At 35.3% G+C, this 72,089-nt stretch overlaps 3 protein-coding genes across 4 annotated transcripts; 1 reads left to right on the top strand and 2 right to left on the bottom strand.

The window, feature by feature from the left end:
* Window positions 1-28,935: 28,935 nt before the first annotated feature.
* Window positions 28,936-31,928, bottom strand: LOC142532160 (uncharacterized). Its single transcript, XM_075638424.1, is given in 2 exon segments — window positions 28,936-30,461; window positions 30,463-31,928. Coding segments are annotated over 2 exon segments (1,713 nt in total). The 5' UTR covers window positions 31,684-31,928; the 3' UTR covers window positions 28,936-29,969.
* Window positions 31,929-33,733: 1,805 nt separating this feature from the next.
* Window positions 33,734-41,074, bottom strand: LOC142532150 (uncharacterized). 2 transcript variants are annotated; one of them, XM_075638408.1, is made up of 16 exons: window positions 40,871-41,074; window positions 40,570-40,755; window positions 39,897-40,076; window positions 39,253-39,661; window positions 38,961-39,079; window positions 38,792-38,869; window positions 38,418-38,558; window positions 37,451-37,495; window positions 36,882-37,048; window positions 36,612-36,690; window positions 36,421-36,506; window positions 35,995-36,124; window positions 35,526-35,658; window positions 35,181-35,344; window positions 34,471-34,663; window positions 33,734-34,243 (listed from the first exon to the last, which is right to left on the bottom strand). In XM_075638408.1, exons 1-16 carry the CDS (start codon window positions 40,988-40,990, stop codon window positions 34,038-34,040), a joined length of 2,436 nt encoding a protein of 811 aa, XP_075494523.1. In that variant the 5' UTR covers window positions 40,991-41,074; the 3' UTR covers window positions 33,734-34,037. The 2 variants fall into 2 exon arrangements, with proteins under 2 accessions (XP_075494523.1, XP_075494528.1); XM_075638413.1 differs by having other exon boundaries at window positions 33,734-34,240.
* A 17,520-nt stretch (window positions 41,075-58,594) lies between these two features.
* Window positions 58,595-64,562, top strand: LOC142532141 (BTB/POZ domain-containing protein At1g04390). The gene is given in 10 exon segments (XM_075638398.1): window positions 58,595-58,922; window positions 59,221-59,350; window positions 59,807-59,972; window positions 59,975-60,313; window positions 60,413-60,546; window positions 60,781-61,226; window positions 61,329-61,440; window positions 61,442-62,442; window positions 63,158-63,310; window positions 63,931-64,562. Coding segments are annotated over 10 exon segments (3,024 nt in total). The 5' UTR covers window positions 58,595-58,821; the 3' UTR covers window positions 64,373-64,562.
* Window positions 64,563-72,089: the final 7,527 nt, after the last annotated feature.

The raw sequence follows: 72,089 nt of genomic DNA, 5'->3' as shown, positions 1-72,089 counted from the left end.
GTAAGATCTGTACATCGGTTGTTTTCCATACGACTATCCTCCCTCTGGTCTATTCTGACTGTTTTGACCTCCCCATGAGAAGTTGGGATGTTGCCTCCATCCAGGATTATATGTGTTTGAATACAGATCATTCCTTGGACGATTTTGGACTCCCATTTGATTCACTGGTGCCTCGTTTTGCATATAGAAGGGATTTTCATCTTGACAGTCCTTCGCAAAGTGTTCACCTCCACACTTATCATAGAATATCTCTTGAAGACACATAGCAGTGCCACCCATATTCAAGCCGTCCAATTTCCTGTTCAATACTTCAAGTTACGCAGTAATAGCGGAAAGGTCAGTTACCTGGTGAACTCCTGCACTTCTCCGCTGGTTATTCCTTTCAGATTGAGGATGATAGCTGCTAGCAGCCATTTCCTCCAACAACTCATATCCTTCTTCAGTAGTTTTTATCAATAGGTTTCCACAAGCAGCAGCATCCATCATAGTACGACTAGGAGTAAGCAAGCCATAATAAAATGTTTGAACGACTAACCCAAGTGACAATTCGTGATGTGGGTATCTCCGCAATAGATCTTTGAAACGCTCTCATGCCTCATATAAATATTGTTGCTCGAATTGAGCAAATGTGGTGATATCTGCCCTTAGCTTCATGGTCTTAGATGGAGAAAAGTATTTAATGAGAAATGCTTTCGCCATGTCCTCCCATGTGGTGATCGAACCTACAGGCAAAAAATTTAACCATGCTTTAGTTTTGTTACGTAAGGAGAAAGGAAATAAACGCAACCTAACAGCATCATCAAATAACTCCATTAAATTTAAAAGTATCGCAAATTTCAAGAAAATCTACGATGTGCGTGTTTGGGTCATCTAATGCAGATCCTCCAAACTGGACCGTATTCTGAATCATCTGAATTATAGCTGGCTTGATTTCGAAGTGGTTTGCCCGCACAATAGGCCTCACAATGCTGGGGCGTGCACCGTCCAAAGAAGGTTGGGCATACTCTATCATCGATATGCGGCGTGGCACCTCAACGTGTCTATCTTCATGGTGTTCCTCCTCATGCTTGTGCTCGTACCTCTCCATCAGTTCCTTCAGTCTCTGCTGTTGTCTTCTTCTGCGGAAAGTTCTTTCAATTTCAAGATCAAACTGCTCAAGCTCCACGTCAAGTGACTTTGGCATGCACTGGAAAAGATATCTGGAATAGAAAATGGAGTGTTAGCTCAAGAAAAATAAAACAATGCTAAAGAAAATAACTAAAAATGAAATTGTGAATTAACAGTCCCCGGCAACGGCGCCAAAAACTTGGTTGAGCAAAACTTACACTGTAAAACTCTTGGTCAAAATTAATAATATTTAAGCTCGAAATAATCGCAAGTGTACGATGTCAAGTTATAATATAATGTACCAGAGAACGAGTATCGTTCCACTGAAAACTGTATTTCATAATTATTATTTTCAGTTATTAAATCTTTAGCAACGAAATTTGAATGATTGTTTTCTACTACTATACTTAAATAAAAACTCAAAGATAAATTTCAAAAATTAAATAAGGAGATATAAATCTAGAATGATTAATTAAAATTCAATGAGAACTGAATTTGTTGGGAATTTCAGTTCACCTACCCCTCGTTAGTTACTTAATTCGTTCGATATTGATCTACGCTTCCAACAGGATTTCCTATTCAATTGAACACGTCCTCTCGAGCTATGCCAAATTAATTCTACTCAGTGAAGTAATTAAATTTCTTTAATCATTTATCAAAGATGAATCGCATGCCTATATATTAAATCCCCTAACTTTCGACCCTTATGACTATAACTATCAACATTATCCAATTTCATATTTCTATGTAAATTGTAGATCCACGGACTATGCTACTCGTTCCTATCCCAAGCTGTTATCTCGAACTCACTCACGATATAAAATGATTATTAAATTTAGCTACACTTTAATAACGTAATGAAAAACAATAGCATATTCAAGAATAAATCAACAATCAAAACGTGAATTAATTAAATCAATGTTAGGGTAAGATCCCCTTAAATCCCAACAAATATGAAAGTATAGCTATTAAACTTCATGGTGAAAAAAAGCAAAACAATGTTTAAACAATAAATTCTAAATTAGAAATACTAGATTAGACGAAAAACGCGAAGAATGATGCTAGGAATCTCGATAATCTTCAACTCCCAAACTTTGCTCCAACCTTTTTTTCCCTTTTCCCTACTCCTTGGCTCTGAATAATGTCTGAAATCTCGTGCCTCCCCTTTCCATATCAGCCTCCTTCAGAAAATAAGGAAAAATATCGGCAGCAAATCTTTCCAAAAAATCAACTGCGCCCGGGCGGATATAAGTTTCCGCCCGGGCGGATGTCTTGCGCAATTTTTCTTTGACGCGCCCAGGCGGATAGCTTGCGCAAGTCTTCTCCAATTCACACCTCACAGGCGCTGGGCGCATATAAATATGTGCTCGGACGGATAGCTCTTGAAAATCGCCCACTTATTTTAAGTTTATTCACGAATTGCTGCATTTTCAACCAAGAGCCTTATGAGCAACAAGAAAACATAAATTATGTCAAAATGTCACAAAATGCATGCAATCTAAATGATATGTACAACACAATGAGTACTCACATAATATGAAAAACACGTAAAATTCACCTATATCACTAAACATAAAAAAAAATCCAATTCATGGTTTTAAATCCTCAATCAAATTTTAATTTCAAATCCCTATTTTTATATATCTAAACACACTGTAAAAGTTTAGTAGAACTTTTAAAAGTTAAATTAGCACATTTATTAAACTTTTAGCACTTTTAAACCCATAGTTGGCAACTTATTCATCTGCCAAAATAAAAGAAAAGACTCCTTTTTCCCCTCTTCCAAAGTTACGTAAAACACAGGACAGGGAAAAAAAGGTTCGTCTGCTAGGGTTCTAGAGTAGGATCGATTTTTTTAAAAATGAAAAAAATATTACTTCTTTAGGTTGATTTGGAAATTTTGGTAAACATTAATGTTGTCACAGATCGGACCACGAAACCTCAATGGCTCAACTTTTGTATCCCTTAGTATAGAAGATATAATTTATAATAATAAAAAACTTTTTTATTTGTTTTTATTTTGTAAGTATCAACTTACCCACTTCAATTTCGAAAGCACCGAGTAATTACGAGCTTACGTCTAGCTAGTAGGTCTCTAAATCTTGGTTTTTTTTTATATATTTATATTTGTCCACTTTTCTTTTGGTATTATCCAAGTCTCTTGTTATACATAAGAGTATGTCTCTTGTGAGACGGTCTAACGAATCTTTATCTGTGAGACGGGTCAACTCTATCGATATTAACAATAAAAAATAATTCTTTTAGCATAAAAAGTAATATTTTTTCATGGATGACCTAAATAAGAGATCTGTTTCACAAAATACAATATGTGAGATCGTCTCACACAAGTTTTTGCCTACACTTAAATCATATTGATTGATGATAGTCAATTTGACATAGAAATTGCAGCTTAAAAAAATATTTAAATAAGTCTAGTTTTTTTATAAAAAAAATTATTAAAATAAGCAGAAGGGATTTTTAACGTTTAAAATATATGCAAAATTTCAAAAGCTTGTTTTTTTAAACAAACACTATAATTTTTACGATTATTTCTTTTAAAAAAATATTTTTAATCCTTTCATTTCTCCAATTAAATGTGTTATGAAAAAATAAAAATTTATGGTAAAAAATAAAAATCTCAAACTCTCAAAATTATCAAACTACACACTTTATAATATTTTTCTCTCAACTCAATTGTCTCAAATCTTTACAAATAGAGACCTATTTATAGGATTTCTTTGAAAAACAATCCAAAAATAATTTCATCATTACATACATTATCACACACTAATTTTCGACATTCAACACCTAATTTTATCTAATTTTCAACATTCAACATTATAATTTTCAACACAAATATTTTTCACATTTTCAACACTCCCCCTTGTGATGATGATCATAATGATTGTCTTCATTACATGTTTTTATACTGCCTCGTTAAAAATCTTACTAGGAAAAACCCATTGGGATAAAAACCATAGTAAAGGAAAAAGAGTGCAGCCACGTAAACTCCCCATCATGTTGACATGAATAGTTCTTTACAAATTTCGTAGATTGCGCATCCCAATATTATATGTGCTTTCTGAAAATTGTCGTAGGAAGTGCCTTTGTGAAGAGATCTGATGAGTTTTTACTTGATTGAATGTGACGAACATCAATATATTTATTTTCTCAAGCTCCTTGGTGAATGCGAAGAACTTAGGAGGAATATGTTTAGTTCCATCGCTTTTTATGTATCCTTATTTCATTTGAGCAACACATGCAGCATTATCTTCATATAGTATCACAAGCTTCTCGTCGAATGATAATCTGCATGAGATTAGGATATGTTGGGTCATTGATTTTAACCACACACATTCACGGCTTGCTTCATGTAGTGCAATAATCTCAGCATGATTTGATGAAGTTGTTACGAGTGTTTGTTTCTGTGAACGTCAAGAAATTGCAGTGCCTCCACGAGTAAATACATATCCAGTTTGAGAACGTGCCTTGTGTGGATCAGATAAGTATCCAGCATCGGCATAACCAATTATACTTGGATTAGCATCTTTTGAATACAAAAGTACCAAGTCTGTTGTTCCTCGTAGATAACGGAATATATGTTTAATTCCGTTCCAGTGTCTCTTTGTTGGATATGTGCTAAATCTTGCCAATAAATTTACGGCAAAAGATATATCAGGCCTTGTACAATTTGTAAGATACATAAGGGCACCGATAACACTTAGATATGGTACTTCTGGACCAAGAATATCTTCATCGTCTTCACATGGACGGAATGGATCCTTTTCTATGTTTAATGATCTAACAACCATTGGAGTAGTTAAAGGATTTGATTTATCCATATTAAAACATTTAAGGATCTTTTCTGTATAGTTTGTCTGGTGAACAAATATTACACATTCTTTTTGTTCAATTTGTAAACCCAGACAATATTTGGTTTTTTCAAGATCCTTCATTTCAAATTCTTCCTTCAAGTATGACACAACTTCTTGAATTTCCTTGTTCGTTTCAATGATGTTTAAATCATCAACATATAAAGCAATAATTACGCATCCGGATGTTGTTTTCTTAATGAAACACAAGGACATATTGAATTATTTACATATCACTTTTTCATCAAGTGATCACTTAGCCGATTATATCACATTCGGCCGGATTGCTTTAATCCATATAATGATCTATGTAATTTCACAGAATAACATTCTCTGGATTTTGAACTTTGTGCTTCAGGCATCTTAAATCATTCTGCGATTTTCATATATATATTACTATCAAGTGATCCATATAAGTAAGCTATAACAACATCCATAAGGCGCATTTCTAAATTTTCAGATACCGCCAAGCTAATCAAATACCAAAACGTAATTGCATCCATCACGGGAGTATACGTTTCTTCGTAATCAATTACAGGCCTTTGAGAAAAATCTTGTGCAACAAGTCGAGCTTTATATCTTATTATTTCATTTTTCTCATTTCGCTTTCGAATAAAAACCCATTTGTATCCAACAGGTTTTACACCTTCAGGTGTAAGGACAATAGGTCCAAAAACATTACGTTTATTTAGCAAATCCAATTCAACCTGGATGGCATCTTTCCATCCATTACGTTTATTGTGAATGAGGCACCTTAATTATTTTAAAAAGAAAATAAACTTGATTCATTCACAAAATAAACTGATGAATCAAGTTTAATGTTTAAAAATAGCAGCGGAAGAAATTATTACTCGCCAAAATAACAAGTTAAAGTATCCAACAACTGATAAAAAATGTTTGAGCATAAAAATGGCAAGTGCTGTAAATGAGGTCCTCGGGTTCCACTACTGCCGACCCAAGCTAGCTCACTGGTCCCTGCCCTCGGCCCCGGCATCATCAGTACCTACAACAATCAAGTCTAGTGAGTCTAAAGACTCAACATGCATATATCGTAAATAACGAGTAAATATAGTAAAAATTTGCATGGGATAAAAATATCATGTCATGAGGCATAATGTGAAAATAACTTGTCATGAGCAATTATAATACGTGCATAACTGAACTGAAAATCATAGTGAAAATGTTTGCTCCTTGGAGCCCTGTAATAAAATAGCATGTCATAAATTTTCTGAAAATTCTCCGGTCTCCGATTCTCGTCCGAACGTGAAATGCACCTAAAACTCTAATGCGTGAGCTTTTAAAATTTCATGAATTAAATCCTATCATGCATGAATTATGCATAAAATGCATAAAATAATTAATCACATAATTAATGAAATAAACATTCATTTAATGCTTTAAAAACAATTAAATAAAATACCAAAGAAGTTTAATAACTTGCATGCATGCCAACTTTTTAAAATATATTTACTAACATGCTAAATTACCACTTCTTAAATAAGTCTTTATTAACTTATCGTAATACTTCATCTCCGGTCCGGCCTCACTTATTTAACTGAAAAGATAACAATTACACTACTGCGTAAAATAAATAAATTTAAAGAAAAGAATTTAAATACTCATACGATAAAAAATCATTTTAATTTTAAATACTAGAATTATGCATGACTTATACGCAGTCCAATTTACGGGTTCTACAATCCTTCCCCCCTTAAAAGAAATTTCGTCCTCGAAATTAGCTTATCCTTGATAAACAAAAAGTTGAGACTCTTAATTCTAGTATCCCAATAATCCACGCTTCTGTTGCGCTACTCTAATAAAATAAGTGTTAACTCGTCCTTACGTCTCCCCAATCCTAATTAAATTTGCCTACCAAAATTCTCGTTTACGGATCTCAACTTAAAACGATCCATGGTGACTTAGTTCTATTTTTCTATAACCTCGAATTTTGACTTATCTCACAATTCCTCCTTCTAGAAATGGATGTCCAAACTTATCGCACCTTACTTTTATTATACTATACTCGTAATATTCATCGACCTATTATATTAGCATTTGTGCAGTTCAACTTAAGAAACCTTTGTACCAAAATTTACTGATCGACTTATATTCTCAGTAGAACGCTTAAAGGTTAAACTTTATTTCAACCTCATAGTAGTATTAGCTTAAAATCCTTGAATCGAATCTTTATCTTACGGCACTAAACTTACGTAACTTATTATTTACAAGTGCATCCCGGATGTGAAATTGTTGTAAATCTTAAACCTCGAATAACGTTAATCCATAAGAGCTCAATTATACAACATTGACCTATTACCTTAATAATAACACTTCTAGCATCAATTACATGCTCAAACTATTCTCTTCTCAATTACAATATAGCTGAGGCCTAGAACTCTGGACTTCCTCATTGGAATAAATGTCGCATTCTTATGTGTCCTTAATGCTTACTTAATTCTAGCATATAAACTTAATAAGTTAGCCCATTGTAGCATTAGACTAACTTTACTAAATCAATTTCGCTTATAACCCATAGAATTCTAGAATCCCCATATCAAGTTTTTAGATTTCTTACTTGTAAAAAAAATCTTAATATTCATCAATTGATAACTTATATTGAACACAACTAATTTCCTTTTTGTTTTTATTTCACTCAAAATTCCCGTATGAACAAATATCCCATAAATTTGAAATTCAAACTTATCTAACCCAAATAGCTTTGTATAAAATAATTCCAATACGCATATCCGATTAGTCCCAAGTTTGTTAATGACTTCCAAAATTTCTCAAGACAACGTGTCCACCTCACCTCTTACGTGCGTCTACCAATTAAACTAACCATCATCGTACCCAACTTTCCTAAAAATTTTAAATTCTCACAAGGTATAATCTTAACTGTTAAGATCATGACTAAAACTTGTAACACATCAAACTTATGATCCCAAAAATTTACTAACTCCATGTTTATCCTTATAACTTAACTAGCCGATCAAATTTACCTTAAATCGTCATCACTTTAAATCCTTAATTTGCCACAACATGATTTCACTAACGCTTAAATTTTCACGCCTAAAATTGATTCATCCTACAATGTCCTTGGTTACCATTCATTATAACATTATAATCCAAATATCTAAATATTCTATATTTCCTTCGAGCCTAAATAACCGAAAATTCCTATCATTTAAACCGTTCAATTCTCACTTACTACTAAATAAGTTCTCAAATTTCTTAAAATTGTAAAATTAATTCTTACTTTCCTCGAATATCGTCCAATATTCAAATTCTTAGACATGTCCAATTCCAAACGTACCCACCATGCATAATTCCATTATTTATTTTAAATTCAAATAAATACTGCATAATCAAAATCTGAACGTAAAATATTTCATGAAACATGTTGTTAAAATATTTCATGCTTTAAATAAAATGCGAAAATGTAAAACTTACAGACCGAAGACGTGACTTCATGAGCTTCTCGAGGTCAGTAGTAGTACAACCCTTTACAGAATCATTGCTCTGATACCACTTGTAACGCCCCAGATTTGACGACTGTACTCACTGTATCAAGACTGAGTCTTTCCAGCGTGCTTATGTCCTCACTCACACGCACCCTAAGAAACTTCCCAGGAGGTCACCCATCCCAAAATTTCCCCAAGTCAAGCACGCTTAACTTTGGAGTTCTTATGTGATGAGCTACCGAAAAAAAACTCACACGCCACCCTGGGAAACTTCCCAGGAGGTCGCCCATCCCAAAATTTCCCCAAGTCAAGCACGCTTAACTTTGGAGTTCTTATGTGATGAGCTACCGAAAAGAAGATACACCTTCGTGATATGAGTAGTACAAATCAAATCTTTTAATCCCTTTTCAACTGTACAGTCCATTACATTGAACGGTCTCGGAATCCCTCTCATTCCCGTGTGGGTCAGTTCATTCATGTTCCCCTCTACCTAGAAGCCTGCCAGGAGCCGCTCATTGTCCGTGCAACTGATGGCACCGGCGATCACCCCCCGCCCTCTTCGGCCTCGGGCCTCACAATGTGTTTCTTCAGGAACATCATTCTCTATTTTGTGATCATCGTGTTTCTCTATTAATTTTCTTTTTCGAGGATTTTATCCTTGGAACCGACTGGCCTTCCACGCTTCAGGCGTTTTATGACATCATGAGTATTTTCAATTTGTTTCTTTGGAATTTCAATTCGAGTAGGAGCATTTACAGCATGTATATATGATTTAGTTACCATTTTTGCATCTGTAAATGCATCTGGTATTTGATTTGCTATTCTTTACAAGTGCACAATTTGCTGTACATCTTTTTCACATTGTTTTCTTCTTGGATCCAGGTGTAACAATGATGATACATACCATGTAATTTCTTTTTCGGTATGTTTCTTTTCTCCCCCTAACATTGGGAAGATTTCCTCATTAAAATAACAATCAGCAAAACGCGCTGTGAACACGTCGCCTGTCTGAGGTTCAAGATATCGAATGATTGATGGACTATCATAATCGGTATAAATTCCAATCTTTCTTTGAGGTCCCATTTTATTTCGTTGAGGTGGTGCAATAGGCACATACACCATACATCCAAAAATTCTCAGATGAGAAATGTCTGGTTCTTTACCAAATGCAAGCTGCAATGGGGAGTATTTATGATATGCACTTGGTCTGATGCGAATTAATGCAGCAGCATGTAAAATTGCATGTCTCCATATAGAAATATGGAGCTTTGTTTTCATAATCATTGGTCTAGCAATAATTTGCAGACGTTTAATCAATGATTCAGCCAATCCATTTTGTGTATGTACATGAGCAACAGGATGCTCAACAATGATTCCCACAGACATACACTAATCATTGAAAGTCTGGGAAGTAAATTCACCAGCATTAGCAAGTCTAATTTTCTTGATTGTATAATCGGGAAATTGATTCATCAATTTTATTATTTGAGCAAGTAATCTTGCAAATGCAACATTTCTAGTTGACAATAAACATACATATGACCATCTGCTGGAAGCATCAATCAATATCATAAAATATCTAAATGGTCCATATGATGGATGAATTGATCCACAAATATCACCATGAATACGTTCAAGAAATATTGGTGATTCAGTTTGGATTTTGGCTGGTGATGGTCTTATAATAAGTTTTCCAAGAGAACATGCTTTACATTGAAACTTATTATTCTGAAAGATCTTCTGGTATTTCAGTGGATGACCATGTGTATTTTCTATAATTCTTCGCATCATTGTTGAATCAGGATGTTCGATCGATCATGCCAATTTGTTAATATTGAAGAATTATCAACTACCATGTTTGATTCAATGGGACTTATATGTGTATAATGCAATCCAGTATGGAGCATTGGTAGTTTTTCAATCACATATTTATTTCCTGATTTATATGTGATGAGACACATATATTTCTCATTTCCATCATTCATTGTGAAAGGAATATTTTATTCCTTTATTATTTTGTTAAATTGATATTATCAATTTAAGATTTTGTCTTTCTAGATGATCAAATCTTACTTGATTTAATTCTAAATGATAATATCTTGGTTTACTTATTTCTAGATTATGATATCTTAATTGATTTATTTCTAGATGATAAGAACTTGATTGATTTATATCTAGATATTATATGATTTGTTTTAATATGATTTTTATCTCCAAGATATTTTATCCATGTTTAAAAGAGTGTTATCTCTAATGAAAATATTATTTCTATATTTTCTAGGACTATTTTAAGGAATGAATTTTAGGTCAAGAAAAGGATATATATATGAATGAACTTCACAGTCCGCAGGAGAGTTTGGAGAGGAGAGAGTTGGACTAGAAAGCTTTTCACATGGAAGAAATTATAAGAGTCCAACATATATTTGCTCTACGGTTTTTATGAGATCAGGTTGTCACTTTATTGTGGAGGTGCTGAAATTTTGTGTGATCGTGTGATCACTTTGTTGTGGAAAGGATCACCTGGAGGATTTCGGGAGTGCACGTAAAGGTCGGCTAAGGAGTTCTTGCATAGAAGAAATATATGAGAGTCGAGCCTATTTTGATGAGACGTTTTTGTGTGATCGGTTGATCACTTTACAGCGTATGAAAGCTGCTGGATTTTTCTGAACACACAGAGAGTTCAGATATTGAAGATTTTCGTGTTGAAGATTTTGTGTGATTGATTCACATATACCGTGTTGCTGATTGGTGTTGACAACACTCAAGAACAACACTGACGCAGAGTGTTGATCGAAGAGTGGTTGTGTTTGTTTTAAGCAATACGTTTTTATTTTATGCATCTAGTTTTTATGTGGTTTATTTTGATGCATTTTTAATTCTTTGGAGTGTCAAGGAATTTGGTTTTGTTTACTCACTAGTATTGTTTTGGTGTAAACGATTTACATAATTTTTTGGTGAATTTTTTGTCATGAGGCATCGCACAAGTATTCGTACGTGTGCATAATTTAAATATGATATTAATTTATTAAAGTTATATTTGTGTGTTAATACTTAATTTCCACTGCATTTTGTGTGCTTGTGTTGACAACACCAGAGCACAACACTAGCTTCTGATACACACATTATAATGTTTTAATTTATTTCCTGTACGTTTATGAGCAACATTCCTTTCAAGTGGTATCAGAGCCAATGCTTGATACACTAAGTGATTGATTCTGGTTTATTGTTGTTTTTTTTTTCAGGAAATTTAACAGAATCTCAATGGACGTACTATCCACGAACACTGCTGTTTTGAAGGAAAAGTGCTGGCTGCAAGTCAACCCGCATGGTGTTGCCTCTGGTGTTGCAACACCGGGCCGCAACACCACTTCAAAATCCTTGTGTCTCAATGCTAAATCTCACAATGACTCAGGTACTCATGAAATCCAAGATACTGATTATGATGAACTCACCTTTGAAAGTGTGCAGGCTATGTATGAAGAGCTATACGAAGATTTGATCAAAAGAAATAAAATAAATTTGATCCTCACCAAGGAAAATACTGAGTTAAAGAGTAGCATGTCTCGACTGAAAGTCTTGTTGAGTAAGAAAGACCTCGAACTTTGCAAAGTCAAGGATGATCTTGAGAAGGCCTCAAAGACTATTGCTAAATTCAACTCAAGTTCATCAAAACTTGACTCAATGTTAACTATGGGAAAAGACAATAGAACTGGTCTTGGATATTTTGAAAGCGCATATGAACATGTGAAACCTCCCATAAAGACTCGGCCAGTCTCAAAGCAAGCCTCGGAACGATTGCTGAAACAAAACAGAGCTTCCTCTTCTCCTTTGAAAGTTGACCCGCCAGTGAAGATGTCACAAACCAAGAAGCCCGTGTCAGCATCTAAACCAAAGCAAAGAAAGGACATTTTATTTGCCATTATTGTCATAAGCCTGGGCACATCAAACCCTTCTGCTACAAACTTAGAGATGACTAACTGAATTGGCAATCAAATCGGTTGTTGCACTTGGTGTTGCACAACACCGCAGCCAAGAAATCTTCCACAAGGAAAATATGGGTACCCAAAATTGTTATTCGATGCAATGTCATTTATACTTTTTTAAAAACTAACATTGCAGGTCCATGGTACTTTGACAGTGGGTGCTCACACTACATGACCGGATCTAAAGAACACCTCACGGATTATGTTGAAGTAAAAAGTGGACATGTAACCTATGGTGGTGGTGCCAAAGGAATAATTGTAGGCAAAGGAACCCTGAATGTTGATGGGCTTCCTGAACTTCATAATGTTCTACACGTTGAAGGGCTTAACTCAAACTTAATAAGCATAAGTCAACTTTGTGATGATGATTTACATGTTAAGTTCAATAAAAATAATTGTGAAGTTTTTAATGATGTCAATGTTTGTGTAATGTCAGGTACTCGTTCAGCTGACAATTGTTATCAATTGGGAGAAGGTGATGGTTGCCGAAGGTGCCAAGGTGAGTGATTTAGACCTATGGCATCAAAAACTGGGACATGTGAGCTTCAAGAGTTTGAAGAATCTGTATAAGTTTGATGCTGTGAGAGGTATGCCAAATTTAAATCCAGGTATATGGGGAACCGAACCTAATTCGTCTTCTTAATCATTATTAGGATCATTTAATTAATCTGGGTCTAAATTTTTTTTTTAAAATACATAAATGCGGAACATAATACAATCAGTCTGATATAAATATCAATCGTAAAGTACAAGTCTTGTACAACAGGTATTCAGATACACTAGTGTTCAAACTCTACATCAAGTGCTGAAAACTAAATCTGCTCCTAAGTCCGGATCTCCAAGCTAAACTTGAATCTCTCATCCTTTTCGTGACCCTGATCCTGTCCCACCTATTGTTATGCACACATACAAATACAACAACAGCCGGATAACTCCGGTGAGAATATAATCCCAGTATAAACAACGTATACATGCAATCATATAAACAGATATAAAAGCATGAAACAGATATCAATAACATGTATCAAATCTGAAAGACATGAATCGATATAAAACTGTAAATCAAACTCTGACTCATCATCTCAGACTCGACTCATCTCTAATCTAGGGATCCCGGTTCCTGGACAATTGGCATACTATATGGAATCTCCACAATAGAAGTAAATCCGCTCCTACGCAACATCGATATAAACCAAACATCCAGTGTCTTGGCATATCCGCCAGAGACTTGGCACCTCCGCCAATGACTAGGCACATCCGACCATGACTCGACACATGCTTTGCTATAAATCAATAGACTAAGCATATCAATCTTATGAATTGCAAATATCAATGCAATAAAGTAAAGTATGTGATTTTTGGGAAACTCGAGTAAAATCAAACTCGAGTCGTATCTTCTCGTTTCGACATTGATTTATACATTTCTTTTCTCGGTCGGACGAAGTCGAAGTCTCGAATTCGAAGCCTGTCAATACTCAATCTGGCAACGACAATATCGAGGAGTATAATATCAATATACAACTCAATCAATACTGGACATAATCAAAACAATATCAAATTTTGTTTCAACGGCATAACGACACAATCTCAATATACCCAGCAGTACAAATATCACCAAATACCAATCTCAAATCATAATGGATAACAAACTCAATCTGATATCAAACTGTATTATCTCAATCAAATTCAATCATAAATTGATAACAAATTCATACGGTATCCGTTCTTTGATCAAATTTCGATTATACGATAACAACAATTTCAGGAACACATAATAACAGGCATATCAAGATTCCTCTCATATCCGATTTTCATCTCATATCAAAACATAAGAAAACTTACGTCCAATTGAAGCTCTTGTCGATAGGAACACAGTACTGAAGTCGGATTAAAATTCTGACGGACGTATCTTGCACAATTACAAATCTAAAATATGAAAAGGCGCAAGGATTTCTGGAGGATTTGCTCGGTTTTCCTTCTTTTCAATCTGAGAAATGAATGTTTCATATATATACAATGCATGGTGAAGTACATGTGGCTGACTCTATTCACTGCTATGCGCGACCCTCCTTGGCGCATATGCGCGAGACATTCTGTCTCGATGCGTGTCTTCTCGACAGCTCGCGCATATGCACGCCCTCTCCCGACGCATATGCGTGAGGTTCTCTGCCATACTCACGTATATGCGCGGGTCCTGGTAGCGCATATGCGCGAGGTTCTCTGCCTACTCCGCGCATATGCGCCCGGCTTGGTCGCGCATATGCGCGAGGCTCATTCCTCGCACATAATTTCAATTCTTCTTTCATCTTTCCCGATCTGATCCATTCCGTCTATAATCACATCAATTTATCAACAAATCATTTCAGATTACAATAACAAAATTCTCGGGCATTACATTTCTCCCCCCCTAAGATCTGATTTCGTCCCCAAAATCACAGGCAATCAATCAGATATCAAATCAGATACAATAAGGAATGGAGAATAAAAACTAAATAGGAAGACTCACATCAGTTAAATAAATCTAGGAATTTCTGTCTCATATCTGATTCAGTCTCCCACGTATCTTTTTCAATGCCATGACGACTCCACTGAACTTTCACAAGCGGAATAGTCTTCGTTCTGAGCTGTTTTTCTTTACGATCAAGAATCTGAATCGGCTTTTCGAAATAACTCAGAGTCTCATCAAGTTCTGCCTCGTCTGGCTGAATAACATGGGATGCATCGGGAATATACTTCCGCAATAAAGATACTATGAAAGACATCATGTATTCCAGATAAAGAAAGCGGCAAGGCGAGTCGATAGGCACGATCTCCTATCTTTTCGAGAATCTCATAAGGCCCGATGTATCGCGGAGACAACTTTCCTTTCTTGCCAAATCTGACCACAGCCTCTGAAAGGAGAAATATTCAAGAATACTCTGTCTCCTGCCTCAAATACTAGAGGTCGACGTCGAATGTTGGCATATTTGGATTGTCTGTCTTGTGCTGTCCTCATTCTTTGACGAATCAGTTTTACTTTTTCAGTCATATCTCTAATCATGTCAGGCCCAATCTCAGGTACCTCAGAGATATCATCCCAATACAGAGGGGATCTGTACTTTTTACCGTACAACGCATCAAATGGAGCCATCTCTATACTCGTCTGATAGCTGTTGTTGTACGAAAACTTACAAAGAGGCAAGGAATCTTGCCAACTAGTGCCAAAATCCAGCACTACAGCTCTCAGTATATCCTCCAATGTCTGGATAGTCCGCTCTGACTAGTCCGTCAGTCTGTGGATGATATGCAATACTCAGATGTAATTCGTACCTAGAGCTTGCTGCAAACTGTGCCAAAAGTGTGAAGTAAACCGAGGAGCACGGTCTGAAACAATCGACTTCGACACTCCATGCAATCTGACAACTTCTCTGACATAGATCTCGGCCATCTGGTCATGTCTGTATGTCATCTTATACGGAATAAAGCATGCTGATTTGGTCAATCTGTCAATCACGACCCAAATCGCATCACAACCTCGGGAGGATCTCGGTATCTTCGTTACAAAATCCATGGAAATGTGATCCCATTTCCATTCAGGAATAGACAAGCTCTGTAATAACCTCCTGGTTTCTTTCTTTCGGCTTTCACCTGCTGGTAATTCAGACATTTTGATACAAACTCTGCGATATCCATTTTCATCTGTTTCCACCAAAACTGTCTTTTCAAATCATTGTACATCTTTCTGCCACCAGGATGAATACTGAATCGACTACTGTGCGCTTCTGACAATATCTGTCGTTTCAAATCTGAAACATCTGGTACAACAAGACGATTATTCACATACAAATCAGCTCTGGTTCGACTTGAATAGCATATAATCTCAATGGTTTACAATCTGTCTCAAATACTAATTCAGACAAACAGCAATCTTCAATCAAATTTGAAACACCAATTGTCGATAAGGGTAAAGAACATATCTTTCGACTCAGTGCATCAGCTGCTGCATTGGATTTCCCCGGATAGTACTTGATTTCACAATCAAAATCTTTAAGCAAATCAAGCCATCTTCGTTGTCTTATATTCAATTCTGATTGTGAAAATAGATATTTCAAGCTTTTATGATCAGAATAAATCTCAAACTTCTCACCGTATAGGTAGTGTCGCCAAATCTTCAATGCAAAGACGATGGCCGCCAATTCAAGATCATGAATTGGGTAGCGAGACTCATGTGGCTTCAACTGTCTCGAGGCATAAGCAATAACATGTCCTTGCTGCATCAAAACACAACTCAATCCTCTGTGAGAAGCGTCACAATAAACAATGAAGTCACCAGTACCTGATGGAATCGTCAATACAGGAGCACTGGTCAATCTCTTCTTCAATTCAAGAAAACTGGACTCACATTCCTCTGACCAAACAAATGGAGCATTCTTCTGTGTCAACTGAGTAATAGGTTTAGCAATAATCGAGAACTCTTTAATAAATTGACTGATAATAGCCTGCTAAACCCATAAAACTGCGTATCTCTGGCACAGATGTCGGTCTAGGCCAACTAATCACAGCCTCAACCTTGCTAAGATCAACAGATATACCATTTCCAGATATAATATGACCCAAAAATACAAATTGTTTTAGCCAGAATTCACATTTAGACAGCTTAGCATACAGTCTCTCTTTTCTCAGAATTCTCAACATTGTTCTCAAATGCTCAACATGATCAATCATATTCTTAGAATATATCGGAATATCATCGAAAAATATAATCACAAAATCATCAAGATATTTCTGAAACACACGGTTCATCAAACCCATAAATACATCTGGAGCATTTATTAAACCAAACGGCATGACAATAAACTCATAATGGCCATACCTGGTTCTGAAAGCTGTCTTCGAGATATCAGAATCTTTGACTCTCAGCTGATGATATCCAGATCTCAAATCGATCTTGGAATAAACCGAAGAGCCCTGCAACTGATCAAATAAATCATCTATACGAGGCAAAGGGTATTTTTTCTTTACCGTAGCCTTGTTCAGTTGCCGGTAGTCAATGCAGAGTCTCATTGAACCGTCCTCCTTTCTCACAAACAGTACTGGAGCACCCCAAGGAGAAACACTCGGTCTGATGCAACCCTTGGCCAGTAAATCTTCCAATTGCTCTTTCAATTCTTTCAATTCAATCGGTGTCATTCTGTACGGAACTCTAGAAATCGGAACTGTACCTGGTACCAATTCAATGCTGAAGTCTATCTCTCGAATCGGAGGACAAACCCGGAATCTCATCTGGGAAGACATCAGCAAATTCACATACCACTGGCAAATCAGCCAATGATGGGCTCGATTTCAGTAAGTCAACTGAATACACAAGGAATCCCTCCGCTCTTTTCTGTAATAATTGAGTCATAGACATAGCAGATATCAAAGGAATTCTAGATCTAGAACCCTTACCGTAAAATTTCCATTCTTCCGCCATCTCAGGTCTGAATCTCACAATCTTATGGAAACAATCAACGGTAGTTCTCAAATGCTCAGCATATCAATACCGATAATGCAGTAAAAATCAGACAACCCCAGTACAATACAATCTAACTCAATCTCATGCCCGTCATACTGTAGCATACAATGTCTAACAGACATCACCGATATAAGACCTCTCCCCAAAGGTGAAGAGACAGATACTACAGCAGATAAAGACTCAACAGGCAATGTATGACTCAATGCAAATCGCTCAAAAATAAATGTATGAGACGCACCCGTATCAATCAATACGTAAGCAGGATAACCACATAAAGAACAGTTACTGCAACAATCATCATCTGGTGCTTCCTGAGCCTAGTTCTTCAGTCAGCAACTACCAAGTACTCCTTGGCATTGCTCTGTGGGATGTCTCCCTCCACAAGTCCTGCAAAAGACCCCTGTACTACTCTGGCTCTTTCGAGAACCACCGGAGCTAGATAAACTGCTCCCTGACTTCTTGAACTATTTTCCTCGGGCTTTCAAGAAATATTTCTTCCCACCAATGCTACTACCACTCTCAAATCTGGGAGGGGGTTGCTGAAACTGAGTAGAAGGTGGTTGTTGTGGTCTCTGTGCTGGAGGAACATACGAAGCTCCTTTCTGTCTCATCAGACCTACTTCAGCTCCTTTAGCTATGTTCAAAGCATCAGCAAAATTATTCGGTCTCCTTGTGTTTACCAATGTAAAGATATCAGGATTCAGCCCATTGATAAACTGATCAGCAACAGCTTCATCATTTTCAGCCACGTGTGGAGCAAAACGCAACAATGTAGAGAACTTGGCAACATACTCTTCAATGTTCAGCTTACCTTGTCTCAGATTAGCAAACTCTGCCCCTTTGTCTTTCCTGTACGATACTGGAAAAAATCTTTGATAAAATTCAGTCTTAAAGATTGTCCAAGTGATAACTGTACCTCGATGTTCCAAAGCCCTCTTCGTCGTGAGCCACCAATTCTTCGCAACATCATGCAACTGGTGTCCAATCAGTCTAACTCTGCACTCATCTGTGTAATCCAAGGAATAAAACAGCATCTCAATGTCATCTAGCCAACTCTCACACTCAACAGAATTCTCTGTGCCCTTCAAAGTCGGCGGTTTGAACGATTGAAATCTCTTCAGTAGGGTTTCCATCGGTGTTGCTGTAACATCCATTGGATTTGTCGAGGTACTACCCTGTTCTGGGATTCTTCGAGGAGGCATATCTGATTATCAAAAGGATTAGTAACAAATACAACAAAGCTGTTTCAATCCTCCTCTGATTATCTTACTGCTGATCAAGAATCGGTTCTGATTCATTCTCAATAACATATGTTTCCAATCAAATCATATATTCAGGTAAACATGCATGTCAAAGCAGTAAACATGCTAGCACATAAAAGCAGGAAAGAAAACTCAATCTACCCCGCTCATTAGCTTCTATCTCAATCTAAGGAACCTACTGCTCTGATACCACCTGGTGTGGGGACCCGAACCTAATTCGTCTTTTTAATCATCATTAGGATCATTTAATTAATCTGGGTCTAAAATTTTTTTAAAAAAAATACATAAGTACGGAACATAATACAATCAGTCTGATATAAATATCAATCGTAAAGTACAAGTCTTGTACAACAGATATTCAGATACACTAGTGTTCAACAACTACATCAAGTGCTGAAAACTAAATCTGCTCCAAAGTCCGGATCTCCATGTTAAACTTGAATCTCTCATCCTCTTCGTGACCCTGATCCTGTCCCACCTGTTGTTATGCACACATGCAAACACAACAACAGCCGGATAACTCCGGTGAGAATATAATCCCAGTATAAACAATGTATACATGCAATCATATAAACAGATATAAAAGCATGAAACAGGTATCAATAACATGTATCAAATCTGAAAGACATGAATCGATATAAAACTGTAAATCAAACTCTGACTCATCATCTCAGACTCGACTCATCTCTAATCTAGGGATCCCGGTTCCTGGACAATTGGCATACTATATCGAATCTCCACAATAGAAGTCAATCCGCTCCTACGCAACATCGATATAAACCAAACATCAGTGTCTTGGCATATCCGCCAGAGACTTGGCACCTCCGCCAATGACTAGGCACATCCGCCCATGACTCGACACATGCTTTGCTATAAATCAATAGACTAAGAATATCAATCTCATGAATTGCAAATATCAATGCAATAAAGTATAGTATGTGGTTTTTGAGAAACTCGAGTAAAATCAAACTCAAGTCGTATCTTCTCGTTTCGACATTGATTTATACATTTCTTTTCTCGGTCGGACGAAGTCGAACTCTCGAATTCGAAGCCTGTCAATACTCAATCTAGAAACGACAATATCGAGGAGTATAATATCAATATACAACTCAATCATTACTGGACATAATCAGAACACAATCAAATTCTGTTTCAACGGCATAACGACACAATCTCAATATACCCAGCAGTACAGATATCACCAAATACCAATCTCAACTCATAATCGATAACAAACTCAATTTGATATCAAACTGTATCATCTCAATCAAATTCAATCTGAAATTGATAACAAATTCATACGGTATCCGTTCTTCGATCCAGTTTCGATTTTACAATAACAACAATTTCAAGAACACATAATAACAGTCATATCAAGATTCCTCTCATATCCGATTTTCAGCTCAAATCAAAACATAAGAAAACTTACGTCCAGTTGAAGCTCTTGTCGATAGGAACACAGTACTGAAGTCGGATTAAAATTCTGATGGACGGATCTTGCACAATCACAAATCTAAAATATGAAAAGGCGCAAGGATTTGTGGAGGATTTTCTCGGTTTTCCTTCTTTTCAATCTGAGAAATGAATGTTTCATATATATACAATGCATGGTGAAGTACATGTGGCTGACTCTATGCACTGCACGTCTCGCGCATATGCGCGACCCTCCTTGGCCCATATGCACGAGACATTCTATCTCGTCGCGTGTCTTCTCGGCAGCTCGCGCATATGCGCGCCCTCTCCCGGCGCATATGCGCGAGGTTCTCTGCCATACTCGCGCATATGCGTGGGTCCTGGTCGCGCATATGCGCGAGGTTCTCTGCCTACTCCGCGTATATGCGCCCGGCTTGGTCGCGCATATGCGCGAGGCTCATTCCTCGCACATAACTTCAATTCTTCTTTCATCTTTCCCGGTCTGATCCATTCCGTCTATAATCACATCAATTTATCAACAAATCATTAAAGATTACAATAACAAAATTCTCGGGCATTACAAGGTAACTCATTTGTCTGTGGACCGTGTCAGAAAGGTAAACAAACTCGTGTTGCGCACCCAGTGTTGCAACACTTTGGGACAACACGGTCCCTTGAACTCTTGCATATGGATCTAATGGGTCCTATGGAAGGTGAGAGCTTGGGTGGTAAGAAATATTCGTTTGTTTGTGTTGATGATTTTTCGCATTTTACTTGGTAAGTTTTCTTAGAGAAAAATCTGATACATTTGATGCTTTTAATGAAATTTCATGCTAGGATAACAAATCTATATGATATGAGGGTGGTTAAAATAAGAACCGATAATGGTGAGGAGTTCGAAAATTCTCATTTTATTTCTTTGTGCCATAAGAAAGGTATCACTCATGAATATTCATCTCCGAAGACCCCTCAAAAAATTGGCATAGCTGAAAGGAAAAATCGAACCCTCCAAGAAATGGCTGGGGTCATGCTTAGTTCTAAGAATGTGTCAAAATGTTTTTGGGCCGAAGCTTTAAATACGACATGTCACATTTCCAACTGTGTTTATTTAAGGAGTGGTTCTACAATGACCTCATATGAGATTATCATGGGAAGAAGACCAAACCTTAAATATTTTCATATTTTCGGATGTGTAGGTTATGTGTTGAATGATAGAGATCTAGCTAAATTTGATTCCAAAAGTGATAAATGTTTGTTTCTTGTATACTCTTCTAATAATCGTGCTTATCGTGTATTTAATCTAAGAACCAGGACTACAATAGAATCAATTAACGTTGTGTTTGATGATCTTGCAGATCTGGCAGTTAAAACACCGGAGGATGATGTAGAAGAATTGCTGGATATAAGTGAGGCACTGACCAGAAACAGTGTTGAGTTTGGTGTTGAGACCAGGGTGGCAACACCAAGCACAACACCGCCTCTGAACCGAACAGAAACTGTGGATAATGATAACGATGATAATGATGATGTGGTGATCAATTGTGAAAAAAAAATTCTCAACAAGATTCAGAAGAATCATCCATCATCACAAATCATTGGTGAATTACATGATGATGTGCAATTTGCAAACAAGAAAGAAAGAAAAGATTGACTACCGCAAAATGGTTGGTTTAATTTGCATGAGCTCCACGTTTTTCCAGGTAAGTCACTCGTGTTTTGTTTCTCAAATTGAACCCAAGAATATTAATGATGCAATAAAAGATGAATTATGGGTCATTGCAATGCATGAAGAACTTAAACAATTTGTGCGCAATGATGTATGGGATTTAGTGCCTAGACTTTTAAATACCAATGTTATTGGAACAAAATGAATTTTCAAGAATAAAATAGATGAATCTGGTAACATTGTTCGGAAGCAAAGCTCGGTTGGTAGCTCAAGGGTATACACAGGTTGAGGGGGTGAATTTTGATGAAACCTTCGCTCCTGTAGCCCGAATTGAGTCAGTCCGACTGTTGCTTACCATAGCATGTCACATGCACATCAAATTGTATCAAATGACTGTAAAGTGTGCTTTTTTGAATGGAATTTTGAATGAGGAAGTCTATGTCAGTCAACATAAGGGATTTGAAGATCCTCGCCACGTGGACCATGTCTACAAACTGAAGAATGCCCTGTATAGACTGAAACATGCTCCACGGGCATGGTACGGTAGGTTAGCTGACTATCTGATAAACTTGGGCTTCAAACGAGGTGAGGTTGACAGAACCATTTTCATTCAAAAACTGAAATCTGATATTTTGATCTGTCAAGTATATGTAGATGATATTATTTTCGGTTCTTGCATCTCAAATACTTGTGAATAACTTTGTGGATTGCATGTCATCACAATTCAAAATGAGCATGGTAGGAGAACTAAGTTTCTTTCTTGGATTACAAGTTAAGCAATTACATGATGGTATATTGTGACAACTCAAGTGTTATAGACATTTCTAAGAATCATGTTCAACACTCTCAAACAAAACACATAGACATAAGACGTAACTTTATTCGAGATTTGTTTGAAAAAGGCATAATTCGACTGGAATTTGTTAGGACTGAGAATTAAATGGCTGATATATTCACGAAACCTTTGGACTTTGAGAGATTTTCCAATCTTCGAAAGTCTCTCAGCATGTGCATAAAATAATTACACACACATGTTGTTATTGGTGTTGCCAACACCGGTGACAACACCATTTTTGCATGTCTATTTTTAGAAGATGTTTTTGCATAAGGCGTGATAACGCTTTGTGACGATTCTTCAGCTGCCTAGTGAGAAATAAGAAATTTTTATATCAAAGAAGAAATAAAGGATAGAGTTTTTTTATGGAAAAAACTCTATATTCTTGGACGATATTTTTTTAAGTATTTTTTAATTTTATTGATTAGGTCATTTTTTTAGATTATTGCGCTATTAAACTTGTTGGACCCAATTTTCTTTCTTTCCTACCCTACCTCATGTACAAGACACTCTCTTCTTTTATTTTCTTGACCACTATCCTCACGTACAGTACAAGAGAGGCGCAGCAAACAAGAAAAAAAGGAAGCTCCCAACTTTCTCCAACAAAAAGACTCACGTGAATAACAAGAAGAAAAGGGCTCAAGAATTTTCTCTGCAATTTTCTAGTCTGGTTTAAGGGTTGTTTTTTACTGTTTAATTTATCATTGTGAAGTATTCGTTCTTAAATTCAATATTCTTTTTATTTCAGTATTTTTCGATTTATGATTTAATTATATGAATATTGTATATCGATTAATCTGACAATTTAATTCGATATAGGATTTTCTACTGCTAACCATGAATTCAGTGATCTATAATTGTCATGAATGATTGGTATACGAATGGCATAGATTAGATGTGTTGTGCTATCATAATATATTTAATCTAAATAAATCAACGAAACTTGATCTATCAATTGCAGCTATCTCGGTTGTTAGATTTTAGGATTAACTGTTTTCACAAAACGAAAATGCTATCTTTAATTAATATGGAACGCTATCGTGCCCAGTTGGTTATTGATAAGTTTCGACGGGATGGTGGGTTCGGTCAATTAATTTAGGAAAACACAAGAATTTTAGCGGCTATCCCTATAAATCTAAGGTTAATTGCTTGGAACAACTTGAATAAATTATTTGTTTGTCGATGAACATTGATATAATTAAATAGTAGAACTCCCTTGAATCAGATATTTCTCGTATTAAATTCTTCACTTCATGCTAGTTGATTAATTATCATTTAAATTTATTGTTTTCCTTTCTTGGATAGATTTAGTTTAGTATTTTATTAAATTCATATTCCAAAATCCCCCCTTTATTTGCATTTTACTCGAAATGAATCATCCCCCGTTCCCTGTGGATTCGACCATGCTCACCATTACACTAATTTTATTTAGAGAGTAGGAATTTAAGTTTGGTGGCACAACGACAGCACACCAGTTGATCACTTTACAGCGTATGAGAGCTGATGGATTTTTCTGAACACACTGAGAGTTCAGATATTGAAGATTTTCGTGTTGAAGATTTTGTGTGATTGATTCACATATACCGTGTTGCTGATTGGTGTTGACAACACTGACGCAGAGTGTTGATCGAAGAGTGGTTGTGTTTGTTTTAAGCAATACGTTTTTATTTTATGCATCTAGTTTTTATGTTGTTTATTGTGATGCATTTTTAATTCCTTGGAGTGTCAAGGAATTTGGTTTTGTTTACTCACTAGTATTGTTTTGATGTAAACAATTTACATAATTTTTCTGATGAATTTTTTGTCATGAGGCATCGTACAAGTATTCGTACTTGTGCATAATTTAAATCTGATATTAATTTATTAAAGTTATATTTAGTGTGTTAATACTTAATTTTCGCTGCATTTTGTGTGCTCGTGTTACAACACCAGAGCACAACAATAACTTCTGATACACACATTATAATGTTTTAATTTATTTCCTATACGTTTATGAGCAACATTCCTTTCACATTGTTTGAGTATCATATCCCATGAGAATATATATCATTAAAACTCAACAAATATCTTTTCGATTGTGGTGAATACAAAGCATCATTGATCAAAAATTTTGTACCATTGTACCATTATGTAACAAAAATTGTGCTTTCCCACAACCTTTAATCAAGTCTACATGACCTGATATTGTATTCACCATTGTTTTTGTGGGTTTTAGTTCCAAGAAATATCTTTTATCTCGGAGGATAATGTGTGTTGTACCACTATCAGGTATGCAAACATCAGCTTTGTTCATAGCATTTTCCATATTTGAACTTCAAAAAAATATGCAATGAAATAAAATTGCTGACAATACATTTATAAAAATAAAATACAATACAATGCATATGTAAAAATATAACACATGATAAAACATTATCATACGGGTACATAAAAATATTTTACATATTTTTTCCACCAGCAAATTGATCATTGTCTGAGAAATCAATCAGAAAATCTCCGGCATCAAAATGAGTTGAATCACTCAAAGGTTCACTGTATTCAGTGAAGTTGGTCTCCTTTTCTTTCCCTTTATTGATTCTTTATAAAGTTTACAAAGATGCTCAGGGGCTCGACAAATACGGGACCAATGTCCTGGAATACCACATCTAAAACAAAAACTTTCAAATCTTTTTGAGTGATTCTCATTAACACTCATATTCTCATGATGTCTTTTCAGTGGATGGTTTGGGACGTTCTTTTGAGATGAGTTATAAAATTAACTATCTCGATTATTTTCAAAATCACGGCCGTGTCCACGACCACGACCACTTCCACGTCCACGTCCACGACCACGACCTCGATTTCGTCCTCGACCAAAATCTTGTCTATAACTTTGATTTTGGTTTCCAGATTTAAAGTGGTCGTCGATTTCGTCCTCGACCAAAATCTTGTCTATAACTTTGATTTTGGTTTCCAGATTTAAAGTGGTCGTCGATTTCGTCCTCGACCAAAAGCTTGTCTATAACTTTGATTTTGGTTTCCAAATTTAAATTCATTTTTGCTTACGACATTTACTTCAAAAAATGTCGTTGAACCAGTGGGTCGTGCCTGATGATTTCTCATTAACAGCTCATTATTCTTTTTCGCCACAAGGAGACAGGCGATAAGTTCAGAATATCTCGAAAATCCACGCACTCTATATTGTTTTTATAATGTTATATTCGATGCGTGAAAAGTGGAAAATGTTTTTTCAAGCATTTCCAATTCAGTAATCTCAGTGCCCACAAAATTTCAATTGCGAGATTATTCCATACATCGTCGAGTTGTAATTGCTGACTTTTTTAAAATCTTGGAATCTCAACGTATTCCATTCATCCCGGACGTTCGGAAGTATAACTTCCCTTATATGCTCGAATCTTTCTTTTAATCCCTTCCACAAAGTCATGTGATCTTTTTCAATTAGATATTCACATTTTAATCCATCGTCGAGATGTCGACGCAAAAATATCATGGCTTTTGTCTTTTCTTGTGATGTCGATATGCCATTTTCTTTTATGGTCTCATTTAGACCCAATGACTCAAGATGCATTTCTACATCGAGATTCCATGGCATATAATTTTTTCCCCGTAATATCAAGAGCAATGAATTCGAGCTTTGTCAAGTTTGACATGGTGGTACTAAAAAAAATTACGATGCATTTTATTAGTTAATGAATATTGCAATACAAAGTAATGGATAAACAACAAGTACAAGCATTCGTAAAAATAAAGAAAACACACGAGGAGGATATTCTCCGATAAATACAAGACTCGTAAGTATGATAAACAAAATAATTAAAAATAACCTTGAGAAAGCCATCTTTTTTCTTCGAAAATTTGGTGAAGAATAATTGTTATAGAATAAGAGAAAGTTGGAGTGATTGAATGTGTTTGTGAGATCATATTTGTATGGCAAAAACTAGCCGTTTTGTTACCGTTTATGACCGTTGGTGTACAAAAAAAATAAATGTATGTATTTGTATAATTTTATAGTAATAATATGATGTATATAATATTAGTCATGTTTAAATAATTATGTATATCATATCACATTATTATAATGAGGTGTCATAAGTTATTTTGTTTAAAAATCTTATAGGCTTTTATACTTGTCGCTATCCCTTACCGGGAGTGTGGGATGTCGTCTTAACATCCTCCCAGGATTTATAACAAGTTTTTGAAAAATTTATTTTTATTATTTCTGAATAACATTATATTATATATTAAATATATACACAATAAATAAATAAACAGTAAAATAAATATTATTACTTTTGTTACCTTTTTTTCTGTTTTGGAGCTTGGAAAAATATGGAGAATTTTTAGAGCTTCGTGCTGATAACGTGTTATAAAAAAGTAAAAATTTATGGTAAAAAGTAAAAATCTCAAACTCTCAAAATTATCAAACTACACACTTTATAATATTTTTCTCTCAACTCAATTGTCTCAAATCTTTACAAATAGAGACCTATTTATAGGATTTCTTTGGAAAACAATCCAAAAACAATTTCATCATTACATACATCATCACAAACTAATTTTTAACATTCAACATTATAATTTTCAACACAAATATTTTTCACATTTTCAACGAAATGGACTTTAGTTATCAACATTCAAAATGTATAATTATTTTCATAGTTTCATACTAAGCCGAAGCTGGAATATTTTGTTAATTAAATTAAACTAAATTAAATTATCACACGATCGTTGGCCCACCGGTGTAGATGTACTCCTTCCTAATCTAGGGTTTCGTCGGTTTGAGTTAAAACCACCTGAACCAGAATATTGGGGGATTTCGAATCGAGCGACTGAAAGTTTTGTCGATATGAGGGCTAAGGTAAGCTCATCCTCTTCGTTTGGTTATGATTCGTAGTCAATTAGCGTAGTTTCCTTCAAGTAAATCCTTTATTTTGTTTTTCTAGTTAATGCTTCTTCTTTTCTTGTTTCGTTTACTTTTATCAATCTGTCACACCGATTGTTTACTTTGACTCATACTGGATGAGTATGTATGTGAATTTGTGATTGCTATTTTTCTTTTATAAAAAAAAATTATCTCTTGGTTTTTGGTGTTTGTTTATGCTCTGTCCTGCATATAATGGTTATAGCTTTTTAAGTAATATTCATGATGTTCGATTTAAATAATGATTATGGGAAGGTTCATTCTTCTTGGAACTTGATTAAAAAAAAGGAAGAGCTTGTGAATTACTGATTTCTTTGAGGCACTGGACAAAATGAAATACGCTGTACAGCAGTTTATATGATCCCTAATCCCTTTAAAATTATTGTTAGTTTTTATTGGTTGTGGATTGTGGGATTTGTTGCGTACTAGTGTGAATTAGGACTTGGGAGCTCTGCTTGTGATGGCATATTTAATTTTTGATTGAATTTAAATTTTGAGTCTGTTGTTTACTTTTTTGCTTGAATATTAACTTTGTTGGGATAATGAAGAAGCTTCTTCAATAAAGCATAAAACGTGGAAAAGCTTGTTTGGATTTTGTTAAATTTGTGTATCCCTTTTATTTTTGAATTTGAAGTTCAATTTAATGTTTCTATAGTGGAAGAAGAAGCGCATGAGGAGGTTGAAGAGGAAGCGCAGAAAGATGAGACAGAGATCTAAGTAGAGGATAAACGTTGGATTGGAGGTACTTCTTTTGGAATAAGCAAGCTCATTTTCAGCTGCTGCCTGGCAACTATGATGCTTTGGAGGAAGTTTTGTGGAAGGAGTCTCCTGCTACTTATTTATTCCTATTTACGGATCATATGTCTGTAGTTTTTGATATTTTTCTGGAAAATTTCTAGTTTTAACTATTCTAGTTTTGTGGGATTTTGAACTCTGTTTCGACGAGTTAGCTCGTTGGAAGTGTTTTATTAATGGTCAACGCAGGTTGCAGAGGATTATGTTTAATCTACTCGGTTACATATGTTTTCTTTTTGTTAAGTATTTATTTGGTATCTTTGGTTGTCAGAGCTTCACGGATTTGTGAAGTTTTTAAAGGGATTTGTTAGATGGTGACTTAAGATACTGCGTGTATACATGGCTTCCAACTGTTCTTGTCAAAGGGCCATGATTTTCTTGTGTTCATCTTTTAGAAATGATCTAACTTATCGCTGATGAAATATTCTTTTATTTGTAAAATGTGGGGAATAATTTTTATTTTAATTAGATTTGGTGAGTTAATACTCACAAGACATTTTAATATTTCATTTATAACCAAGTAGTATGAGTGTCTTGTGCAGTAAAAAGCTTCGATTTTTTCACCTTGAGATTAAATGAGCTTTGGTCGAATGACTAATGGCATAATTTGTGAAGCAGGTACTCTTTAGTTCTTTTGCCACAAGTTCTACATTGACCTTTTAAGAAACAATAAATTTGTACTCCAGCCTTTGAATCTTTTTGTTTAGCTCAATCACTTGTTTCAGTCAACGATGATGCTGGTTTCTTCATTTAGAGATTTCTTGCTCCTCTAATTATTTGGCCTTCATAATCATGAATTTGAGAAAATTATCAACAATTATGGCACGGCATACATCTATAGAAAACAAGCCCTCCGTCTTGTAATCTTGACGAGGGGCAACTTAAATGTGATGTCAAAAATTTAAATGTTAGAAACGTCAACATTTCAAGGAAATTCAAATCGAAACACTTCATCATTTGATGATTGGCCGCTCCCATCAGAACGTAAACGAAGAGGTTGACATCAAATGAATGGTCAATCAAACCTCACATCACCCTTCTAGGCTTTAGTAATACAAAGAACCAATAAATGTACAGAACTCCGAATCCACCGTAAGTACTTCTACCCCTTGATCCCCCGCTAGAGCATCATAAAATCGCTATTGTTTATCATCTCGCTTTCATCCCATATGCATAACCAAGCCAAGATCATATTGCATGGTGAGCCTATCCACCGTATTCCGACTCACAACTCGCTTGACATTCAGCTCCTTCAAAACCGCTCCGGCCAGCTCCTTTTCATCTTCATGAATAATCCCTTCAATCAAAATGGTATAGGTAGTCTCACTAGGAAGGTATCCCTTTTCAATCATCATTTCAACCACCTCAATAGATATATCTGTTCTTCTACATTTGCATAATCCAAGAACAAGTGTATTGAAATTGTCAATACCGGGGCGTTGGCCGTACTCTTCCATGACTCTAAGCACATCCATGGCAGCACAAAGCATTCTCTCAATACACAGTCCTCTAATAAGCGAAGAATACGTGTAAGAATCAGGGTTGAATCCACACAAAGTCATTTCATAAAGTAACTGAAATGCCGGATAAGTGTTTCCTTTCCTACATAAACTCGTGATCACCGCTCTGTAAAAGTCGTGAACTGTGGAGTCCCTGTTTATTTCTCAAACTCTGTATGATTGAGAATGCTTCTTGAACCATTCCTTCCTTACAAAGCCTGGCTATAGCATTGTATGTACCCTCATTCGGTCTACAGTTTCTATATGCCATTTGGTCTAGACACTTGACAACAGAATCTAACTTCTTTTCCTTGCAAAGCGAAGCAATAACAGGGTTGTAACTTGCAGCATTGGGTTGGAAACGGCCATCTCTAAACAACTCGTCCAAAACTTCGAGAGCCTGATCGGTTCGACCATGAAGTGAAAGTGAACCAATCAGTATATTATATGTCACTATAGATGGTGAACGATCATCCCCCACCATCTCTGCAAGAAGCTCATTTGCCTCTTGCCAACGTCCCTCGTGGCACAAGCTTCTCAACAAGATGTTATAGCTCACAACGTTAGGGTCATATCCCTTTTTGGGCAAATCACGAAAAAGTTGCATTGCCTCCTCAATTTTACCTTCTTTACACAAACCAGTCAATATAACATTATAACTCACCAGATTCAGATTCCCACCCTTCAAAATAATATCATCCAACAATCTCCTAGCTTCATCCACTCCACTCTCTTTGTACGCAGCCTCAAGCAAGATTGAATAAGTAAATGCATTAGGGACCAACCCCTTTTGCATCAATCTTTCCACAAACTGCAAAGTTTGATGCAAATTCCCGCGGATACAAAGTCCTCTAACAAGAGAATTACAAGTAACTATATTAGTAGGGTACCCATATTCCTCCATTTTTTCAACTAGCTGCATAGCATGTCCAACGCTCCCCCTCTTACACAAATGATCAACCAAGCATGAATACGTAGCCGCATCCGGAATACTACCGGACCTAACCATCATCTCCATCACTCTAGTAGCTTTTCTTAACTTATTGAACTTACAAAGATCATACAAAAGCTGAGTGGCATTAGCAACGTCGGGCTTGTGGCCTTTCCCTACCATATACTCCAAATACAGGAAAGCGTCGTTCAGCCTAAGTTCTCTGGTTTTTATGTCATTCCTACCAGACCTCCAATTGGGCAGAGTAAAAATACTATCTTTCGGAACAATGGCTATCTGGGTCGAAGACAATACTTTAGAAAAGCCATTACTAAGTGGGAAAGATTGAAATTTGGGAGCCTGGGCTCGAAACCCAGAAGATTTTCCTCCATTTTCTGAAGATGGTTTGGCTATAGGAGACGATGAATGCAAGAGAATAGCCATGAAATCAAGAAAATATTTAATTCAAAAAGTCTTGAATTTGATAGTAATTTCTTTCTCTCATGAGAAGAATCAAGCAACCGGGCATGTCAACTGAAAAATCCGAGCGATTCAGCCGCAGTATAAATTAAAGCAAAGGGGAATATAAAGGAGCCGAGTCCTCTAATCTTCACCTGCGGTCTCTCCCTCTTTGAGCGAACTTGTTTCAGCCTCCCATTCCATTGTGGATTACTTGATTGAATTTTATCTTTAGAGTTGCCAAAACTAATTTCTTAAATTTTATATATAAATATATAAAAAAAACTGAAAAATAAAAGAAAACTAGGCATTTCAACACTTGGACAAGTGCTGTCCCTCTCCGGTTAAACTTAGAACACGGTCTTTTTTTTTTATACCACTGTATTATTAAATTGCGCTTCAGCCTTTCAACTGTAAATTTTCAGCTTGTTCGTTTAGCCAGAAATAGTGTGTACAAATAAATGAAAATATAAAACTGGAAAATTTTGGAAAATTCGACTTCATTTTAAATCCAAATTGATTTGCGGTTCAAAAGTTTTGGTGCATCAATTATATCTAAACTAAACTGTGAACCAAAACTGTATATGATTGGGAAAAAATGACCAAATCAAGCTGAAAACCAAAGTTTTATTTGATTTTTCGTTTTGTGAAATCTTCAATGAATTACAAAAATAAATATACAAACACATAATGTATGTATCGATGCACTAGGTATGAATAAATAGAAAAAGTAAAAAATATTTGTTTACGCTTAAAAAAATATTTGTTTACGTCACTTTGTCCTAATATTGTAATTTATTTTTCATTTTTTAAACTTTTATAAGTTACTCATCACTAGGAGTTTAGAAAAATTCATTATCATTTCAAGAAATAGTGTGATGGATAGGTGTGTAATCGAGTCGAGTATCATACTACTCGAGTAAAAAAAAATTAAAATACTCGAACTCGAGCTCGAATCGATTTGAATATTAATTTTCAAGCTCGAGCTCGATATGTATCGATTACTCGAACTTGAGATCGAAAACTCGATTTCGATTTAATTTTAAATAAATAATTAATATGTATAAAAAATATATATTTAAATATACAATTATATATATGTAATGGAATAACAAACGAACTACTTGAACAGTTTTATAATATATTTGATCTTGAGTTTCTCAAACTCAGTCAAACTAATTTTGAGCTCGAGTTTTGACTGAACTTGAGAGTGAAGCTCCGCTGGTCACGAATATATTTTTGTATAGGCAAAAACATGTGTGAGACGGTCTCATGGGTCGTATTTTATGAGACGGATCTCTTATTTGGGTAATCCATGAAAAAATATTACTTATTATGCTAAGAGTATTACTTTTTATTGTAAATATAAGTAGGGTTGATCCGTCTCACAAGTAAAGATTCATAAGACCATCTCACAAAAGATTTACTACTGTGTGTAAGCCCAAGTTATCTCTCTTCTGTTATTCATCCGCTTACTCTATTGGGCATGAAATCCACTTGGGTTTGCATTAAATTTGACCACTTGAGTGCAACAATTACTTTTAGAAATATATAAATTATCAGTTAGATCTAAAAGTAAATTCGAACATCAAAAACATTTTAAAACACGTGCTCAATTAAATAAAAAGCTTTTTAAACGACTGTTTAAATCCAAACATGCTCTATGTAAATCGAAACCAAGCCTGAAGTCAAACTAATAAAGTTTTAACAAAAGTATCATCAATTTAATTAAAAAAAAAATAAGAAAACTATCATTCCTCAAAATCCTGCAAGATATTTCTCTAGATAAAAAAAATCCTCAAATTTCATATTAATTTTTAAAATATGAGTTTATTTTTTAGAAAAATATTAATTCAATATTTTTTAGAAAAAAGAACATTAGAAGCATTTTCATTAGCGTTACAAATCATCAAATTTTCTTTTAAAAATTCTCGAGCAGGAAAAATTTTCAACAGCTTAGAAATTAACTTCAAAAAAATCTCACAGGCTGCTTTCCGAAAAACCTCACATGTATTATGCATGTGGCATCAACAAATCTTCAAAATCCACATGAAATACTCAACAATAGCTCCACTTGAATCTCGTTATACAACAATACCCTCCTTTTAGTATATCACAAAACAATCAATAGATCTATATCTCCACAACCTTGCTTCAACTTAGCACCACGATATCCCAATAATCTCTACAAATTAACCGCATTCCCCTCTAAGAATATGGCATTGGATTGCCTTACATGATCTTTTTCAGTCTGCTATAAGCAACACGCAGTGCAAATGTTCTCTTGCGTCTCTCATCGCAGATACCAAGCAAGGGGTAGCTAGAGAAATTTAATCGGTTCATTCAACAACCATAGACCTCCTCTCCAGTAATGATTCCAAAAACTCTGAACACAACTTTGGAAGAGGAGGGAGGCTGTGAGATGCTCCACTGAATATAGTCTTCCGCATTTTCTCCGACGGGACTGATGGGAGTGACGTCTGATCTGTTGTCAAGCTGAATGCTGGCAACTCACCGTAGATGGATGCATAGCCAAATCTTTCTGCTAATTGAAATTTAAATTATATAATACACCGGATTCGGTTAGTGATATAGCAGAAAAGTGGCATAAAAGCAAGAAATGAATGGAATTCATCATAAAAAAATTCTAAAAATCATGTGAGATATCTGAGAGAGATGGCTTAGTGCATATACATTAAGTGGGACATATGTTTTCAAGCAGGAGCCAATGGCTGCAAATAGAAGAATAATGCAGTATAAATCAAACCTAACCTGTTTCCTCCGGATTGCCGAAATTCCTTGGGCCAGAAATGCTAAGCTTCTCAGATTGCTCGTCATATGGATCAAATAGAACATACTCATGAGCACCATCTATGTATGCAAGCACGTCAGTTGTTTTTGATTCTGCAGCATCCCCGTCTACTTTTGGACTTGACTCAACAAAAGACAGCCCTCCACCCTCAGCCTGGAAAACGATAATGTTTTAAATGCCAATATGTGGAGGCAATAACTTGTTATGGCCATCTGTGCAACTTCGGATTAATATGAAAGTTTCAATTCTAACAGAGAATCATTTTTGTGGCAAAACTTCTTTATTTTCATCAACATTCTAGTGGGTATTCAGTACACAGTTGTTCCTCACATATCTCAACCATATTTCTACCACTGTCAGAGGCGTTGGTTTTTCCAATCAGTGGCCAAGATGACGGTTGGTTTTTCCAATCAGAGGACAAGATGACGGTTTCCTATTGAACAGGTAAATGTAGGAGTATTTAAAAGGCAATATTAATCACATTTTGTTGAACCAAAAAAAATCTGGTCAGGTAGGAGAAGCGACAACAGTTCTCACATCATATATACATGTACCACACCTAAGATAAATCATATACGTAACATGAACGCCACTACTGAATGTAAAATTACCTCAGAATCAAATCGTGAAGAAACAATCAAGTAGAAAAGCATAGGAAGGAGAAAGTTACCTTGCTGACAAACCAGGTTGCCAATGGCACTGGATTTTCTACATCGAAAAACAATATAACCCCATCCGGACCTGGTGATGCAGCATGATCAGACTCCATGGTTGTAGGTGATTTGAAGCGAGCAAGAACAGCAAAGGAAGAGTTGTTCGTCGAACAAGTAATAGCTGCAAACATTAACACACCATTAATCAACAAGAAATGCACTGAAGGTCACCCAGTTAGATAATATAAACACACCTATAAGTCTTTTCCAGATACTTAATTGAAGATATCAAACAATTAACACATCAATGAACAGAAACACTGTTAATTAGAACAGATCCCATGGAGGAAACAGCATATCACCTTCTGCATGAAGCCGGTAGGACCAACATGTCGAGAGCTTTGACATACTCCATACAGTCAGCTGAGGGTTGGAACCTTGTGAAGCAGATACAAGATACTCAGACTTCCCGACAAATGAAAGGGTTGTAATTGGCTGCACAATACGTAAATATTTTTAGTGAAAATACTATCAATGGAAACACATAACAAAAAACCAATAAAAAATTGTCTCGAGTAAACTATTTGGCATATGCCGATTTTATCTTGAATATGAACATTATAGTCAAAATCTATACCACTGGCGGTCTAAAACTCTTGTTCATGTAATGATAGTCACATTATTATCATTCAGCAATAAAAGAGATGTCCAGCCCCAGTAGAAGAATACTAAAACAAGAACATTATCGAGAGAAAAGCCACTTTTCCATGAATAAGACCGTCCCAATTGACATTCCAAATAATAATGAAAATATAGATGTCGGAAAAACACCTCAAGAGCATCTCCAACCACAGCCACCAGAATATTTCTATCTGGATCCCACAAGGTAATAACTTTATCTGCAGCAACAGCCAAAACAGTGCCATCACTTGAAAATGCAGCAGTGGTCATAGGCTTCTTCCTGCCAAAGGTAACCTTCGGTAATGCATCCTTCGATGATAGATTAGCTATTCTTTACACAAATATTCATGCAGTAGATGAATTCAAAAGTAAAATTGACCATAACAAAACCATAAGATATAAGTAAATCATATAACTTCAACAAACTTGATGAATTTCACAACATGGCTAGATAAATCATACAACTTCAAACTTGATGAATTTCAAAACACGGTTACATAAGTTACATATCAGTTTATCAAACAGGTTTATCAGATCAAATCGTAAATCTGAGATTATCTTCTGCATAGAGCATACTTGTACGATCCAACAGCGTGGCATGCCCAGCCAATACTCTGATGCGTATGATCCTGCATGGTGGTCTTGTATTTACGAACCCAAGTCTGCCATTTGAAATTGTTAACTAAATATCAATAATCAATAACTAGAAAAAATTATAAATGTTACCCACCTATCAACTAGATAAAATTATAAATGAGACCACCTACCTTAAAGTCGCCACCATATGAAGAACTGATGGCCATGTTACCAGTTGGATGAAAAGCTATGGAAGATATCTCAGCCTCCCTGCATGGTATTTAGCCCGAAGCATGAAACTCCATTAGTTAATTTGAATGCTAAAGAATACTCAATCTCAAATTTATCAGACTGTCAAATTTATCAGACCGAGAATTTAAATGATTTGATCTTGTTAAAACATATGAAACATGAAATTACATCTAGATAAAAAGTTGTAAAGGATTTAAAAAGGAATAAACCTGTGAGGTTCATATATGATGGTAGTTAAGGAAAAGTCTTTGTTCTGAGAGTAACATGACCAGAATTTAAGACTCACAAGGCTGCCAATTCCTTCCTCAGCGAGTCTGGTTTCAACAGTGATCATTGTAGAACAATCAGAGGAAATGGCCACTAAATCCACTTTTACCTGCAAAGTTTTTCAGGTTGCGTTAGTCTGACAACAAAAGAATTAATAAATGACTTTTGATAAATAACTAAGAGTATTCACCTTTCAAGAAACTGCACCAACGGAAAGTATATTAACAAGCAGAAATCCTTATCATTTATCATGAGAAAAAAGCTTAAAATAAATAAAAAGAAAAATCCAACCACCAAAACAGATTTTTAAACCACATATACAAAAGTAGATTTAGAAATTTGTTGACCACTAACATATACAAAAAAGAACAAGGAATGCAAGTAAAAAAGAAAATACCCGTCATCCTTGTGGAAACTATGGAATCTAAATAAGTGTTACAAAAGGTGAAATCCATTTATCCGGATTCATTACGCTTTCTATTGATAACAATAAAGATGAGAGGTCCAATACCGTGATTTCATCACCTGGATGATAGTTCCTTTGACATATTTGTACCTGATTCATGCAAACAAGATATCATTTTCACATATAGTGAGAAAAAGAGAGATTGGAGTGCGCCCGGAATAATGAGCAACCTTTGCTTAACACAGTTTTTCTGGGTAACAAAACTTAATATAAAAAATAATTGTTTATCAAAATCAAACACTCATGAGAAACCTGACATTAAAAAACAAAAGGCCGCTTCATAAAAATTAAAAGTAACCAAATTGTGTATGATCTCAGGAACTAAAACTCCAATCATGGTTCATCTCCAGTCTTAGCCGCAGACAGATCACAGATACCATGTTAACAACATAGTAAAACCAGTGAACAAAAATCACTCGATTTTTCCCCACCACAACAGAAGGTAAAAATGCATAGCACGTCAAAAAGAATCAAGCCAAAAAAATTATGTCCTCTGTCGTCAAGAAAAAATTTTTATCCACGAAACAGAAACAAAAAGAAACACTAGAACCTATTTTCATTCTTTTCGAAAGGCTTTACAGCAAGCTGAGTTGTACCTACTTTTCTCTTCTTTTTAAATATTTAATCTCCCGATATGATAATTACTTATAGCTAAATTTTTCATCACTCACCAAAAATGCTCTTTTAGTATGTTACATAACAACTAAAAAACTAATACCTTTATGTTTATATAAAAAAAAATTATCCAACAATTACTGACACGTTTCAACATCTATAGTACCAATTTTATTTTCTCAAAAGAAAACCGAGCACATTGTATGTCCTGAAAATATTTTTCCAAAAATCTTCCGCCAAAACTATCAAAACAAAACCTAACGAGCCGTTAGTCTTCCTCGCATGCGTGAGGAGATACACAAATGCACATGTAACAAAGAAGACAACTGAAACTTTTGGAATCATAAAATGAACTGAGTAAAACATGAATTTAATTAACAATATTGTCCATGCTCACCTCTGAAATCTCACGATCATCAAATAAACTATAAAATTGAACACAGTAGTTCTCCGTGGGTACTACGATCACCCCGGCAGTGTAATTGATGACAACACCTGAGCCAAATCCCTTGTAAATTCCCAAAAAGGAACTTGGAAGCTGAAATTAGGGGGAAAAATAGATTCTAATCACAAGCAGAGATATTTATTTAACATTAGAGCGAAGGATTCTAGAGTTAACTGTTTCCAATCCCTAATCCTTGTGAGTTTTACTTGAATAAAAAACGGCCTTCGTGATACATCCTACTTTGTTGACAAAGTACATATTTTCCTAGGTTCTCCGATCCCAATCAGTTTGTAAAGGTCCATAATAGATTGGAAGTTGGAACAAACCTTAATTCCTGAAATGGATCTTGAAATTTCCATCGAAGGCATTCTGAGTAGATGAATACGATTATCTGCACAGGATATCTGACAAAATTCACTATTAAAAACTAACTCAAATGAAACACATGGAATTTGTGAATAACACGACAATTACTGAAATTGATATAATTCTTACACAGGCTAAAGAAGGATCGGAAGAATTTATGAAATGTAGAAGTGGAGAACCAATTCGTGGAAGAAATTTTTTCTTTCCAGTGTCTAACTGCCAGACCACCAAAACTCCCTCTTTCCCACCTAGAAAGTTAAATATTTTTTTTGTGAAACAACATGAAGTTTCATCTCAAAAAAATACAATCAAAGAGAATAAATTGGAAAAGGGCGGCGGGGAATGGTACCATATAATGTTACCCAGTAGAATGAGTGTTTCTTTCACTTTAATCATTATCGTTACTAGAAATTCATGATACCTGAGTACAAATAAGCACCGTCCGAAGAAAAGAAGAGAACATTCACTTGTGAAGAATGCCAATGCCATGTGGTGCAAGACTCTGCATCATCGTCACCCCTCACCCCAGGCCTATCTTCTACATCTTTGTCTATTCCTCCATTGATTAATTTATCACCATTAGAGAATGCTCCATGCCCAACACCTCTCCATAATAGGATTCTTCCTGTAGCATCACCTGCTGCGATCACCCTTTCAGTTGGATGAAATGCCACAGTGGTAAATGATTTTGTATGATGCAATCTGACTTTCTTATAAGCAACACTTTCTGAATCATTCCCCGGAATTTCCCATATTCGAAGCTTGCGCTTTTCATATATTCCAATGTATTTCCCGAAGGGACTAATTATTAAGGAACCTGGTTTTGTTGTCTGCAAAACAGTAATACATGGCCATCAAGAAAATAAGTAAAAGAGAATACACAAAAACAATATAGATAAGCGAATAAAAAGAACTACACTACAGATGACAAGTTAATAAACAATATATTCTAGGATCTATCTAATCTAACATAAATACATAATCATGACCAAAATATCATAATCACCGCCAATATATCGCTGCAAAACAATCACAATAACAAGTAAAACAATAAAAATCGAGTACCTCAGCCAAAGTAACTCCACCAACTAAGCGAGACTTTGTCAAATTACATTTTCGAATCTGCCCACATGAAAAACTAGGTAGTTTTCCCTTTTTCTTCACATCTTCAGTGTAGACATAAGCAAAAAGATCAGGGATCTTTTCATTACTCTCAGTTTCCTGGCTAAATAAACTTGGAATCACCTGAATTCACGATGACATATATCAGATACCTAGATCCAAATCATTTTGTTATCATAAAATAGTAAATCTGTGACAATGATTATTGTCGAAGACAATTTAAAGAAAAGTGTAGGCATATTCTTCTGTATGGCCCATAACTGATAAAACAACCCTATAAATGAACAAAAGGTCAATATCACAAATGTAATGTACTATGGTTAAGATTCCAAAATATTATATTAGTTCCTGGTCCAGAACAAGGATTAAGATGTACTTGTTTATATTCCAAGTTTTCTCAAGATCCTGGAATGAGAAGTTCTTGCCAAACTCACTAAGAGAAAATCTTCTTAATCTCTTCACACATAAATACAATTGAACAATTCACCTGTCAGCTATTACATATTATTGTATATCTCACTAAGTGAAGGGAACATAAAGCAATACTGAATTCAAGTTCACCGCAGTCAGAAAAGTAAACGGATAAATATGACATTTATGGAAAAACTTAAATCACCATTGAGTGAATGGGGAAACGAATGTCTACAGTCCTCATCAATTCAGGCGCCGCAAAATCCCAGTACTTGATTGTGCCATCTAACGAAGACGTCCAGCAAAAGCATAAAACTGTACTCCCGGGAGTGGAAGCTGGAACAACTATCACCGATGTCACCAGTGAACCGTGGCCAACTAATTCACTTGTCTTCAAAAGGAAAACAAAAAAAAAAAGGATAACTTTTTTTACGAATTGGTGGTGAATTCAAGTTTTAAAACTAAAAACGGTTCCAAAATCAGGATATTTTCATAAGAGGAAGGACCTGTAAGCCAGTCGAGGTGCTGAAAATCGATACAATGTTTCCGGTGCAAACGAGAATTCTCCTGGCATCGTTTGAGAATGCCGGCGGTGAGGAAACGAAGCTCTTTCCTCCTGTAATCATTTTCCGATTCTTCCCTGTCTAAAACTCGTGCACTGGGGTTTTACTCGGCGTATAAACCCTAGCGCCATCTTTCAGATTGTTTTTCATGCGGGCCGGGTCATCTACATGGCCTTGTGGAAGGAGGGGTCATAATAAGTTGGGCTTGGACAGTTGGGCCCATCTTGGGTACTTCACTATTGGACCAAAAACAAAATAGATTCCCCCATTGCAAGAGAATTTATTATTTTCTAATTCCATTGTGCGCCTATTTTATAAAATTCCATATCCGTAAAATCATCACAAATAAAAGGGGCACTATAACTAAATATAAAAAAATACATAAAATTAAATATTTATTACAACCTCGTGTTTTAAAAAATCAGACACATTTGTCTCATTCTCAGGGGTTTTATGTTTATTTTAAAAATACAGCATTTTAAATATAAAAAGCATATTTTACTAATTTTTATGTCCAAATTATCCTTGACTAAAATGGTTTAAAAAATTAAGATTTTTAAGCATATTTGCTTAGCAAATTTCTATGGTTATGCTTTGATGAATATATTTGAAGTTATGAATTTTAAATCTAGTCAATTGTTTGGATAAATTTGTGCTACATGGATTTTAGATTTATCTATTGATATTCTACATATAGATGCAATAAGAGTAGGGTATCTTGTGAACGGTCTCACGAATCTTTATCTGTGAGACGGGTTAATCAGACCGATATTCACAATAAAAAGTAATATTCTTAGCATAAAAAGTAATATTTTTTCATTGATGACTCAAATAAGAGATATATCTCACAAAATACGACTCGTGAGACCGTTTTACACAATTTTTTGTCATGCAATAATTCATCATTCAAATTTCTTCCCTGATCAAATTCTCTCGCAAAACATAAAATTAATTGTTGCATTACTAACTTAGAGACTATATGGAAATCTTAATTTAATTTTTCATATGTTTGAGTTAATTAATTACAACAAACTTATACGTGAAAGGTTTTATATTTTTCAGTGAAAATATTTGTATGCGTTGTTTTTAAATATTTAAGATATATTATTATCCGAATATAAGTTTTTTTACAAAATTTAAATAAAATATTCATAACAAATATATGCTGCTGCTTAAATTTATTTGTAGTTGTAGTCATCCAATAAACTTTATCAGTTAAAAAAATTTAAAATTTCAGATTAAAAAATTTTATGAATTAAAACTTATATTATAATACAATAATACTAAATTAAATATTTAAGATAACCTGGGAAACAAAATTTTGTTCGATAGTTTGCGAGCTTAATATTTTATTGATATAAACTTATATACTATAAAAAAAATATTACAAACTTTTATTTTCGAGTAGTTCGTGAACATGTTTGAATATTTCTAGCTAAAATCGGACTCGAGTCTTGATTCGAATTCAATTTAAACAAAAAAATATTAAAATTTTCGAGTTTCAAATCAAGCACAAACTGAATATATTTAATTAGAGCCAATATCGAGTTTTAAAATTTTTTTCATATTCGGTTCTACCCAATTCATTTACACTCTTGATCAAAGAACCCTTTTATTAACTGTTAGAGGTGTCAAAATAGGTTCAGCTCGTCAGATCGTCAACCCCACCATATAAAAATACGTGGGTTAGGTTAATAATTTTCCAACTCGCCGAAATGGTGAGCCAACCCACCCCGTCCCGCCAAAATTACTGTTAGGATCAGTTATAAGGGTCGAAGTGTTTAGAGGGGAGTTGAATAAACACTTAAATATATTTGACTCTTTTTCGATAAAGGTGAATCAGTTTAGTGATTAACTGAATTCAAGCATCTTGTTGTCAATATCAATCATTTAACTAGTATAAGTGCGGAAAATAAACTGACTGATAGATTGAATACTCAAGGAATTGCTGAAGTAAAGAACACAAAAGATTTTACGGATGTTTGGAGACTTCAAATGCTCCTATGTCACCCCTTCTATCACGAGGATATGATATTCACTAAAAGACTTTGATTAATTACATAAAGTGTAATAACCCACTTCAATTTGATCTTAACACTGCCAAACTGAAACTCTTAGTATCTTTACAGCTTATCAGTATACAATTGATTTTCTTATCTTAACACAACTGATCTTACGAGATCGTATACAATAATGTAATGTACTAATACTCTTGCTCAGATGATAGTCTGAAAGCTATGAATACTACTGTGAGTTTTTCTGTCAGAATATCGTAGCTGAACTTGTAAGTTTGAATTCAAAATTCACTCAGAGTAATTGTTCGCAAAAGTCTCTTTCTCAGCTGAACTTCACGGCTATTTATAGGCTTTGCTTCCAACGGTAATATTGTATGCGTTTAAATTACTTATATCTGTTGATTTGTCTTTTTCTGAATGTGTCAACATTCTTCTGACAATAATACACTGTGACATTCTGATATGCGGTGCTTCCACTACGAGTTACAGTCTACTTTTGTACAAATTGTCGATTGTTGGCTACGCTCTTAACTGATGACGTGTTAAGAAGACTATCTGTAATGCCCCAGATTCGACGACTGTCCTCACTGTACCAAGACGAGTCTTTCCAGCGTGCTTATGTCCAAGCACGCTTAACTTTGAAGTTCTTATGTGATGAGCTACCGAAAAGAAGATGCACCTTCGTGATATGAGTAGTACAAATCAAATCTTTTAAGCCATCTTCAACTGTACAGTCCATTACATTGAACAGTCTCGGAATCCCTCTCATTCCGGTGTGGGATCGGTTCATTCATGTTCCCTCCACCTAGAAGCATGTCAGGAGCCGCTCATTGTCCGTGCAACCTCATGGCACCGGCGATCACCCCCGCCCTCTTCGGCCCCGGGCCTCACATGCCCACCAGCTTCCGCTTGGTTCGTCCCCGAACCACACCGTAATAAGAGAGATCGGCTCTGATACCAACTGTAAAGGCCCGTATTTCGTATTCATAATTTTGCGGAATTATTTACATGTTTATTTTATAAATTGGGCAAGTTATTCATTTATTTAGAAAAATTTTAATAATTCCGCAAAATTATGAATACGAAATACGGGCCTTTACACTATCAGTTGACTATATAGACGATTAGTTGAGTTGTCTGTATAATTGATCAGTATTAACTGATAGTTCAGTTAGTTTTGATCAGTTTGATTACCTTCTATTATTTTGCGCATTAATTATCAGTTCAGACAACTTCATTTTAAGATCAAATTAATTCAGTTAAGTCGATCACTTATGAAATCTTCAAAAAATTTATTTGTCAAACTCCGAAATTCTAATTCCAACAATTTCCCCCTTTTTGATGTTTTACCATAGAATTCAGGAACTGATAAACTCCATCGTAGATAAAATAATATGAATCATTGTAGATAAAATAATCTTTCTCTGTACAGATTCTTTCAAGTAAAGAATGAAAAAAATGAAATGTACAGATTCGTACAAGTCAAAGAATGAAGAACTATCATCTAACTGAGCTTGCTGCTTTTACTTCTTTGCTATTTTATCAGCAGGTTTTTGATCAGTTGGTTGACTCGATCTTTTCTTTGATTGTTGTTGCTGCTCTTCTTTTTCCTCTTCCCCCTTTTTGTCAACACCAGCACGTTTTGATAGAAGGCGGACTTCTGAGTTGACCTGATATATAGCTTTTAGCATATGTTCCTGCATCAAACACATTTGTTTGGACATACTTGTATGCACGAAATCAATTCGTTGGATGAGCATGTCCTGAGTTTGGAAAAGAAGCCAGAAATATCACTCGGTCCTTCTTCAGCTGATCTACGAGGAGAAATAGTGAAATAATACCTTAGTAACATGCTTGAGGTTCTTCATGGTATTCTCCTTCATAGAATCAATCTTAAGCGTGTGCATCAGGCTAGGGTTGATTTCATATCAGAAACAGTTGAGATGAGATTTTTCAGATTGGACTGGATTTCTTTAATCATGAGGTCAGTTGCCATAGGTATTTTAGGATATAAGACTTCAGATGTAGCTGGTGCTTTTCCCTTGTCTTTTTCGTCGAAAATTACCATAGCTAGACGTTGTGATTCAGTCTCAGTCTGATCTAGTTCTTTAGCAACTTCTTCAACTGCTTCCTGCTGATTGTTTGGGGCTGAAGTAGTTGGCTGAGCAGCAATTGAACTGGAAGGCACATCAGTTGGCACTTGCAAATCAACTGTAAGTTCAGAGTGCAACTAGGTCGTCTCAGCTTGTTTTCGTTGTTCATTCGTGGTAATTGACTGAACTAATTCTTCAACTTCTTTCATAGCCACCAAGGCTACTTGTTCTGATGAACTTGAGTCTCCATTTGTCTCAGCTGGCTGAACATATTCGAAATTCAGCTGGATGTCAGAGGCAACTGATCGAATGACTTCATCAACATTGGCCACTGACAACTCAACGTCCGTGTATAGTTGTAGTCCAGCTAGCAGGAGAATTTGGATAAGCAGAGGATGAGGATGGTAGATCATCCTGAGAGACAAGAACAATCACTGGCTCAGAGCTCTCTTCAGCAACTGCTTCCTTGGTTGGCTTTGAATGATCTCCAGTTGGCTGAGCCTGCTCTATGGATGTTGGACTTTGTGAATCAACTGGTATATACAGTTGTTGATCCATTTCCGATACTTTGATCTTTAGCTGCAGAGATAAAATCTCTGAGTCTAGCTGCTGAAAGACGGCTCTGTCATTGTAAGCTGTCGGACTGATCGGATCGTAGTTTAGTTTCAGCTGAGCTGTTACTTCAGTCAGCTTCTTCACGTGCATCAGATCAAAGAAATATGTCCTCCTCTCCAGTTCTTGAGTGATTGTGACAGCCTTGACTGTCTTCAAGACCATTGTTTCCAGAGAAATGAAATCATTTAAAACTGATTTCTTCTTCAGACGTCTAGCAAACACCACAGTCCTGAATTTGACCCATTCATCGAAACTTTCCAACTCAGACTTAGCAAACTCATTTATTTCATTCCAAACTAGATCAATGTGAGTCTGAATCGGGTTGGTAGGCCTGGGATCTTAAATTATCTTGCCCTTGCCTTTTGGATCAATTAGGACATGAGAGATACTCAGCCATGTTGCGGTTGTATCCAATCTTTCCTTATCACCACACCTTTTGTTCGAGCAATAGGTAGAATGGTTGGTTTGATGACACTGATAGTTGGTGAACGGACTCCAACAAGCTTTAATTTTTCACTAAATTTGGTGATGATTTTCTTTGGAGGATCGGTTGGCTTTTTCAACTGAGTCTCTTCAATTGATGTTGCAACTGGAACTGACTGAATGGGTATTCTAATGATTGGTGCCTCTACTCCAGTAGGCTTCAGTCTATCAACTGGAATGCCTTCAAAAGCAACTAATTTGGGTTTTTGAGACCGCGGCTTGTTCCCAATATTCGGATATGGTGTCTTCTTCGAATCGCTTTCACCGACAATCAGTTTCTTTTGATTGTCAGTTTCTTGACCAAGTCCTCTGAAACGTCAACTACTCGTTTTCTTAAAAAGTACTAGAAATTTTTTATATATATCCTATTAATTTCGGCTGATTAAAAATATACATATATATATATACACTTTAAAATACCTTGCACCATTTTAAAAATAAAACAACCAACTATATTTGAAAATCAAAAGAAATAGTTTAAAAACATAAAATCGTCAAACGTTTGCATCTCCTAACTTAGCAAATTTGCTAAAACTAACAAACTCTCAAAAACCACTCAAAATCATAATCATAGTCATAAAAATATCTTTAACATAATCCTAAAAATCATAATGTATAATCATAAGTTTAGTGCGGAAAACAAGCGCTGGTCCTCGGGTTATGTGCATCTTCAGTCCAGTCAAATCAACCATCAAGACCTCCATTATCATTACTATCATGTTCACTACATCAATCACACCTAGTGAGTCTAAAAACTCAGGAAAACCATAATCTTGATAACAAGTAATACGTGTACAGGTCACATGCAACAGTGAAAATAATTTTACGTAAAATAACATTTTCATAATGATGCATAAACATAAATATAACCATTTTCGTAAACATTTTAATATCAACATATTCACATATTCATCATATTCATATACGTATTCCATTTTCCTTTCGTTGAATCCAGATCGCTAATTGTGATTTTCGTATTCGTATTGGGGAGATGAATCCATCTACATGTAACCACAGTATTGGGCGGCGGGGATTTCAGCGACACTCTCACCCATCAACTGAGCATTGGCCTACGTATTAACATATCAATTGTATCATCGTATTACTCACAATTATTTCACTTCCTTTAACATTTCGTATTTTCATCACTTATAAAAATTAAACATGCATATAACGTTTTTCTTTTAAACCAAGTATTCAACATATCTTTTAACGTTATCGTTCATCATAAAATTCCCTAGCCCAGCCTTGGTCCCAACCCAGCCAAGACATGCATGGATTTCCCTTGAACCCAAGCCCCTATGTCACAAAATCGAGAAGATTGGTTCCAGCTTGTTCATTCTTGTGTGCAGCGTGTTTCGTGTATTCTAGGACCTTTAAACTCGTGTAAAAACAACCCTTAAACCTTCCCTAATCATGGCAGCCCCTTCTTGCACATATACATCAAGTTTTTGGATCAAAACATGCTTCAAAAATTCACGTGTTGTGCAAAAACGAAAATAAATAAAAAGTTTCACTTGTTTTTTCATACAAATTCATATTTAATACATATTATGGTGTGATGATGAGTAAAGGAAAAAGTATGGCGTGCCTTTGCGCATATAACACACGAATTATCGTTGACGAATCGAAGAATGAATTTCCTAGCAATATCTGAAGCTTTCCTCCTCTCAAATTATCGTGTGTGACGTGTAGCGGATGCTAGGAGTCTTGTGGAATGATATTAGGGTATGGGGAGTGTAATGTATAATTAAAGGGTAGGGTTTTGGGCTTTAAATTTTGATAAATAATAAGTGTACAAGTTTGGGCCCATTAGTATAGTATAATAGGCCCAACAAGCCCAATTGTGAATTTAAAAATTATTTCGTTTGGGAATGTTGTGAAATTATTAGTCGGGTTGTCAAAACGTTCGTATTTTGTTGAAAATCGAATATCTATAAAAATAATGTCCCGACATATAAAATCACCTCAAAACTCCTTATTTTCAAAAATAAGAAAAACATCAACCTTATTTTAAATAATTGAAAACAATTATTTAATAAAATTATTTTTTCCAATTTTCAGCCCCCGGTCTTCGTTTCTCGATCGCAACTCGAATAATCTTTTAAAAATACATTTAATGCATTTAATTAAACAACTACTGTAAAATCATATAAACATATCAACATAATCAATTTAAGCAATTAAAACAATTTAATTTGAAATTTATTCATTTTCCCTAGATTTGCATGCAGTTGGATTACGTCGTCTTAATTTTGGACCTTACATCCTTGGTCCTGACTTTCTTCACCGATTTGGGAGCTGCCAACATCCAATATCTTGCTTGATTTTGGTGTACTTTTTCAGGTGAGATGTCCAGCTTAGTCTTTGATGACTGAACATTTTTGGCGTTGAACACCTTGAATTTTGATGACTTCTCAGCTGAGTCATCTACCAGACCAGAGCTTTTCATCAAATAGCTTAGCGACAAAGCAAAGCCATTGGATTGCTTCGAAGATTGAACCATATTCTTCAGAATGTTAAAGATGATGGTTGACCAGTTCAATCTTTTGCCGGTCATGATTGCTGTCATGACTCAGATTTTTTCAAGGGTGAGGGCAGCAAATGAACATGCCTTTGCAAGAACACCCTTTGCAACAATATCTGCAAGTAGTTGGATTTCTGGCTTCAGCTCCTTTTGGGATCAGACACCTTAATCTTTTTTCCACCAGCAGACAACAAAGTCAGCATCTCTTCAATATCGGCTAGTTTAATATCATAGAAGTGAGATAAATCATCAGTAGGGAGCTGAAAGATAGTGTTGAATGATTCTTCGTCCATAGTCAGTAGTTGATTGTTGACTGTTGAGATAATTTTGCCGCCGTCTGAAATCGTACTATTGGCGTATATTTCCTGAATCTCCTTTGGGTATATGAATTGTTTTGCCAATCCCAGAATTTTCTTCAATCTAGCAGCTTCAAGTTCAGAAATACGCTTTTACCTGCTTCATCTGTTACAGATAGAACATATTCAAAATTGATTGCCCTAGCGTTGAGAATGAAAGCTTGAGTTTGGCTTGCCATTTGCTTGAGTTTAGATTTTCTACAAAGAAGAAATGCTCTAAGTGTTTGAATTCTTTGAGAGAGAGTGAAATGATGTAAAGTAAACTGAATTAGGGTGGCACGATTATTTATGTTTGTGACTTGTTCAAATTTTTGGACACATGGCAGTCCGAGAGTAATTTGAGTAAAACCGTGTGCAGTATGTATGTAAATGTGAGAATGAGTCGACTGGACTTACTTATGACCAAGTTGTTATTCACTATACAATTAATGATATAATTAATGACGTAATTTTGAAAGTCACAATAGTTATTGTGGAACTTCTTCAACTGAATTGTTAATCAGTTAACTTAATCTATCTATAAATAAGAACAACTAGTTAGATGCAAGATCATTTTAAATATTTCAGCAGATAACACAAGGCAACAGTAGATGGACAGAGCTAGCAGTTCCCAGCAACCATACCTAGCGGAGGAGTTCAAGCTGTCGATCGAGGCAGCTCGGAAGATCAAGATCGAAGACAGTGTCTTTGAGAAGGTACTGTCTACCTGGACAAAGATCCAGGAACTGCGGTCCTTCCGAGAGGTCGTGGCAACTGAAAACAAGTATAAGCGGTGCCTTTGTGTCGCTCATACTTCAGACATCTTCAAAGATGAATGTGTCTACCTCCTGATGCTTCTCAAGGAGCAGAAGATTCTGGGAAGGATAACCTTCTCAGAAGACTTCATAAGGACCACTACCGGAAGGTTAGCCAGTTGGATGGCCTTCTGGCTGGATGCTGTAGAAAGAGAAATAAATAATGTAATAGCAGCCTGCTTTTACCAATGAAATTTTTATTTTTGTCAATATTATTTATCCTTTAATATTTTGTTATTTCCTGCATTCAAACTTGGTAATGAATAATTAACAAAAATTAACTTGATTAAGACAAATCAATTAAATCAAGAATATTTCGGAATAAGAAAACCTAGTATCAGGAAGTGGCTTGGTGAATATGTCTGCTGCTTGTTGTCCATTTGAGATATAATGCAGTCTGATCTCCTTCTTGAGAGCATGATATATGATGAAGTGATGTCTGACATAGATATGTTTAGTCCTGGAGTGAATAAGTGGGTTGTATGTAATCGCAATGGTGTTTGTGTTATCACAGAAGATTGGTGATTCTTTTGCAATGACTTCATAATCTTTCAGCTGTTGATGAATCCAGAGCAGTTGGGCACAACAGTTTCCAACAGCAAGATATTCTGCTTCAGTTGTGGAAGTTTTTATGGATGTTTGATTTTTGCTGAACCAGGATATCAGTCTTTCTCCTAGAAATTGACATGATCCACTGGTGCTTTTTCTATCAAGTTTACATCATGCATAATCTACATCTAAATAGCCAACTAAATTGAAAGATGAGTTCTTAGCATACCATAAGCTCACATTTTGTTTGCCTTTAAGATATTTCAAAATTCGTTTGGTAGCTATTATGTGCGACTGTTTAGGATCTGCTTGAAATTTAGCACACATGCAGACAGCAAATACGATATTAGGACGGCTAGCAGTTATGTAAAGTAAAGAACCTATTAAACCTCTATAAAGTGTCATCTCAATTGATATTTCCCCTTCATCTTTATCTAATTTGATTGATGAACTCATGGGAGTATTTGCAGCTGAACATGTTTCCATGCCAAAATTTTTAAGCACTTCCTTCGTATATTTGGTTTGAATGATATATATACCAGTCTACAGTTGCTTCACTTGCTGACCAAGAAAGAATGTCAGCTCACCCATCATGCTCATCTCGAATTTATCTTGCATTAACTTAGCGAATTTCTCGCATAATTTTGGGTTAGTTGACCCAAAAATAATATCATCGACATAAATTTGCACAAGTAAGGTATGATTTTTCTTTGTAAATTTGAACAGAGTTTTATCAACTGTTCCAACAAGGAAATCATGATCAGTTAAGAATTTTGATACATACCAAGCTCTGGGAGCTTGTTTTAGACCATGCAATTCTTTGTTCAAATGATAAACATGATCAGGAAATGTGATTTACAAAACCTGGTGGTTGTCAACATAGACTTCTTCTTGTAGCTGACCATTTAGGAATGCATTCTTAACATCCATCAGGTATACCTTGAAGTCTTTGAAGGAGCCATAGGTGAGGAATATTCTTGTTACTTTCAGTCGTGCAACTGGTGCATAAGTTTCATCATAATCAATTCATTCCTCTTGCCCGTAACCTTGTGTCATCAACCTTGCTTTGTTGCAGACAACTTAACCATCTTTGTTCAGTTTGTTCCTGTAAACGCATTTTGTACCTATAATTGTTTTGAAGGTGGTCTTGGAACTAAAGTCCGGACATTTTTATGGGTAAATTGATTCAGCTCTCCTTGCATAGTATTTATCCAGTTAGGATCAATTAGAGCTTCATCAGTTTTCTTTGGTTCAATTTGAGAAACAAATACTGAGTTTACAAATAAATTGAACATTTGATTTCTAGTTCTTACCGGATCATATGGATTACCTATCACCAAATCTTGTGGATGTGATTTGTTCCATATGTATTTGGGACCAGTTGGGTTAATTTCAGCAACTATTTCTGTTTGTAACTGAACATTTCTTTTAGTTTTAGTTGCAACAGTTTCAATTAGTATTCGAATATTATCGTGTTGTTCAACCAACTGATTGTTAGGAACATCTTCATGTTCAACTGTTTGATCCACGACTTTTGGTTCTGGTTTTTGAAGGATGTTTCGATTGTCATGAACATCTTCTTCACTATCATCTTCCAAGCTAATTTCTGTTAAGCGATCAGTTAGCTCAACTGGATCAATTGGCTTATTGGTTAGTACACATTCATCAAATACAACATGAATTGATTTTTCTACATTTGAAATACGATTATTAAACACTCTGTAAGACTTGCTAACTGAAGAATAGCCAAGAAATATTCCTTCATCAGATTTAGCATCAAAACATTTTCAGATAATTTTTGCCATTATTGTGAATAAAACAATTGCAATCAAATATTCTGAAATAAGATACCACATTTTTCTGTCCATGCTAAATCTCATATTGCGTTTTCAAATGATTTTTATTAATCATTGATCTGTTCTGAGTATAACACGCATTGTTTACTGCTTCTGCCCAAAATCTCTGAGATATACCGGAATCAACAAGCATTGTTCTAGCCGCTTCTTTAAGAGTACGATTTCTTCTTTCAGCTATACTATTTTGCTGAGGTGTTCTAGCTGCTGAGAACTCATACTTAATTTCGGTATTTTCTAAAAATTGAGAAAGATTTAGGTTGACAAATTCAGTCTCTCGATCAGACCTTATTATGTCAATTCCAACTGATTTTTCATTTAAAATTCTTTTGAAAAGGTTAATCACCTGTGCAGCAGTTTGGTCTTTTGATTTGAGGAAAATAACTCAAGTAAATCTTGAAAAATTATCAACAATTACCAAGGTATATTTCATTCCCCCTAAACTCATAACTGGTATAAGGCCAAAAAGATCCATGTGCAACAATTCTAAGGATCTGGAAAAAGATTTATTATCCTTGTTTTTGAAGAAAGATCTTACTTGTTTACCAAACTGACATGCTGAACAAACTTCATTTTTTGAGAAATAGATCTTAGGCAGACCAGTTATAAGATCATGGTTACTCAGATAAACGATAGATTTGAAATTTAAGTGGTTCAACCTTTTATACCTCATCCAGTTCTTAGAAGAGTTTGAAGCTACAAAGAAAACTTGTGCATCAAGTTGATTAGTCTAACTTATTTTTTAAGTATTACCACATGGATTACCAGTTATGATGATGTCATCATTTGAGTTCTTAACTGTGCAGATGTGCTTGTTGAACTGAAATAAGAAATTATTATCACATAACTGACTAATGCTAATCAAGTTATATTTCAGATTATAAATGAATAGAATATCATTAATAACAATATTATCATGGATAAGCTTACCATTATAAACAGTTCTAACTTTTGAGTTATCTCCAAAACTGATGTTTGGACCAGAACATTTAATCAGTTGGGATAGGAAATCAGCATCTCATGTCATATGTCTAGAGCATCCACTGTCCAGATACCAAATTGATTCTTTTGTTGATGTTCATGTTACCTGCAATCACACACGATGAATAATTTTGATACCCACATCTATTTGAGTCCAAAAATGATTAGTCCTTTAGGAACCCATACTTGGATCAGTCTAACTGACTTTCCAATCGTCGTGTTCCAAATGATTTTTCTCTACTTGTATGTGCTCGATGTATTGTGTGCAGATGAATCAATATGATTTTTAACCTTTTTCAACTGGTTGTTCATCCGATATCTTTTCTGAAAAGGCTTATTGTTCTAATAATTGGAATAACCACTCTTAGAGTTCTGATTTCTATAGCTGAACCGTTTAAATGACCAGCTTCGTGAATCTTTTGAACTTGTAGGGCTATATCCAATTCCATACTTCTTAGCCTTGTTCTTATTTTCAATCGGCTGCTCAACTGGTTTACTTGGTTCCGAGGCTTCATGTATCATACTTGATTTTTACAAAGTGAATATATTTCTTTTTGTACATATTCAGCTTTGGTATAGTATCACTAGTAGAAGATTCGTCTTGGCTATTAAAACCTAAACTAGTTTTATCAGTAAATTTATGTAAATATTGTATTTCAGTCAACGTGACTGAAGATTTATTCCAAGCTCGAATCAACTCAGTTTGTCTTGAATTTTCAAGTTTTAACTCCTGAATCAAAGATTGGTTCTCAATCATTTCAGCTTTCTGCTCATCAATCTCCCTTTTCAGACTCAACCATTCAACTGATTCATCAGTTTCAGTTTTGTTGTCTTGGGGATCAGTTTGTTTGTATTGGGCTTCTCAAATGAGAGAGCAAGCTTGTGATATTCATTTATCATTTCGTGGAGTGTTGAAATAAGTTCTTCCCGTGTAAAATCAATTGAACTGAAATCAAATACATGTTCACTGTTTGACTTCAGTTCTGTGTCGTCAGCCATTAAACACTTTACTTCATTTTCATCACTGGAGCTGCTCAAGCTCTCAGAATCTGATTCGTCACAATCAGTTTCTGCCCATTTGGATTTGCTTTCTTCAGCTATCAGGACTTCATGATTCTTTTTTAATGATCTTTTATCATCCTTATCTATTCTCATGTGCTCAAATGACTTCTTTCCTTGTTCAGTTGAATGTCGACTGTTCTTCTTTGACTTAGGACAATCAGCAATAAAGTGTCCATTTTTGCCACACAAACATTTGGTTCTTCTTTAGAGATGTTCCTGTGATATTGTCCTTGAAATGAGCCTTGATTCATTCTCATGAATCTTCCAAACTTCTTGACAAACAGTGACATACCATCATTGCTTAGTTGTTCTACAGACTTTTTAGTTGAACCAGTTGGTTCAGATTTGAAGGTGCAGAGAGCAGTTGTAACTGGTGGAGTCGATGGTTCTCCTTCTCTCGTCTGTAGTTCAAATCCGTATGCCTTATGATTTGCAAATAGATCGTGTAACTCCACTTTGTTGAGATCTTTGGATTCTCTCATTGCCATTTTTCTCACATCTCATTCTTTGGAAAGTCCACGAACCACTTTCAATGCAACTTCTTTATTTGAATACACCTTCCCTAGTGCATTCAATTCATTTATGATGTTGCTGACTCGTTCATCAAACTTGTTCATAGATTCTTCAGTCTTCATTTTGATGTTATCAAACTTTTGTACTGCGACTAAGAGTTTTTTCCTTTTGTCTGCTCATTGCCCTCGCACAGCTGAATCAAATTTTCCCAAATCTCTTTGGCAGTCTTGTACATCTTTATTTTGTTGAAAGTATTTTTGTCCAATGTTTTGCACAAAGTATCATTGGCCACATTATCCAAGTTTGCTTCCTTTTTGTCTTCTGCTGTCCATTTTTCACGTGGTTTTTCGATACGATGAGGTGCTCCATCAATTAGAGCAACAGATGTGTTAACTTTCATAATCTTCATTGATCTGTCAGTTATAACGTACCACATATCGTCATCTTTTGCAATTAAATGAGTCTGCATTCTGATTTTTCAATCATCGAATTCTTCTCTTGATAACATAAGAATTTTGTTGAATGAAGACATGTTGATCAGACGTATGAATAAAAATATTCAGAAACAAGATTGAAACAGCTCTGATACTACTTGTTAGGATCTGTTGTAAGGGTCGAAGTGTTTAGAATAGGGGGTTGAATAAACATTTAAATATATTTGATTCTTTTTCGATATAGGTAAATCAGTTTAGTGATAAACTGAATTCAAGAATCTTGTTGTCAATGTCAATCAATTAACTAGTATAAGTGCGAAAATAAACTAACTGATAGATTGAATACTCAAGGAATTGTTGATGTAAAGTACACAAAGATTTTACGGATGTTCGGAGACTTCAAATGCTTCTACGTCACCCCTTCTAACACGAAGATATGATATTCACTAAAAGACTTTGATTAATTACAGAGACTGTAATAACCCACTTCAATTTTGTCTTAACACTGCCAAACTGAAACTCTTAGTATCTTTACAACTTATCAGTATACAACTGATTTTCTTATCTTAGCACAACTGAACTTACGAGATCGTATACAATAATGGTATGTGCTAATACTCTTGCTCAGACAATAGTCTGAAAGCTATGAATATTACTGTGAGTTTTTCTATCTAAATATCATAGCTGAACTTGTAAGTTTGAATTCAAAATTCACTCAGAGTAATTGTTCGCAAAAGTCTCTTTCTCAGCTGAAATTCACGGCTATTTATGAGTTTTACTTCCAGCGGTAATATTGCATGCATTTAAATGACTTATATCCGTTGATTTGTCTTTTGTGAATGTGTCAACATTCTTCTGACAATAATACACTGTGACATTCTGATATGTGGTGCTTCCACTACGAGTTACATTCTAATTTTTTTACAAATTGTCGGTTGTTGGCTACGCTCTTAACTGATGACATGTTAAGAAGATTATCAGTTGACTATATAACCGATCAGTTGAGTTGTCTGTATAATTGATAAGTCTTAATTGATAGTTCAATTAGCTTTGATCAGTTCGATTGCCTTCGATTATTTTGCGCATTAATTATCAGTTCAGACAACTTCAGTTTAAGATCGAATTAATTCAGTTGAGTCGATCAGTTATGCAACCTTCAAAAGATTTATTTGTCAAACTCCGAAATTCTAATTTCAATAATTACATATAAAATCGAGTAGACCTGTCGGACCATATAAAATAGGTGGGTTAATTGATAATTTCTCAATCCACCAAAAAGTCACAAACACTCTAGCTCACTTTGCATTTATATTAACCATATACACATCTGTACAAATTTAATTTGCACCTCCTAAGGCCCATCATAAAGTTACTCTTCTTTTCGTACTTTGCATGGTTTTTATCGCAATGCCAAATTAATAAACATCGCACCGCTTGATATATACAAACAATGAATTATGATTTTTGTAATAATCTCTCCCATAGATCAAACATTTATTATTAGGCCAAAAGTTAAAGAGTGCGCTTAGTTAAGATACAACTTTATTTCTTTATACACGTGGCAGCACATAGTCACGTACTTAGGTGCTAATGGGTCGAGCTATTATGTTCACGAGTCTAGAGGCGCGTGTCTATCTGTTGTTGCTTTCTCATATCTCTTAAATATCACTTCTACCATTTTTCTATTTTCGATCATGTCCCCAGCACAGACATTATCATCCATTAAGATCCGACGTCAATATTTCATGGCCCACATAGTCAACATGATCAAACGGCACAATGTCAACAACTTGATGTACGAGAACTTTCTAATAGATCATCCACCCTAGTACTATTTTCAATCATGCAAGCTTATTAGCCCAACATTTCCACCGAGGATTTACTAGAATTCATAACCTCACTCTAATATTAATTTTTAGTATCAAATACTTAACAATAGGCCAAAAATTATACTTGTTAGTCAAGGTGCAACTATATTTCATTATACTTGTGACAAGCAGTGTACACCTACTTGGGTGCTAATGGGTCAGGATGTTAGGATCATGAGTTCGAGGAGGTGCATGTCTATCTCCTAATGTTGTCTTATATCCCTTAGAGATCAGTCTTATTTTTTCTCCATCCCCCTATCCCTAGTAAAGAAAATATTTTCCGTTAAGATTTGTCATTATTCCTCTATGGCCCACCTGTGCAACCTGATCAAGCAGCACAATGTCAGCCGTTTGATGCACAAGAACATTTCAGGAGGTCAGTCACCTTAGTATTATTCTCATTCATGCACGCTTAACCCAACAAATATATTGACACGTATCTTATTTATTAATGCAGTGCTTTAAAAATCGACCTAAGCGCTAAGTGGCGATCAACAGCCTATAAAAAGTGTTAATCGACCAGCCAAGGTGGCAAGATCGCTTAGGTTGTTAGCATTTATTTTTATTTATTTGGTTTTTTTAAAAAAATTGGCCTTTTAATTAAAAAAATCAATTAAAAAAATGAAAGATAAATTTTTTATTGGCCCTGAACCAAAGTCCAACAAGACATGTGATTTGTTGGCTTTTCTCAACATATCAAACATCATCTTCGTCTTTGCGCTCGAAGAAGAGAAAAATCATAATAATGATATTGAATTAATTTAAACAATGATCTGATATCCTACATGAAAAAAACTTTAAATTTTTTTTATTAATAATGTTCTCCCCACCTATATCAAACAGATATTAAATATTCTAAAATTAAAAATAATTTAAAGGTATTCATGTATAATGTTACTAAATATTATAAAAATTAATTTAAAAAAACCGTCTAGATGATTAGGTTCTAAACGGTAGGTAATCGTCTGTTCTACCGTTAAATTTAAAAATGATAACATATAAGTAGGTAGAATGTCAAATATATTAAATTACAAAAATATGAATGTAAAACCCTCGATAAAACCTGACTGTTAATTGCCTAATTTTTTTTAGTTGTACATAATTAAAACTAATTTAAATTTGATTTCTCAATATTATATTTTGGGGTAATTAGGATACTATCCAGAAGATGTATTTAAGAATAAACATCGTGTGTGTGTATATATATATATATATATATATATAGGAGTATCTCTATTGTGATACGGTCTCACGAATTTTTATCTGTGAGACGAGTCAACCCTATCGATATTCACAATAAAAAGTAATACTCTTAGCATAAAAAGTAATACTTTTTCATTAATGACCCAAATAAGATATCCGTCTCACAAAATACGACCCGTGAAACCGTCTCATACAAACTTTTGTGTATATTTAGATACCACCAACTGCAAAATAAAAATACCAGCTTAAATGAATACGGACAAGATAAAATAAAACAAAAGGAGTTGCTAATAATAATCCATCCAATCAATAAAATGGTGTGACCAGCAATTTCCAGAAAGATAGATGAACACGGACTAAACCAGAGGCAATTTCCAGATAGATAGAGGAACACGGACTAAACCAGAGGCAATTCCTGAATTGATTAGTTCGAAATTCAGTTGGATTCTGTTTGGTAGTTCTGATCCTCATTGGACGGGCTTAAAGCACAGTGTTAGAAGTCGTTGTGTTGTACTTTTCGCGAAGAGGAGAATCAATCAAAGGCGAATATGCGATCATCTACGAGGAGCAGCGCGGCGGAGAACAGCCGCGGCATCAGCGCCCACGTGCTTAATCTTCATCGACGCCTTTACCACGCTCTCAACCTTGGGTACGTGTTAGTCGTTCATATTCCCAGTCATCTGTAGAATCTTCAGTTTTCTTCATATTTTACTTGAATAAATGAATCTTAAGTTAACCGAATTAATCGACTATTGAACTTTTTTCCCTTGGTTTCTTATATTTTAGTTTTAGTATTGTAGTTCACTAGATGGACATCAGTTGGAGAATTATTAATTTTCAGCTGAAAGACGTAGATTAAGCCAAAATATGTCACACGTTTATGAAGATTTTGGTGGAAAATTTGGGTAACCTCAACCGAGCTTTTCTTGTTATGTTGCATCTTGAAGGTGCAAAAATTGGGAGAGCACAAAGAAATGGCATTGTCCGGACTTTGAGATACAGAAACTAGTGATTCGATCAATTGATGTGTTCCTTGAGTGTATTTCAAGCGAGAGATCACAACATCCACTTGTCAAGGTACGAAGCATTATTTCAGATCCAACAAGGAACAACTCCTAACCACTGTGTGTGTAAGATTTTCTTATATAGAATCAAATTTATCTATTATTTGCTTTGTATCGCCTGTTGGACGTTGGTCACCACTTTACCAAAGTATCTATGGTATATATTAAACTTGCACCTATATCTTCAAAATGTTGTTTTTAACAGTATGTTTCACATGGATTGCTAAAAGCTTAAAGTGACTAGAGACACTGCAGTCTGCAATTTTATTATTATTTCTCATGGAGTTTGAAATGACATGGGTGAGACATTTCCTATGTTAAATAAGTTTAAATTAGAATAACATGGTGAAAATGAAAGTTACATACCGTATGGGGTGTCATATGAATCATGTTATAAAAAATTACCTAATGAATCAATGATGATCGCTGTCTACGTTTGAAATTTTATATAGGTCTCTACTTATTCCAGGATTCAGTGGATGATATGGCCGAAGCACTAGAGAGTATTCTGGAATCCAAAAGTCAGCCATTAATGAGGTTGGCCTGTGATGTCTCCGTGAAGATGGCTAATGTTTTACCGGGTTCAATGCTGCAATCTAAAGTTTTGGACCTCATTGGTCCTTTAGCGAATTTGTTGTCTGCCAGGAACTGCAAGTTGCTCTGACTTGCGCCACTGCCTTAAATGCCATTTTATCAAAGCTTAGTTCTAGAAAAGACAGCAAAGTACTGCAGATTCTGAAGGAAACTAAGGCTGTCAGTTTCCTTGTTTGTAACATAAATAGATTTTCTGTTGATGATAAACCAACTGAGTATTTTCAAGAAATGGCTTCTCTTTTAAGTAAAATACTGTGGCGATGGCCACCTTTTAGGTTCTGTGTGTGTACTGATTCTAAGTTCTTAAATACTCTAGATGCTGCAAAATTCATGTCTGAACATTCAGCCAAAGTTGCCGTCCTACAATTGTATTCTACATTAGGTATTCACTCTGTTACACAACTTGTACTTGTTACAAATATTCTCCTTGTTGAAGCTATTATGGTGGACTTGCAACTTTTTGCATGATTTTCCTTGCCAGCTCTATGCCATAATGGGGCAGATAAGATACTAGAAAGTGGGGAAGCACTTCTGACAATGATGGTGGCCTGCATGGATTGTTCAAATTCACCATCAGTCCGTGTAGAGGCATTTAAACTTGCACAATGTTTGGCGGTACTCTTTCGCGCTTGAACTCGTTTGATTAAGAACGTGCTTAATAATTGTTAGATTATCCACTACATATATTGATTCTGCATAAAATTCGTTTATGGCTTATATTTTAGATAACACAACAGTATAGACTACACCGGATGTGTTTCACTAAACATAGCATAGAATTTCTCATATCCTATGAGGTGGTTGTTGACTTTTATGCACCTGAATTGTTTTGCTGCATGAATTACTCAGCTAAGCAGAACAGGATGTATAAAAATGATGAATATATGCTCTGAGCCCCTTGTCAAAGCAGTGATCATGGCAATAAAAAATTGGAATTCACAATCTGAAAAGCTTGCAAAAACCCAAATGCATGTTGTGAAGGAGGCATGCCGTCTGGCTTCTATCACTCGTTGGGCAGGTGATCATCACCAGTACTTTTGGAAAGAAGGAGTGGATAGAGTCCTCCTTGATCTTCTTTTGGACAATTATGACGAAATTTATCAAATGCTACTTGAGGCATCCGTGAATGATCTGGCCATCACAGTGCAACTACGTCTTGGTCCAAATTTTAAACAATTTCTCAGACCATATGTATGGGATATTCTTGGAGGGCTTGCTGTAAATTGTGCTGAAAATTTCAACCGTGGGATGCATAAAAAGGAATTTCAACTTAAGGTCCTCATAATATGTGTATGGTAGGCCATGTTTTGTCTATGTAACTGTTCATGATGTTTATTCATGAAACACTGCTTATTCAATTTGTGTTTTACATATTTTCCTTTCTTTTTGTTTGACAGCTTGGCCTTCATTGACTCAACAGGGATACCGCACCGAACTTCTCAAATAAGTCCCACTTATGTGGTTGAGGGTGAATCAGCAGCTAGGGCAGTTGTTATGACGGTTTATTCTACAATGCAAATACATCGCGTCCATGGCTAGGTCCATACTATCTAAACTACTCCAATCCAATGGTAGGGATTATCTTGAAAATTTAGTAAAGACTATAAAATTAGTGTATGGGAGTGAATTTGCGATTCCAGGAAATCTTCAAATCGTGGTGAGCTTGATGAGTTTGGCATGTCATTCCAGCCTGCCAAAATATCGAAAGCTCATCATTAAATGTGAAGCTATAGAAACTTTGATCGCCTTTGTAAGATGGTGGTTAAAGAATCCTGTTCGTGTAAAAAGAGCAAGTTTGGTACCTCATTTGCAAGGTCATTTCACTGAGCAGATTTGTTGCTTCCATGGCGCAGAAGAATGGGAAGGAGAAGACATGTTTTTGCTTTTTAGCTTGTGGGTCCTTTCCGAATTGGTACCCCATTCTGCTCTTAAAAATACTTATCAGTTTGAAGATCAGATAGTTCAGGAACTCAAGGAACTCTGCTGTGGCAATATGTTTTCTGCGGGCTCAAGATGGTATGCTGCCTATATATTGTGCTTTTTTGGAATATATGGCTTCCCCAGTAAAATGGGGAAGCGGATTGGGAAAGCACTTGATGAGATTGAGACTGCTGATTTAAGGCTCGATCTTGTAAATCAAGAAGCTGTCTGTGTTCATGAAGTAATTCTTATGGTTAGATGTCCATTGTTACTGCCTCTTCGAGAATCAATTCTTGCAGAGAAATCATCCAGTGGGGCTGATGTAAAACAGGATTTACAGAGAAAAGTACTAAACTCAGTCCAACTTTCTGCTCACGTGGATCGACAGTCACTTTTAAAGTTGTTGGAATTTGTATATTTGGGATATTTACATGGCTATGACGACCTTGTAAAGAATCTGAAAATTTTGTCGAAGCATTGTAAATTGGATGGTCTGCTTAAAATGCTACACAGAAGAGCACCACATTGGGAAACCCCTATACCAAGATTTGATCTAAGTCCTGCTCTCGATCCGGCCAAACATCATTTTTCGTATGTGTTTTTCTATCCCTTGGAGGTGGTTCTAGGCAACAATATGTTGAGTTAGATAGGAATTTTATATAGAAAGCACTATGCATCAATTTACAATTGTTAAAATGAATTATATTTGTTTACATATGGTTAATCGAGTGATACCATGGTTAATCGAGTTGGGTATCAGTAAGTGCACCTTGTGAAATTTCACATATTCAAGTTGGAGTTCGACTAAAAAAATTAAGCTTAAGTTCTGGATCACAAGCTCAGCTTTGGTTCAAAAGTTCTGTTTTTTTAAAATATTTGTGAGCTCAAATTATCAGTTAGGCTTGCAAGCTTGGGCTCGCTTTCATGAGCTTATGCTTGAAATTATATTTGTAATATATTATAAATGTGTAAATTAATAATAACGTTTTTATCTGTAAATATTAACAAAATGTAAAGAAAATTGAAAAATAATTGTATGCTCATAAGCCAATTGAAGCTTTTGGAAATGTGAAAATTGAGCTCAATTTCGAGCTCATGACCACCCGAGAACTTTGAATTCTATAGGCATTGGAAATTCCTGGTTTACCTATTCACCTAACTTGGTCCAAAATCATGGAGCAGTTTCGTGCTAAGGGATAGACTGTTTGGTCATTTCTTTTTAGTTATTTTTTCTCGTGTAAATTAGATATTCATTTTGTTTGATTCAATGTTATAATGAGTATATTCTCTCCTTTGCTATAATCAGGGATCTTCTTGTGGAAGCCAGCACGACAGAACTGGTACATTGGAAGTGTGGTAGTTGCTCTGCTTCAGTTCCTCATTTGCATGTTCACAAAGTCGTATTGGAGTCAAGCTCAGAATATTTACATGCCTTGTTTCAATCAGGAATGCAAGAAAGGTATTATATTTGCTTCTAGTGTCCTAACCATTGGATTTGGGCACGATGAAATTTCAACATATCCACTATCATCGAACTGTTTCAAACTTTTGCTTTATGATTCCTCTATGATATATGTTCATGAATTTATATTTGATTCACAATATATTTTGTTACTGTCCATGTTCTAGTGATGTTTAAACATGGGATAGTTTATGTAGTGCATACGTCTTTACCACTTTCTCCATTCATTTTTAGCTCAGACACAAAGGACATTTCTTAAAGATGACGCTGAAGTTAATTTTCTGCTTCTAGGGCACAAGATCGGATGCTTTTTGCTTGATGCATTTTGTTCTTGCTCTTGTATTTCATGGGTACACATACCTGAAATAAAATATTGAGGCGTGCAAACTGATGCTTTTTCATTGTTTATAATCTATAATATTTATGATACGTAATTAGGACAATGATTTACTTGCCTAACCATTTGTTTAAGAATATTTTATCACCTTATAGTTCTCCCACGTGTATAAAATACCGTTTGATGAAGAACTAGATACATTATGTTCAATTGTTCATGACCTGAAATGCCACGTATAGTGTTCTCAATATCATAACTTTTTTATAAACATGTGTTGCAGCCATTTGAAAACTATCAAGGTTCCTGTGAGTTGGGATTCACTTAAAAAACTTGTTAGTTGGTTCTATTCTGACCAGTTGCCTGCACCTAATTTCGGCTGTATGTGGGATAATTTGGATCCAGAAGAGAAATGGGAAGAAATTCAATCATATTTGGAGCTCTGTTGGCTGGCTGAGTTTTGGTTCATTGAGCATCTTAATGAAGAATGTTATGAAATTGTGGTCTCTTGCTTGAATTATTCTACAAATTTGCCAGCAAAAGTAATTCAAGTTGCTGCTGATTTATCCCAATGGAAGTTGGTTCGAGTTGCAGCAGATCATTTGGCGCCTTTGTATCATCTTCTACGGAATTCTGGTGAGCTTGATGCCCTGGACAACAATCTTGTTGAGATGGTTCGTGCCGCATCTGTCCGGCTTTCTCAAGAGGGTGGTAGTAATCAGTAAAGTTGTTCCAGCTGTACTCATTGTTTTGGTTTTGGTTTTGGTTTTGGTTTTGGTTTTGGTTCTGGTTCACGCAGATGGATCTTATCAGTTTATACACATACAAAAATGAATACATCTGTCAAGAAAACACTGAAACTGCTTCTCATTATCTTGAATAGAACAGCAGGATTAAGCCTGATGATTATCATCACACGTACATGCGTCATGCTATCAGGATAGATTCACAGGAAAGAGAGGCTGTATTTTCATCTAAGCGAAAAAAATAAAGTTTTCTGCAGAATTTACTTAGAAATTCCTGTGTCATTCCCTAAAAACTACCAGGTAGCTTTCTCTCCACTTCTTGCCTTATCTTCCTGAAGTTCTTGACCAACCTGAAGATGGGAATATGGTGAACGAAGTCAAATGTCTCTGCGTAACAGATTGTTCACTCCCATTTTGATTATAATTTGAACATATATACAAGCAAAAGTTGGAGCATAGCGATGCAAACAACTTTTGACAGCTTATGGGTTAAAATGCATAAATGCACGGAGATGTGGCTTTATGTTGGTGCAGTTTGGCGAAGGACTTGTATTTTCACCTTTCGCATGTAACTTAGCTTACTCGAATCCTAGTTGGTCTGGGAATTTGAAAAAATATGGTGTGCTGTCATTGAGTCATCAAACTTAAATTATTACTCAATGAGTGTGATGGTGAGTAGGATCGAATCCACTGAGAACAAGATATTTATTTCTTTCGAGGAAAGACAATTAAAAGGAGGATTTGTTTGACAAAAAATAAATAAAATACTAAAACTAATTTAACATGCAAGAAGAAATAACTAATCAGAGGAATAACTAATGAAATGTAAAATTTAATATTACCAAGCTCTGATTCAAGGGGGTTCCACTATTCAATTGTATCATTGTTCATCAGCTAACATATTATTTGTTTATGCAGTTAAAAATAATTAACCTCAAAATCATAGGGATAGTTTCTAAAATCCTTGTGTTTTCCTAATTTAATTGACCAAACGCATCATCCAATCAAAACTTATCAATAATCAACTGGATACGATAGCGTTTCATATTAATTAAAAATAGCATTATCGTTTTGTGAAAACAGTTAATCCTAAAATCTAATAACCGACATAGCTACAATTGATAGATCGAGTTTTGTTGATTTATTTAGATAAATATGCTAAGATAACACAACACACCTGATCTATCGCTACTCATGTTCCAATCCTTCATGACAATTATGGATAATTGAATTCATGGATAGCAGTAGAAAATTATATATCAAATTAAATTGCTAGATTAATCGACAAATAAATTTCATTGAGTTAAATATAAATCAACAAATACTTGAACAAACAAGAATATTAAATTAAAGCGCAAAAATCGACGTAACAAAATTATGCATTGAATCAGAAATAAGACCTTAGCCAATCATGACTCGACTTAAAATATCCATAAAAAAAATAGATAAATAAATAAAAGAGATGCAAACTAGTGTTCTCGAGAAATTGAGATAAAAAACCCTTTAGCTCTCCTCTTCGTTCTTCATGTGAATAATGGTTGAAAATCTCCTCGTCAAATTTTCGCGCCTATCTTTTCCTTTGTATGTGTAGATTGTTTTTTTAACGGGCCAAGGAAAAAAGCCCATCAACTAATAAAACCTTAGTATAAAAAAGATACCAAAAAAGAGTATAGAGTTTTTATGAAATAAAACTGTCTTATATTTATTTCCACCAATAACAAAGTAACAAAATATCTCTCCAAATATTTTTCACAAGTCAAACATCATAATAACAAGTCTAAAATATGTTATTATCATTGCAATTTTTGAACTTCAGATTCAATTGTACAGGCAGTTGAAGAATAGTCACAATGCGTGATCACGCCTTGTGGAAAATCCACTTTTGAATGCTTTAAGTTCTCCACAAAGTTCATATTGACAACTTTAATTGTGATACAAAATGTATCAATTAAGCACGTCGAAAGTGACAATAATGAGAAATATGACAACAAAAATACAAACTATTACGAGCCTATCAAAATACCCCACATCTAAACTATGTTTGTCCTCAAGATTAAAGAGTTCAATTCATTATATCAACTCTTTATCCTCCTTCCGTTTCCTCTGCTTATCCGTAAAAAAATTTATGCATCAAAACAATTTAATTGTTGAATATCTAATGTAAGGTCCAAAACGCGATAACGTAATCTAACTGCATGCAAATATAGGAAAAATAGAAAATGCCTAATTAAATTATTTTAATTATATTAATTAAATGTGGTAGACATGTTTACCTGTTTAAAATAAGATTTTCTATTAGAATGCCTAATTAAATTATTTTATTTGAGACGTGGCCGAGGAACGGAGACCGGGGACCGTAAAGAAAAATATTTTTATTAAATGATTATTTTTAACTATTTAATATATGCAAGAAGCAAACATCCACTACTACTTCCACAACTGAAACTGAATATTTAGTTACTGGAAGTTGTGCTCAACTGTTCTGGATCCAGCAACAACTGAAAGACTATGGAATAATAGCTGAGTCACCAATCTTCTGTGACAAAATCATCTCCAGTGCGATTAGATATAATCTGGTTTTTCATTCCAGAACCAAGCACATTGATATTAGACATCACTTTATCAGAGATCATGCTCTCAAAAAGGACATCAGGCTGGAATATGTCCCAATTGAACAACAAGCAGTAGATATCTTTACTAAGCTACTACTCGAGACTAAGTTTTCTTACTTTATAAATATTTTAGGGCTTACTGATTTATCTTGTTGATTAATTTAGGAGAACGTAAAATTTTAGGAAGTCAACTGATAAGACAAATATCAACTATTTATGAACTGAACTGATTCAGTCACAGATTGATCAGTCAGGAATCAAATCAACTGATCTTATCACATAAGTAGATTAACTTTAATTCTCCATTTAAATTTTTTCAAACTTTTGAATTTCAAACGTTTCATTTCTATTTTTTAATAACTACTCAAATTCAATTTCTAAAAATACTGGCAACGGCTGGTTGTTTTATTATTATGGTAAAACTTGTAATAGACTGCCACGTGTCCGAAATTTGAATAGTCACGAAACATCTTTAGCAACCGTCATTTCTCATATTTGTTCTCACACTTCTAAAATTCTCCAATTCTCCAATCTTTCAGAGAAAATCACTTGTATTCCTCTTCTCTCTTTGCAGCAAAATCAAATCGAAATGGCAGCTAAAACCCCAACTTTTCTATTAAATGCTATTGCCATCGATTTTGAGGCAGTTCTGGCAATTTTCGATGATTCAGTCTGTAGCATGTTCAAGAAGATTGAATCATCTGGGCTTTGTCACTTTCTAGAGCTGGCAACTCAAGAGATTCACTCTGCAGAAATTCTCTCCATTTGTGAATCTAACTCAGTGACCGACGAGGGTCTATGGTCGTTGATGAAGAATTTTTTAGGACACTATTTCAACTTCCAGCTGAAGGCCTCTCCAATTTTTCAGAGTTAGCTGTTGCTAATATTGAAGAGATGCATACTATTCTATCAGCTAGTGGACAAATGGTCAAGGTGTCTGATCCCAAGAAGGAACTGAAGCCAGAGTTTCAGCAACTGACAAATATTGTTGCTAAGGGAATTATAGCAAAATCCGGTTCATTTGTTGCCCTCACTCTTGAGAAGTTCCAGATAATTACTACTATTGTGAAAGAAATCAAGATGAACTGGTCATTTATCCTCTTCACCATTCTGAAAAATATGGTGCAATCTACCAAGCAGTCCAAGGGCTTTGCACTTCAGCTGAGCAGGCTGATTGAGGACTTAGGGATTTTTCCGGAATTTTCCTCATCAGTTATAAAATTCAAGGTCTACAGAGCTCACAACGTTCAGCCGAAGAAATCAGGAGTTGAGGAAGAAGCTACTAAATTGAAGAAAGCTGTCAAGGAAAAAACAGTTGCTGCTCCTAAATCCAAGAAGAAACTGGTCTTTTCCACCAGTGATTCGAAGAAAAACCCCTCTCCTCAACTGCTGAAGAAGCCGAGGTATCAGAAGACTAAGCCAGCTGCTATTCCAGGAGCTCTTATTGAGCTCAGACTACTGGCCTCAGGAGCTCAGCAAGCTCTTCCTGCAGTTCCGATTCAGTCAGTTCTGCCTGTAGCCAAACTGAAGACAAAGACAACAGCTGACTACCCCTCATTAATCATCACTAGAACAGCAGGTGTTGAAAAAAAGGGAGGAAACAGATGACAACAGTAGGGACAATCAGTAAGAAAAGGAGAGAACCAGACAAACCAACTAACAAAGGACTAGCTGAGAAGAAGTCCAAGAAATGATCAAGTGTCCTAATTCAGTAGCTAGTCTATTGGACATCTGTTTCATTTTGATATGTATGTACGAATCTGTACTTACCTTTTTCAAATTCAATGAAAAATATTTCCTAATTATGTACGAATATGTACAATATTTTATCTACAATAAATTTTGTTATTTCATTCTATCAAAATAACCAGTTCATAAGTCCAAGAAATCTAGGTTTTGTCAAACACTGTAAATGGGGAAATTGTTGGAATATTATAAGTTTCAGAATTTGACAATTAAATATGCAAGAGAACTGAAGAAACAAACTGTTCGGACTTAATCAAAGATCGTAACTGAAAGAAAATTTAAAACCAATGACATAAATTTCAATAAACGAATTGGTAACTGAAGACTTAGTTTAAACTGAACTGGAAGAATCTTCATCAACTGAAGTATATCAAACTGAAATGACATCAGTTTGAATTGAAAGTGTCCAGCTGAACTGATCTGTCGATCAGCTAACTTCTAATCCGTTAGCCACACATTAGTTATAGTATCAGCCGACAGACAGAAAGTTCATACAAAAGCAGAACAGATGTAACAAAGCAGAACAGCCTAATACTTCATATCATTGTATGCAAAATTCATCAACTTGAACTAAACAACGATTCAACAGATATTTGTCATTAAATGCATTCAATGTGACCGTTGGAATTGAAGACTATATATAGCCGATCGATTCAGTTGAAGAGGGTTGGTAAAAAAACGTGCTGCACAAATTATCGACGATTATCAATCAATTGTGATACATTTTTCAAGCACTTTCTCAGTCTACAAATCGCACACTTACGCTCTTATTTTCATTGTATTAATTTGTAGCATTCAGGCTACTTGTTAAAAGCGAATCAGTTATTTACTGTAAACAATTTGAAAAAGTAAGAGTTTTAGTTTGGCAATGTATAAGTCCAACTAAAGTGGATTATTGCAATATGTTGTAATACAACAAAGTCTTTTAGTGTAATACATCTGATGTGAACGTGGTTGATTGTTGGAACTTTTCACGTTCACAATCTTGATTTTGATGTTAACAAAATTTGTTATTGTGTTTCTAACATATTTACTCAAGTGTGAAGATTATTAAAACAAGAAGCAAGCCGAAACTAAATTCTGCACAAACTGAATTTCTGGCAATCTTTGATATTTTGATGATATCTCTCAACTGGATGATCCAAATGACAATCCGCTAACTGGACTGATTAGAAAACTCAATTTAGAACAAATCGTATTTCACGTAAGTTGGGCAAAATCGGATGTTATCATGGTATAACTGATCGCTCAATTATCAAACTGATCACACGAAAACAGCAATCAGTTGGGTTTGAGCAGCTGCGGTATTTTGGTCATATCTCTCAGCTCGGTTATCGAAATGAAACGATTTGGAAAGATAAGACGATGATCTACAAATCATCTTCAGAAGTCAAAGTCTTTATCAAAGTGTAAGATGCTGATAAATGACGATGAAGTTACTGGTTCTGCACAAACTGAAATCAGCTAGGCTGATTTCAGCACACCAGCTGAAACTGAACCAACTGCTGACCAACCAACTGAATTGAACCAGCTGCTGACCAGTTGAACTGAATTACCAGTTGAGTTGACCAGAGTTGACCAGTCGGGAAAATGTCCAGCAAGACGAATTTGACCGTTGCAATTCCAGAAACAGTACAGAAAATTTCCGAACGATCATATTCTTGTGTCTAACGTATATATCATTTTTGGAGCCTATAAATACAACATCTTGAAGATCAAACAAGAGCTTTTGAAGAGGATTCAAAGAATGGGCAGTTAGCATGAATATATTAGCTAGTTGAGAGCACAAGCCCTTGTGTGAGGATACATTTGAGATGTACACTGTAAAAGATAAATTCCTCACACACAATAACTCACACATATACAAGAGAGTTAAACGTCAAAGTTTAGTTGAGTGAGTATTCACACAAAGACGTAAAACAATGTGTTTGTAGTCTTTGCGTATGAGACATTAAACAATATGCTGATTGTGAGGTGCAGCCTACAATCTTGAGTGCTAGGAGTTCAGTTTAGGCAGTGGGTAAGTCCTAGCTGAATGGGTTTGTACAAGTAGTTGTATAAATCAAAGTCTTCTAGTGAATCCTTCCCAAGGAGAAGAAGGGGTGACGTAGGAGCATTTGAAGTCTCCGAACATCCAGAAACAAATTCGTGTCTATTTGTTTATTGCATTTACTTATCATTTTCATAGTTTTAAAGAAGTATTGTTGAAACATTTTATATGTTCTTCAAATACCAAAATATTGCATACCAAGAGTTTGATAAAATACTTCAACTAAATTTTTTTTACTCATCCAACTTGCATATATTTTAAATGGTTTAGAAAATATTTAATCGGTTTCTACGAAGGATTATTTCGAGTATTTTCCGCTTGGTTTGAACACCAAACTCGATTTAATTCATCGGTGTTCAATATTTCAAGAATCGAGCTATTGTAACTCAACGATTACCCCCTTAATCGATCCTGTCATTGATCGAGCTCCAAATTAGGCATGAGAGTCGTTGGAGCTGTCTGAAGTATCTATAACGAAGGGACGTAGCAAGAAGTTTAAGGAAGCGCTCCAAGGACTCATGGAAAGCTACCAAGAAGGGTCTACAAACTTGATGTCCAAACTAGAGGAGCTTGGCGAACATGGAAACAATGTTGGAAGTCCTTGGAACGTCATTCAAGTGCTAAATGATCAAGAAGAGAGCAGCTAGCGCGCACCCGTGCAAGAAGACGCACCCGCGTGCGCATTGGGCAGAACAGGGTGCGCACCCATGCCAAAAGTGGCGCGGCCGCATGCCCAGAACCGGCGCACCCGTGCACGAGGTACTGTCCAAAAAGCAAAACTTCGCGTGCACCTGCGCGCCTACCTTGCAGAAAAGATATTATCTCCTAGTTTAGAGTTTAATTTAAGTAGGAAACTTGATATTTGATATCTTTTTGATTTTTTAAGCATATATCGGTAAATTCTATCATTATAGAAGACATTAATATGGAGTTTTATAAAAATATTTTGAGTTTTCTCTCAAACTTTTTCAAGGCTTTGGCTTTGTTCATCAAAATCAAACTTATCAAAGATTTTATCTTTTTGGTGTTTGTCAATAATTTTCGCATGGATTATCAAAAACGAGTTCTTTAAAGGTTCATCTGAAATTTGATTGTTTAATATCGTGAATATTGTTGCTAATTTTTCATCGTTTAGAGGTGAATATCACAAATTGTTGCTTGATTCAAAAGATCGGGATAACCCAATGTTCTTTGTTTCATCGAATCAAGGGCGTGACTCTGTTTTTGAGCGCGTTTTCTTTTCGTGATTGAAGAATCGCATCATTTGATATCAGAGCTTTTGGTTCTC

This window comes from Primulina tabacum, chromosome 2, assembly GCF_025594145.1.
Source record: "Primulina tabacum isolate GXHZ01 chromosome 2, ASM2559414v2, whole genome shotgun sequence".
Taxonomy (NCBI): domain Eukaryota; kingdom Viridiplantae; phylum Streptophyta; class Magnoliopsida; order Lamiales; family Gesneriaceae; genus Primulina; species Primulina tabacum.
Note: the sequence above shows the minus strand (reverse complement) of the source record. Positions and strands in the feature narration are given on the sequence as shown.

What these genes read in the sequence shown, in the direction of transcription:
- LOC142532150 (XM_075638408.1), bottom strand. Translation starts at nt 40,990, where the DNA reads ATGATTACAGGAGGAAAGAGCTTCGTTTCCTCACCGCCGGCATTCTCA. An exon ending in GTGGAGTTACTTTGGCTGAG is followed by an intron (nt 39,662 to 39,896) that starts GTACTCGATTTT and finishes ACTGTTTTGCAG; the next exon opens with ACAACAAAACCAGGTTCCTT. An exon ending in TGGTTGGAGATGCTCTTGAG is followed by an intron (nt 35,659 to 35,994) that starts GTGTTTTTCCGA and finishes CGTATTGTGCAG; the next exon opens with CCAATTACAACCCTTTCATT.